This window comes from Syzygium oleosum, unplaced genomic scaffold, assembly GCF_021117445.2.
Source record: "Syzygium oleosum isolate NSW1041296 unplaced genomic scaffold, Sole_v2.1 Sole_v2.50, whole genome shotgun sequence".
NCBI classification, from domain to species: domain Eukaryota; kingdom Viridiplantae; phylum Streptophyta; class Magnoliopsida; order Myrtales; family Myrtaceae; genus Syzygium; species Syzygium oleosum.
The window spans coordinates 1116705-1188793 of NW_026607534.1; the positions used below are offsets into that span (position 1 = coordinate 1116705).

Here is a 72089-nt window from a genome sequence, read left to right on the forward strand (position 1 = left end):
CCGATTTCCGACAGATTTCGATCTCGACTTCAATTAACAAAAGATATTTCGTCAAACGAGGGAAGAGAACGAAACAACGCAGAAGGATCATACACTGCAACCTTGGACTTGAACGTGGTGAATCCTCGGAGCCCCGTCGATCGACGACGACTGGGGACGAGCAGCAACAACCTGGAACCGGAAGAGAGCAGCAGGGGCTGGGTCGGCTTCATCACCAGAACAAGAAGAAGATGACCAAACCAAAAGACAGAGAGTGTCGAAGAGAAGGTGGGAAAGAAGAACTTACACAGTCGAATCAAGAAGATGATGGTTAGGGCTTTGACACCAAGATGACAAAGCAGTAGAGCAAGGGATGCCGGTGCAAGAAGTACCAAGTGTTTGGTAAACAAAATCTAAACGGTCCATCAATCAACTCCAAATTTTAGTGTAATTTTTTTAAGGTTAACACCACAAAAAACCTCAAATTAATATATCTGTCATAAATTTATCCTTAATAAATTTTCGTTAAATTTCACGGTCAAACTATTGAGTTGAATAACGCATGAAAATTGACAAGTGTACCAGATTAAGAATTTACCCTCCATTTATCATAGATATACCAATTTGTAGTTTTTCGTGATATTAATCCAATTTAACAGAAATCATCATAGAGTAAAATTGTCACAAATATATTAATTTGAAGTTTTTGGTGGTTAAATTATAAGTTTGGGAGTAAATTTATCACATGTATACCAATTTAAGGTTTTTCGTGATAAAAAATTAGTTTAGGACAAATTTTTCACATATGTATCAGTTTAAGATTTTTCGTGATATTAATCATTTTTTAAAATTATTTTATAATTGCAATCATCAAATTAGATCTCAACTTCTTATCGATATTTTAAAAATGATAAAGTCGATAGTCTTCAAACTTGACAAAATGTTCGCTCGTGCCTTCGTCTCGTGGTACCTCACTTTTTTGTTGTGTTTGTCGCGTGGTAAGATACACGGCATAATCGTGCGACTGTAATCCAAAAAGCTTAATGATCATTGACTGTTATCTCACATTTTGATTGCTTTTTATTGAGTTTAAATTTTATAATTTATCCAATCCAGCTAAAACTGATTTATTTAAATAAGATTCTGACCAAAAAATTCTAAAATAAGATAAATTGGTTATAAAATCAAAAATTTCACATGAAAAATAATTTTGACTGATTTCATTCAAACATGTTTAATTCATTGAATGAAAACATATCATTAGAAGAAAAATATAATAAATGTAAAACTAGACAAAATGTTATCACATAGCCAAAGATATTATTCAAATGTGTTTTAAATGATTGGTAGAGAGACATCATCTTGAATTCAACTTTTCCAAGAGTACTTAAATTTAACCGAAGCAATGAATAGAGATGTAAGCATATGTGTCGGCTTTTTTCAATGAACTTCAATGACTACAACCTCATACAAGGATGAGAAAATTATGTCCTTAGAAAAGCATTCATTTCAAATTGAATACAAAAACAAATATCATCAAATGAATGAGGTACACTTCACTCCTTGACTACAACCTCATACAAGGACGAGAAAATTATCCCACAAATAAATGCTCAACCCTAAAAATAAACTACCGTAATATAACCAATAAATATGAAAAAAATGCCCAAACAAGAAGTATATCTCTTAAATCAAAACTTTTTTTTTTGGTCGAATCTCTTAAATCAACACTTAACAAGCCTCAAATGAGTATCATATAATCCCATTACAACCCCCAACCATCAATACATGCTCAACATAGAAATAAATCCAACAATCAAAATATCCTCAAATAAGCCTATAAGTGAAATTGTCACAAAATATATCCACCTATATCAAGATTCCGCAACCCTTAAATAACACGTGAATTACAAAATTTCAAGAAGCTAAACGAAAACCCCTAAAATAGGAATGATCCACCAAATGGCCAGAATCTATTGGATGACCGAAATGTCCCAACTGACTTATATTTCAAATACCATCTAAAATTGCAAAAAATGAAGGATATAATGGGTGAACCGATAAAATCTTAAAGACCCATGAGAACCCCCTAACTTTGGGAAAACCTCCTAAATCTTAAATAGCTCATAATTAAAACTCAAGTGAACCTCGACCAAAGCAATTAAAACCCAACATAACAAAAAAGTGCTAAAAATACCCAGCGCCGAAATAACCCCACCAATCAAAATACCCTCACAATAACTTGTAATCAAGACTCAAGCCTCAAATAACATCTCAAGTGAGAAAATAACTCCAGAATCATACCACAACCCTAGAAAACGAAATAACGCCTTAACCCCTGACCTTGAAATTAATCCCTTAACTTGGAATAGAAAAACTCAAAATTAGCCTCCATTAACCCCCAAATAACCTATAAGCCCTTCTTATATCCTCAACACCATATGATCCTCAAAGAGTCCACTAGTTAACTGAAACATCACTCATAGTACCTAGATTACTTCTAATTTGCAAAAAGATAAATACAAACAATACCCAATCTTGAAATATTCGCTATATCTGATATAGGTCATAAATAAACTCAAATGAGCCTAAAATAACTCCATTACAACACGTAAACCCTTAATACATTCTCGACACCAAAATAGCCCCAAAATCAAAATACTGTAAATCAACAGGTTTCAAGCTTTCCAAATGCTCGGGCGGGCACCACTTACCAGGTAAAGTTTACTGCTTTCTCGCTCTCTTCTGTGCTTCTGGGTTCCATCTTTTGAATTCGTCATCTAATTTCACTGCTTGGTCTAAAGCTTCGCCTGCGTCGAGTTCACGAGACTGGAAAATCAACAAGTTTCGAGCTTTCCAAATGCTCCAAAAGATGTTGGCCAGCAACTCTATAGAAGGTGAGTTCGAGTCTCGTTGAGTAAATTCTAGTACCCATTTATCCATCCTTACTAACACATACGTTCACTCTCGGGTCTGACCACACTTTGATGTCCAACAGCAAAGTAAGAAGAGGTGCTCCGTGGTTTCCAAGTATTGGCGACAAAAGGGGCATAACGGGTCTGTCATGAGCTACCTTTGGCACAAGTTCTCGCGGGTGGCTAAGCAATTCTGGCACAAGCACCGCAAGAAAATTTTGATTTTTGGTTGAATTGGAAGGGTCCAGGTATATCTCCATAGGGTCTCAGGCACTTTATAGGATGAGGAGGGAAGGTTTGGGTTCTGCTGGTATTGTGCTGGGTGTATGCTATTGTAGGCATCTTTGACAGTATATAGACCTGTTTTACTCCCGGCCCAAATGAGTTTATCTTCCTTCGGGTTGGAAATTGAACATAAGTTAACCTTCGACCGTTAAAAGCGGTTAAGGACGTTGGGTCCATCGTGCATGTGTCTTTTTCATGACATTCACACGTGAGGATTTGATGAGCCAAGTAGTCAAATTAAGAAGTGGAAAGTGAAATATAATAATTGCCTAATAGAATCGCCGCCCACGTTTTTTTTTTTTTTGGGCTTCCTTTAGATAGGAAAATGAAATTTCGGGGTCCAACTTAAGAAAATGATGTCTTATACAGTTGTCGGTATGAATCCAAACTCTAGGAAGGTGTGTCTCTTTGATTATATTTCCTTAAATATGTCGGGGTTAATATCACAAAAAATTCCAAACTGGTACACTCGTGACAAATTTACCAAAAACTAATTTTTTGACCACGAAAAACTCCAAACTGGTACGCCCGTGACAATTTTACCCTCTGTTAGTTTTCGTTAAATTTTATATTCAAATTTCTAAGTTGGATGATAAGTGGTAGTTGACAAATGTACCAATTTGGAGTTTTACCCTCCGTCTATCATAGATCTACCATTTTGTGATCTTTAATGATATTAATCAAATTTAACGGAGGGTAAATTTGTCACAAATGTATAAGTTCGAGGTTTTTGGTGGTAAAAAAATTAGGTTAGGGTAAATCTGTCACATGCGTATCAGCTTGAGGGTTTTTTATGATAAAAAAATTAATCTGAAGTAAATTTGTCACAGATATACCGGTTTGGGATTTTTCGTAATATTAACCCGGTATGTAATCGATAGTTGATGGCAGCACATCATCACGTTCTTTCTATGTGAACGACAGTTTGACTTACAAATTATAGAATGTTTATTCCTTTTTTTTTTGGGTCAAAAGAATGTTTATTCATTGGAAGGGTCGTGTTTCTATTTGTTGAAATACTTCCAAAACAAGAGCAGGTATAGCTACGAGTGATTAAAAACAAATGATTCCACCTATGTATTGTCAGACTCTATATAAACCCCATTGTGGTGGGGGTTGATGAGCAAAGTCTACGACCAAATTGAGAGAGAGAGAGGAGCAGATTAGGAAGCAACGAAGAGCCAAGAGACATGTCTGGTATTTCACTTTATTTCTTGTCTTTGCGCTCTATTTTCAATTTCTTCTTAACCTAAGTCCGTGTTATTATCCTTAATAATTCATGTTTTTTGCTTTTACACTTTTTCAAATTTTATTTGGCTGTAACGCCGGAACAAAAAAATTGTTCGAATAAAGCCATTCTACTATCCACCACGATTCATAAGCATTAAGCAAGAGCTTACATTGCCCTGCACTTCGTCTTGTTTGATTCGATTCTCATTATTTTTCATGTTTGAAGAAAAATCACGGTACAGATATGGCTTTCGCATAGGATAGAATTTCTCAAATGGTGAAAAATCGAATAGTGATAGAATTTCCAAAAGGTGCAAAATCGCATTACCTAATCATAACTAAGATTGAGAATTCATTTCGCCTTCTTATAAACAATAAAATATCATAAACTCAATTTCAATATTGACTGCCGCCGCAGCAATCCCCCATCGCCACTATTAGTTGTCGGCCTCCGCCACCGGTTGCCGGCTTAATTTGAGCACTTAACTTCAAAGCCATATGTGGGTTTTTCTCTAATTATTTCCGCACATATGAAACGGTTATTTTATCAATTTTTTCATCTTTCTTTCTTTTTTCAAATTTTATAACATGGGGGATGCAAATCTTTGGCTCAACTAATATACGCTTATGCTCATAAATGATAAACCGCTCCATGCATGTTATAGGGTGATAGGCATGGCGGTCCCAAGATTATTTTAGAAGAGAAGACTATGCAGTTGGAACTTAGAATCTACTGCGTCGCATCTTAGCCAAGCCTTTTTGGCTTCAGTATTTAGCCTTCAAATAAGTCTAGAAGACCTCAAGAGGAAGGGCCAATTTTTATTCATATTTTGGGGGAGCCATTGAATATAGAATCAATAGTATTCGAACGGTATTTTTTTTTCTTTTTTTGCCCTTTTTCCGGCACAACCTCACAAGAGAAGTTTGACGGCTCTGTAAAGAATTTCTCAATATATATATATACTAATTCTTAAAGAACAATCAGATCCATATATGAATGTAGAACACCATAATAATAATAATAATAATAATAATAATAATAATAATAATAATACACACAGCGGCATTAAAGCGTACCTGTTTGAACCATTGTTATTCTCTAAGAAAAGAAATAGATCAACGATCTACTAGAATGCCGATCTTCCTCTCTTTGGCCTATTTCGATATAGCAGCTTTCAATGGGAAAAAGCGACCGATAGGTATAACCTACCCTTTTATAGGCTAGATAGGGGACCTAGCAAACCCTAATCATTAGTGCGTTAACTGGGCCCCTCCCATCACGGGCTTCAGTTAAACACAATTGCCTACACTTTGCTGCTCAACTAGGCCTGTTATTTATAGATGTCGAAACCCAATTCAATAAGATTACTAAAGGGTACAACACATATATTGGAATAGGCCTAATTCAAAAAAAAACCACCAACTTTAGGTCGAGGGACAATTCTAGCCCGAACTTTGTTTTGTCCCATAAAAAAGCACCAACTTTAGGTCGAGAGACAATTCTGGTCCGAACTTTTTTTTGTCCTGTAAAAAAGCTCCAACTTTAGGTTGACTGACAATTCTGACTCCGATTTTTTTTTGTCTCATTAAAAATCACCAACTTTCATCATGATCCCAAATCTGACCCCCTGTTGACTTTCACCATTGTTTGAAAAAGAAGGTAATGGTGGTGAGCTTGGCGAATCTCGTCCGTGACGTCTGTCGACAGGCAGTGGTCAGCTTCAAATTACGTTTGGCCAAAGAGATTCAATCTGGAGATATTTTTGATTTGTCAGTGAAGTAAAGAAGACGAATAATTTTACCGTTATTCTTCAAATTGTGGCTTAGAGAATAAGATAATGAATATTGCTTTAAATCCAGTCAGCAAGCCACGTGGTTCTAATGTGGAATAGTCAAGTTAGATAATCAATGATTATAAGTCAATGGGGGCCAGATTTGGAATTTAAGTTAAAGTTAGTGCTTTTTTATTAGACAAAAAAAAATTGGGGCCAGAATTGTCTCTCGACTTAAAGTTAGTGCTTTTTTATGGGACAAAAAAAGTTCAGGCCAAAATTGTCCTTTGATCTAAAGTCGATGCTTTTTTACGGGACAAAAAAAGTTCGGGCCAGAATTGTCCCTAAACCTAAAGTTGGTGCTTTTTTTTGGAATTAACCCTATTGGAATATCCATTAACCCGAGTATTTAAATTGGAAAATCAATTAATTAATGTAAGCCCATATTATAGGAAGTTTCCAACATTCTCCCACTTGGGCTACATTAATTAACCCTTTTTTTTATAGAATAATTTTATTTCGAAAATGACACTCTCGGGTTAATAACTGAAAATTTGTTTTATGTGGCCACGGTTTAAAAAATAATAATAATATTCCAATAATGGCATCTCAAAACCAACCCAATCCTTTATAACCTCAATATAGGACTATGGCGGTCAAAGTGTTAAGAAAATACCGCAACACATGACCTTCCATAATCACATATAATAAGCATTATAATTTCATGGATCATAGGCCTAGTGGTGTAGTAAGAAGTAGTGCCAACATGTGATCAAACATGCACTATTCCTTATCGGTCCTCAACGCAATTTCTCAACGACATGAAACTGCATCACCACAATTTCTAAACAATATGAAATTGCCTTAGTACAATTTCTAAACAACATGAAATTGCACAACTATGTCACAATTCAACATGAGATCTCAAAATTAGTGACATCCAGTCATCTTTAAACTAAAATATGTTTAAAGATACTGTTTTATATTTCCATCTCTCAGTCGACATAATAAAAATAATGATGAAAATCAAAAGTAAATGCTTTAATAAAGGTCATAAAAAGCATTATCAGTTTGCATATAATCACAATATCCAGATAAACAAACTATGCAAAGCTCCCACTAACAAAAGGAATCAAAAGAATCTAAAACACCCATATTGTTTACATGTTTTTTAAACAGAATGGGTTGTAAAACTTTTGTTAGAGGATCAGCCAACATGGACTCAGTTCTAATATTCTCGATCACAACAGCTCCCTTTTTTTACCAAGTCCTTAACAGTATAATATTTAATCTCCATGTGTTTAGACGCATTGCTGATTTTGTCATTCTTAGAATAAAACATGGTTGCGGTGTTGTCACAATAGATGACCATCGGTCTTGCAATAGAGTCCACAATCCGCAATTCCGAGATCAAATTTCTGAGCCAAACAGCCTAAGTTGAAGCACCATAACAAGCTACAAACTCAGCATACATTGTAGAGTTCGTAATTAAGGTTTGCTTTGTGCTCTTCCAAGAAATAGCACCTCCAGCCATCATGAAAATATATCTAGAAGTCGATTTTCTGTCATCTAAACAACCAGCAAAATCCGCATCTGAATATCCAATCACCTTTAGATCCACTACTCTGCTATACACAAGCATAAATTCTTTTGTTCACTGCAGATATCTCATTACTTTCTTAGCTACAACCTAATGTTCATGACCTGGATTCGATAAATATCTCCCAAGAGTATTTACTGCAAAAGCAATATCAGGTCTGGTACATACTTGTGCATACATAAGACTACCAACTACACTAGCATATGGAATATTCTTCATTGCTTCTTTTTCAACATCATTTTTGGGGCACTGTTCTATGCTTAATTTATCTCCTTTCACAACAGGAACTTAACCAATCTTGCAGGTGTGTGTTGACACCTAATTTTTAGCTCATTTTTTAAATTTTTCAAAAATCACAAAAATAGGATTAGGGACCTTGGCCAAGCCTAGAAACCTAGTTCTAAACCAAAAATAATTTTTTTTAGAATTTTCTTGAATTTTTCCTTAATTTCTTTTGATTAAAACAAAGAAGAAAATGAAGAAAAATAGCAAATGGAATCCAAAAATTCCATAAAAATAGTCATTAGTCTTCTTTCAAATCCAATTTCATTAATACAGCATCAATTTTGAAAAAAAAATTCAATTGGGTATGTATTTTTCCAAAATTGGACAAAATCAAGCCCAAATTGAGTAAAAAATTCTATTAGATCATTCCTAGTCATTTTTAGGTCATTGTGTCTTCACAACAAATGATTCTGGGACCTTTAATTTCACAATGGTTGGTACAATTGCATATTTTTCCAAAAAAATAAAAAATCCCCGAAAATTAATTGAAAATTAAGAATCTTGAGCCAAAATTACAAATCATGTCCAATTCGAAATTGTTGAAACATAAGACCATCATTTCTAGGGTTAATCAGACCTGGGTAATTCAATTTCGGCACCGGTTTTGTCTAATCAGGTCATTCGGATGTTAAATTGGACAAAATCCAAATAACCCGGATATGAAATTTGAAAAATTTTGGACATGGTTATATCAAAAATTTGGGAAAAACACATTTTTAGGTTCAAAATGTGGTGGGCAATTCAATTTTGGGGTCGAATTTCGAAGATTTGGTCGAAATCGGACTTCATTTGTAAATTTATACAAAACCGGAACTATCGGGTCGGGTGGGTCGACCTGACCCGACCCAAACAGTTTTCTTCTTCGCCCGGTTTGCCCCAACCCAAAGCATACTAAACCCAGAAAATTCCCGCGGAAACCCGGAACTTTGCCGACTTAATCCGGCCATTCTAGCACGCGTTAATCGATATTTCCAGCTGGATAATAATGAGTTGGCATTGGATGATCATCCTAGCTGAATCAAGTCGGTGGATAACAACTTTTGAGCGGGAAAATTTTATGAACAAAAACCTGAACATTATGAAGAAGAACACACACAACCTGCTCGAGAGAATTCCAGAGAGAGAATAGAGAGAGAAAGAGTGCGAAAGAAGAAATTCTAGAGAGAGAGGTGTGTTGAGATCTCTTAGGCTGAGTGATCGGCATTTTTCCTGTGGAAAAACGCCGGCGAATCGGTACTGGACGAAGATCTCCACACCTGGAAATCCAACATCGAAGTCGATCGCCGGTGCCTGGAAATCGCGATCGTCCAACGTGTTCTAGATCATTCCTAGAGATTCCTAGATCACCAAATCGAAGACGAAGTGTCGGAGAACACCTCTACATCCGCGGATCAGCTCAGAGAAGGCGTTTGATCATCAAACGAATAAGGTAAAAATCATTCAAACCTCAGTTTTTATGATTTTTCCAGAAAACGTGTTCGAGTTCATCATGTCGATCGACCGATTTCGTTGATGATTTTTAGTCATTTGATGCTTAAAACACATTTCTGATCACGTTTTGCTTGTTTGTTTGCAATTTTAACGATCGAAAATGCATAAAACCTTCTCGGCCGCCATTGACAAACCTCGCCGGAGCTCGGAGGTCTTCGTCGGAGTTCCATTTTGGCCGTAGGCCATCCAAGTTAGATTTCTTCGACTATGTGTGATGATTTGGTATTTGTTTTGAGCGTGTTAGATGGCTAGGGCGGTGTAGATTGAAGATTTAGTTTCTGGAAATCCTGATTTTAGTTCCAGAAAACTACAAAGAACCGGAGTTCGTGAATAAATATGATGGAACTGGCTGTCCTAAAAGCCATTTGAAATATTATCTCCGCAAGATGGCAAGATATTCAGATAACACTCCTCTCCTTATTAGTACTTTTCAAGATAGTTTGAAGGGAGCAGCCTTGGCATGGTATACCGCTCTCGACATAGAAGATTTTACCGAATGGGACCATTTGACGCGAGAATTCCTTCGCCAATACAAATTCAATGTCGAAGTACTTTCAACCCGGGAGGACTTAGTCAGAACGAGAAACGAAGAAGCGAAGGATTCAGAGCCTACGCTCAAAGGTGGAAAGCTGTAGCCTCATAAGTTAAACCGGCTATAAGTGAGGATGAGTTTATTGAACTCTTCTTGAAGTCATTACCAACTGAGTATTATGACAAACTACATATATCGGGCTGCCAAACATTCACCATGTTAGTGAAAGTCGGTGAAAGAATCGAATGGTCGTTGAAGGAAAAGAAATCTCAAGAAGCGACAGCACGGAGACCTTATCCTGGAAGAAAAGATAAAGAACCTATACGTGACGTGGCTATGGTGTCTAGCCCCAATGTTAATCAGGCTTCATTCCCAAAACAGTCCAACGTCCCTTGGAGAAATCCAAAACAGTTTGAGCCGAAGAAAAGACCCGTAAGGCAATTCACTCCGTTGCCACGACCCTTGTCAAAATTACTACCGATGCTGTTGGAAAGGCATTTGGTGGCCAAAGAAGTGCCAAGAGATAATCCTGCAAGGTTCCCCCGGTACGATGAGTCAAAGACTTGCACGTATCATATGGGAGAAAGAGGACACGATGTAGACAATTATCCAATCCTGAAATACAAAGTTCAGCAACTTATCGACAAGAAGATATTAAGTTTTCAAGAGCCAAAGTCAAATGTGCATCAGAACCCTCTTCCTGAGCACAATGTGGTAAATATGGTCCTTACAGAAGGAGAAATAATAAGGCCTGATGATGAAGATGAACATGAGGCCAAATTAAAGACTACTCGACAAGGAGATGCTCGCTTTCGTCATAAAGCATTCTTAAAAGGGGAAATTATAGACAACTTGGGAGAAGATTCTGGCAAATACAACTTCCAAGTAAAGTATACTCCACCACCGTGGGCTTTCAAAAGTGAAGTGATTGTGCCCGATGGTTGGGGTGGCATGGACGATGAGCTCAGCAGACAAAATGAGACTCCATCCGGTGATGAAGTGGATCAATTTGAAGAGCAAAAAGAAAGGATTCGGCGGGGTGAAAGGCGATTTACCAAAACATCATTTGAGCAAGGTGACACTATAGACCTCCTTGGACAAGATAGTGGAAAATACAACTTCCGTATTAAGTACACACCTCCACCTTGGGCTTTTAAAAATGAAACTATTGTGCCTGATGGATGGGGAGGCATAGATGAAATCCCAATCAACGAATTAAGTCTTGAGGAGAAAGAAGATCAAGACGAGAAAATGAAGAAAAATGCTCGCCAAGGAGACAGACGATTTGTTCGCAAAGCACGAAAACAAGGCGAAATTGTAGATTATCTGAGACAAGACAATGGCCGGTATAACTACCGTGTCAAATACACACCACCTTCATGGGCATCCAAAGATGAAAATATCGTGCTTGATGATTGGGGTGGAATGGATACTATTGAAGCTGACAAAAGCATGGTGTCCATGATTACACCACTATTGATCAATCTTGATGAAGTGGATAGGCTTGAGGAAGAGAACAATCATGTTGAACCAATCACCATTGAGCTCCCAATTGGTCAACTAAAGATCGAAGAGAAAGAGGTTCAGCCTGTGATTATCACTTTGCCTCCAAAGGAGAAATTTGATACCAGATGTGTACCATGGGACTACACGCCTAAAGAAGTTGATGCAATAACCAGATCGGGAAGATGTTATGTCCCAAAAGAAGGTGAGCACGAAAAGAAAGGAGTAACTGAAGAAGATGCCAAGCAGTTGTTGTCAGTCATGAGGACAAGCGAATATGAGGTAATTGAACAATTGAGGAAGATGCCAACACAAATTTCATTACTGGATCTTTTCAAAACCTCATAAAGCCACAAAATGGTGCTTATGAAGCTTCTTAATGAAGTACATGTTCCCGAAACGATCAACGGGGTGCAACTAGAAGATTTCGTTGGGGTTATTCTTTTGAAAGACCAGATAGCTTTTTCTGACGAAGATTTTCCAATGGATGGCCGTTCACATAACAAGGCCTTATATATTGCTGTCAAATGCTAGGGCAAGGAGGTGTCACGGGTGCTGATCGATAATGGTTCCGCACTTAATTTGTGTCCATTAAGCACACTGCATCGCTTGGAGATTAGTGAGGAGCTCGTTTGATGGAATGAAGAAAAAAGTTATTTGTGATATCGAGCTTGAGGTGAACATAGGCCTGGTGCCTTTTCTGATCGACTTCCAAGTAGTGGTGTGACATTTCGAATTTCGGCCCATTTTTGGGATTTATAAAACGGGTATTTCGTCAGTGCGCTTATAATAAAATCTCGCCCGGAACTAATCACTCCTGGGTTATTCTTTTTAAATTAGAGATTTCGCTAGAATCGCACTCGATCGAATTTGACCGTTATTTAGAGCCTAAACTTTGGTGTCGAATTTCTCGGAGTTCCGGGTCGAATTTAATTGGACGGTGTCGATATTATTGTGGCCAGCCTCAAGATTGCCCGGGATATGTGAAAAGTGGATTTTTGACCGAGTGCAGATTTGGACTAGTAGACCTCCCTTGGGGTAGTGTGATTTAATTAATTTGGCCTTTGTCCCTTATTATATTCTAGGATTAATTTTGGACGGTTGGATCATTTGTGGGTTCGAATCGTGACCGTTGGATCGCACTCGATGACATTTTGACTTTCTTTCTCTCTCTCTCGGTCACTTCCCCCTCTGCCCGGTCACGTCCCCTCCCCCCTTTCACGCTCACGTCCTCTCTCTCTCTCTCTCTCTCTCTCTCTCCTTCTTTTCTTCTTCCTTTTCTTTTCTTTCTTCTTTCTTTCTCCTCTGTCTTTCTTCTTCCTCCTTCCCCTTCACCGCCGCTGCCCTGCTTCACTTCTGGCCGAGCCCGCCGTCGTCGCTCGGCACCGCCGCTTGCCGGTCACCTGTCGGAGCCGCCGCTCTCCAGTCGCCTGCCGGAGCCGCCGCTCGCCGGTTTCCCGCCAGTTGCCACTATCGCTGTTGCCCCTCTGTTCCAGCCGAGTTTCTGCTTCCTGCTTCTTGTTGCCCACCGCCCGACCGTCGCTCGGCACCGCAACTCGCCGCGCTGTCGCCGGCCGCGCCATCGTCGCCGCGACCCCCCTCTCTCCTTCCCCTTCCCCTGTTCCAACTTCCCTTCCCTTGTTTCACCCGCCAGCCGTCGCTGCGCCCAACTGACCGGTCGCCGCCGTCGCTGCTGGTCACCGCCACCCAGCTTCCCCCTCAACCGCCGGAGCCGCTGCTGTTCCGGCGAGACCTCCCTCTGCCGCCCCATCCCCTATTCCGCCGTCCCCTTCCTCTGTTCTCTCTCTTTTTCCCTGCTCCGACCGTCGCCGCCGTGAGCCGCCGCCCGAACGCCGGAGCTGCTGCTGTCCTGGCGACGTGGCTGCTTTCGTTCCGTCCAAATCGCCGCTCGTCACCCGTCTCGCCTCCGGCGCGGCTGCTTTTGTTTCTTCCCGGCCCGCTCGCCGTTGCGGCGTCGCCGTCCGTTGCCCTTGAGCCGCCGCGGGCTGTTGCTTGTTCCGGCGAGGTCCACCGCCACTTGCCGGTGCCGCTGCTTCTCACCACCGTGAACCCAATCGCTCGCCCCTGCTGCCGCTGAGTCGCCGCCACCGCTGTCCCGACGATCCTCCCCGTGGCCCAGCCCCGTTTTCTTGCTCAAGTCGAGGTAAGCGGCCCCCTAAACCTCGTATAGGACTTCGGGTATTTATCGGACTTGTTTAGAGGCTAAATCGTGTGGATTAGGGGCGGGGTATGGCTGATTTTGGTTGTTGGAATTGCGGGCTGATCATGGTTGAAACGTGAGTGGATTGGGGCGATCTAGAGACGTAATTAGTGGCGGGTTTTGGTGGGTTTAATTGTTGGTTTGATAGACTAATGTTGATTAGTTTATGGTTTGAAATGTGAGTTTGATTGTGATGAGTTGATGGGCGCATATATGGTTGAATTGTCATGGTGCTCATGAGTGAAGTTTGATGCTCAATAGTGGCCGGTTCGTGTTGGATTGTGGACTATTGTAGCGAGTTCGTGACTTGAAACTGGGCATTTGAAATGTGTTAGAAGAGTGGTTGCGCAATGTGGCCAACTTTTGTTGCTTGAATATGTGTTGGCCGTTCTAAGTTGGGGACTGAGTTCGATGGCCTATCGAGGCCTTTGTGTGCTCGATTTAGTATGGTGCATTTTGTGGAAATTGTGGTGGATTGAATGTTTGAAAGGATTGATTGAGTGATTGGCGAATGAGCAAATTTGAGTGTGGTTTGAATATGTGAAATTAGTTGGTTGGTTAGTTTGTCATGTAATCGCCGCTTGAAATGAATGTGTGATGTGGCGTATGTGATCATTTGAAATGGCCTGAGATGTGTTAACGCGGGTCGTGGAAGGAAAGTTGGACCTGAGGCATGTTTACGCGGGTCATTGGAAAGAAAGTTAAACCTGAGGCGTGTTTACGCGGGTCATTGGAGGATGTTGAGCCTGAGGCGTGTTTACGCGGGCTGTGGAAGGAAAGTTGGACCTGAGGCGTGTTTACGCGGGCTGTGGAAGGAAAGTTGGACCTGAGGCGTGTTTACGCGGGCAGCGAGAATGGGCCTGAGGCGTATTTACTCGGGCAGCGAGAATGGGCCTGAGGCGTGTTGACGCGAGCAGTGAGAAAGGACCTGAGGGGTGTTGACCCGGGTCGTGAAAAAGTTAGATGGATGTGCATGTGAAATGTGTTTGGGTTAAATTGGATGAATGCACGTGTGTATGGCGCTCGAATAATTGTGATATGTGCTTAAGGCTATTTTTGCGTTATAGTGTTGACCAATATGCAGAGTTGGTGCGTGATTGGAGGCGAGGTAAGTATGCCTACGTGTATTCTAATTTGTCATTGGTTAGATTGCATGTTGAGACTTGTCTGGGTACGCATTGGCCTATGTGGGGTTTAGGGGTATGCTTATTGAGATTTATCTCATTCCCGTTGTTAAATATTTTCATGTTTGGAGAGACGGTTAATCGTCACATGCAGTCGAGAGACCAGGAGTACTTTGGGCATTTGATGCTCCGTTCATCTATTGGATGCCCCCTTTTTGTATAGTGAAGTAGGCTACCCAACCACCACCCCCTTTTGATAAATGTGGTTTTGAAGTTAGTAACCTAGATTTAATGTTGTAAGTGACTGTCAGTTTTATGAAATGCGTTTGTTGATATGTACCTATGCTATCCCATTGTCATTGTCTTTTGTCTGGGTTGTTTCTATTTCGCTTCCGCTTGCCTTTATCGTTGGGTGTTTCGTTTGGGTCGGCGATGAGTACTGGGACGTCGCGTTCAATACGGCCATCGAAGGGGTGTTGCGAACTCGTTGGGGTTCGGGGCGTGACAAGTGGATATTCCAAGGACTTTCAACTTGTTACTCGGAAGACCATGGATTCATATGGCTGGCGCCATTCCTTCAAGTCTCTATCAGAAGGTCAGATTTGTCATTAATGGCAAGATGATCACCGTACACGTAGAGATAGATTTCACCACCTACAAAGAGAGTGCAATACTATATATCGAACCCGAAGTGAAAGAAGAACCAAGTTATCACTCCTTTGAAATGATCTCAATGGTGCAAATTCCTACGGGTTGCATCATAAAATCCCTGGAGTTCTCAAAGTCATCCATTATGTCTGGAAGAATGTTATGCTAATATGGATTTACTCCCGGTAATGGTCTTGGATCAAATTCTCAAGGACTCAAAGAACCTATCACTCCTCTTGCTACAAGAACGAAGCACGGAGTAGGATATATTCCAAATAACTCTAAAGATCACCATGGAGGCCAAGGCCAAGGTCGAAAGAACCATGGAGGCTGTAGAAGCCGAGGTGATCGCCCCATTAATCCATCCATATGGAAGGGCAAAGCTAGAGAGCTTCCCTATCATCAGATCCACATCAAGGAAACTTTTCCTGGACCTTCCAAGTTACTTCAAGAAGAAGGCTTACATGCAGAGGAAGAATCTGTTCTGCCAAGCTTATTCAAAGAGAATACCATCAACGTTATCATAACTGAGACGGAAAATACCTATGCACTGGAGTAGGAAGATTCTCTTGAACTTTTGCTACAAACTTTTCTTTCCATTGCATTTTGTTAATTGCAATTTCAAGTTTCTTATGATTTCATTTGCAATTTCAGTTCAGTTACAATTTGCATTCCTTTTGATGTAGATGTAATCGTGTTTTTCAATAAAACTGATCAAATGTTTTGTTAAGGACATGTAGAAACAAAACCAAACTTATGATGAACATTATCCTCACTCATGAGGCTTGAGGCTTTGGGTTTCTATATTACTCCTCATTGCGAAAATGATTTTAAGAGCAAGGAAGTCTAATGATATGAGGACTAGCTCTGTCTTTATGTTCTTTCAAAACAAATTTCAAAATGAAAAGTTTTTCATAAGACCATGTGCGTTACTTACTTTGTATGCAATTACTAATCATGTTTGTTACATGTCAAGTGTGAGCATTCACACGTCCATAATAGGTTCGCATGTGACTCAAATCTCTCCGAGGAGATCACTTGTGAAGATGAGGAATGGATAAGAAGAGAATGGATCCGTCATGAAGAATCAAAGCCACTCACGTTAGAAAAAACGATTACTGTTAATCTGGGTAATAAAGAGAATCCCAAAGAGATTAAGATTGGAGAAAGTCTTCCTTCAGCAGAAGCAGAAAGAATAATAGATTTACTCAAGGAATATCAAGATATATTTGCATGGTCTTATGCTGACATGTCAGGCCTTGATCCAAGTATAGTTGAACATGCTTTACCAATTGATCCAAGTATTCCACCAAAGAAGCAAAAATTGGCAAAGAAAATAGAAGAAGAGGTGATGAAATTACTCAAAGTTGGTTTCATCGAAGTAGTGCCATATCCAGAATGGGTTGCCAACATAGTACCCGTAATGAAGAAAGATGGTCGAGTACAGGTATGCGTTGATTATCGCGACCTAAATAAAGCAAGCCCTAAGGATGATTTTCCGCTTCTACATATTGATGTATTAGTGGATAGCACTGCTGGGTTCGAAACATTTTCATTCATGGATGGTTTCTCAGGATATAATCAAATCCTCATGAAGAAAGATGATAAGGCGAAAACATCCTTCATAACACCATGGGGCACATTTTGTTATAAGGTGAAGCCTTTCGGTCTGAAAAATGCTGGTGCCACATATCAAAGGGCAATGGTAACTCTGTTCCATGACATGATGCACAAAGAAATTGAAGTATATGTGGATGACATGATTGCAAAATCCAAACAAGGAGAAGATCATGTTGAGGTGCTTCACAAATTGTTCGAAAGACTTAGAAAGTACAAGTTACGGCTGAACCCCAACAAGTGTGTATTTGGGGCAAAATCTGGTAAACTGCTAGGATTTGTGGTCAGTAACAGAGGAATCGAAATTGATCCTTCCAAGATCAAGGCAATATATGACTTAAAGACTCCTTATACAGTAAAAGAAGTGAGAAGCTTGTTGGGGCGATTAAACTACATTTCACGTTTCATCTATCAGCTTTCTGAGACTGCTAAACCATTCTTCAAACTGTTGAAGAAAAATGCCAAAGTAAAATGGGATACAGAATGTCAACAAGCCTTTGACAAGATCAAAGAATATCTGGTATGCCCACCAGTGTTGGTACCACCAATTCCTAGAGTCCCGCTGATCTTATATTTGACGATTCACCATGAGTCGCTAGGAGCGGTGCTTGTACAAAGAAGACCAAATGATAGTAAAGAACAAGCCGTTTATTACTTGAGCAAGAAATTCATAACATCAGAAGTGAATTACCCAGCAGTTGAGAAGACATGTGTTGCATTAATTTGGGTATTACACAGATTAAGACAGTACACCCTTCATCACCAAATTTTGCTAGTGACCGAGAATGACCCGATCAAGTATCTTCTTGAGAAATCCTCCTTGGTCGGGAAATTAGCAAAATGGCAAGTCTTGTTATGTGAGTTCGACATCAAAAGTTCATCACAAAAGTCAGTCAAAGGACGAGCGATAGCAGACATGCTGACAGAAAATTCGCAGAATATCGCCAGTTCTGAAGAACGACTTGATGACCACATATTGACATTAGTCGATGACAAATGGATCATGTATTTTGATGGTGTAACCAACTTATCTGAATCAGGAACTGGGGCAGTACTGATCTCCCCAGAAGGCCAACACTATCCGGTATCTGCGAAATTGATATTTCCATGCACCAATAACATCGCTAAATACGAAGCGTGCATTCTTGGCTTACAATTAGCCCTTTCAATGAAGGTAAAAAGGTTGCAAGTATATGGAGATTTTATGCTCATCATATTACAAACAATTGGTGAATAGCCCTTACTAAAAAAAAAAAAATTGGTGAATAGCAAACTCGAGATGCCAAGCTGATTCCTTATCACAGATATTTAGAAGAGATGATGGAAAGTTTTGAAGAGGTAACATTCGATTATCTTCCAAGAGCTCAGAATCATTTTGCAGATGCTCTTATAAATTTGTCATCCTTACTACAAGCTGAAGATGGTATGGATATAAAACCATTGAGAATCAATATTCTCGAACAACCAGCTCATTGTATGATGGTCCAAGCAGAGTTCGACAACGAACCATGGTATCATGATATCAAGAGGTATCTTCAGTCAGGAGAATTTCCTGAAGAAAGCCAACCAGGTGATAGGAAGTTTATAAGGAAGATAGCCAACAAATTCTTCCTCAGTGGTCAAACCCTTTACAAGAAATCATTTGATTCAACTCTATTAAGATGTGTAGATGCTACAGAAGCTGAACATTCACGAAGGTGAATGTGGACCGCATATGAATGGACATCTTCTAGCTCGAAAGATTATGAGATTGGGATATTACTGGATGATGATGGAATCAGATTGCATCCAACACGTGAGATGTTGTCATCAATGTCAGGTTTATGAAGATAAAATCAATGCACCGTCAAATGAGCTACATCAAATGTCCGAGCCATGGCCAATTTCAATGTGGGGCATTGATATGATTGGTCCAATCAACCCCAAGGCCTCAAATGGACACCGGTTCATCCTGGTTGCTATTGACCATTTCACTAAATGGATTGAAGTAAACTCCTACACAAATGTTACTGCCAAGAGCGTTGCAAGATTCATCAGGCGAGACATTATTGCTAGGTATGGAGTTCCAGAAGCAGTAATTACGGACAATGGCTCAAATCTAAACAACATAATTGTAGATGATTTACTTGAGCACTTCCATGTCCGACATCTGAACTCATCTCCATATCGTCCACAAATGAATTGAGCAGTTGAAGCGGCAAATAAGAATATCAAGAAGATACAGGCCAAGACAGCCGAAAATTATCATGATTGGCACGAAAGGTTGCCGTATGCTCTGATGGCATATCGAACTTCAATTCGAACATCAACTGGAGCAACCCCATTTTTTTTTGGTTTACGGAATGGAAGCAGTGCTACCTGTTAAAGTGGAAATTCCTTCATTAAGGATACTATCCCAGTTAAAGCTTTCAGAAGCTGAGTGGATTCAACAAAGGTATGAACAGCTCAACATGATTGATGAAAAAAAGATTAAGAGCTATATATGTCATGGACAAGCTTGTCAAAGACGAGTGGCTAAATCCTTTAATCGAAAAGTGAAACCGAGGAATTTCAAAACAGAGGATTTAGTAGTGAAGAAAGTCATCTTCAACAATTCAGATCCTCGTGGCAAATTCACTCCAAATTATGAGGGTCCATACATTGTCAAGAAGGTTCTTCCTGGAGGAGCATTGATTCTTGTAGATATGGCAGGAACAGAACTGGCCTATCTTGTAAATGCAGATGCTGTCAAGATTTTCTACCCATGAAATGAAGACGAACATTCAAGAAAAGATTCGGGTCACTTTAGAACATGTGCATATCATGCATATCATGCATGCCATACATTTCATGAACATGTTTATCTGTTTTGCAGAAGAAAGCAAGTTTGAATCTGAACCAGTTGACAATTTCAGAATTCCTAATGGAGTTATCAAATGGTAGAGGGAAGTATCATTTCCCAATTCTATTTTCCATTAGTATCCTCTAATGTGCTTTCCTTTTTACCATCCCCAGAGAGACCAAGAAAGGGAGCAACAACAGAAGAATCCCCAGTGTAACCAAAGCAAAAGCATGCAAACAAGAGGGATCTTGATAAATTCATCAGATAGATTTCCCTAAATCGTGAGGGCATGTGAGGTTACCTTTCTAAGAGAAAAAATCAAACCTTTTCTTCCCCAAGCGGAATGACATTTAAGCTAAGCAAAGGAAAATACTTCAAAAATATTTCAATCGAAGATTTTGAAACACGCTTTCTTTGAAAATGCAATAAGCATCAAAATTCCCTAAAAGGGGATAATTTGACAAAAGGCTTTAAAAAAATTTCATAGAAAAAGTTTGGATCAAATCGAATGGAAAGACCTTCAAATGATGAAAGGTAAGCCATATCCAAACACGTCCTCTATACACTCAAAGTTAAAGTGTTGAAGTGAATGAGAAAAACTCATCTGAAGGAAATAGGGGATATTCACAATGATTACATGGATTGAAATGATGAAAGACAATCATTTCACTATCCCAAACACATGCTTATCCCTTGCAAACCAAATTTGAGCCAAAACAGTGGAAAAGTTTCCCCAAAACAACCCTGTTAAGAACCACCCTACATTGGGGCAAATCAGGAGGTTTGTGGATTGACAACTATGGAGAATAGGATCAAGAAAGATTTTATTGCATACTCTTGCATTAATTTTTCTGTGATAACTTCATATGAAGTCATATGGAAGCTCAAAACATCCCAAGAGGAAGAAGAGCACTTCATTTCCTATACCCAAACACATTACCTTTGGCAAAGCCCAATTGAGCCTGAATATTCATTTCAAAACCCCAAGTTGGTGATCATCTCTTTGCACTGGAGCATGAGCATATGATCCACTTTAATAAATAGAAAACAAAAGGGCAGAACACAGAGTCCTTAAAATGCAAAAAGATCAAGGACAAAGGAGTTTGGGGCATGAAAAGCAGTGTGCCTGGTAAAAGCAAGGCCAATGCCCAGAAAAATGAGCAAAAGAAAAGAAAGAAAAACATTCAAAAGAAAGAATGACAAAAGTCAAGTCAAAAGCAAAGCAAAAGTTGTGAAAAATCAAAAGTCACAACAAATCAATAATTGAAAAGATCTCGATGAAAGTTTAGGGGACTCTTGTGTTCATGATAAGAAAAGATCCCCAGTGGACAAAGAAAAAGGGTGGTGATGCCAAGAAGATCACCAGTTTCACAAAAACCCTAAATTCAAAAACAATTGAGCCTTTGAGCCTACCCAATACCAACATTACAACCTCTCTCCAAAGACTCTTCAAATTGGGATGTTGAGAGTGAAAATATGATTTCATGACAGAAGCCATCACTTAAAGAAGTGTGTGCTATATTGTCTTATCTTATCCTCCAGGTTCTTAACTTGAAGACCCGAAGTGAGTTGAGAGATGATAAGATCCTTTTCTTGGCCTCAGAATGCCTATCGTTTGAATAGCCATTGACCAAGTCAACATTACAACCTTTTGAAAGACCTTATCGGATCAATTGGATTGTATACATTGCAAATGAAGATCAGTCCCCTTTCAATCAAATGAAGAAAATACCAAATTCATAGATTGAAACAAATCCTTTCTAATGAAGGTCTTCCAAACGATTATTTCAAGCATTTCTAGAAAGTTTGCAAGCATTTTGTTCAAATAAGTCCTTGAAAAGGAAATTTGATTGCCTGAAATGCACTTAATACAAAGAATGCATATTTCAAAATCAGGTTTCGAATAGTTTTTGGTCAATTTAAAACCAAGTTTTCAAAAAAGTTTGTGGTAATCTAAAAAAAAAACACGTTTCAAAATAGTTTTGGTTAGCTAAAAAAAAACCATACAAAAGTTTCGTGAAATTATCCTTAAAATCACATTTTTTTAACAGATATTCCAAAGTAAATTGCACTTCGTAGCCTCTGAGTGATGATTCTCATGAGTGATCGCAATTCTGCAACTTTGAATATGGTGATTTTTACAGTTTTCTCAAGTGATCGCAGGATTGTAGCTTCGGAGCTATTACCCTCCGAGTGTTCGCAACCTGTAGCCTTGGATAATTTTTTTTGGCCCATAGAATGGCCTCTTCATGGTGATTTTTATGGTCTTGCCAAGTGTTCGCAGGTTTGTAGCTTCGAAGCCATCACCCTCCGAGTGTTTGCAACCTGTAGCTTTTGATGACTTTCTGAGCCTAAAGCATGGCCTCGTTATAGTTCTTCTAAGTGATCGCGGATTTGTAGCCTCAGAGAATTGACCCTCCGTAAGTGATCGCAAATCGTAGCTTCAGAAAATTATTACAAAAGTCCTACTGGTGAGGAGTCACTAGGCAAATTCCTAAGTCCTATTTGATGAGGAGTCACTAGGCAATCCCAAGTCCTATTTGGCGAGGAGCCACTAGGCAATTCCAAAGTCCTATTTGACGAGGAGTCAATAGGCAATCCAAAGTCCTATTTGACGAGAAGTCACTAGGCAAATTCCAAAGTCCTATTTGACGAGGAGTCACTAGGCAATTTCAAAGTCCTAATGGCGAGGAGCTCCTAGGCAAATTCCAAAGTTCTATTTGATGAGGAGTCACTAGGCAAATTCTAAAGTCCTATTTGACGAGGAGTCACTAGGCAAATCCAAAGTCCTACAGGCGAGGAGCCCCTAGGCAAATCCAAAGTCCTACCGGTGAGGAACCACTAGGCAAATTCAAGTCCTCAGGCGAAGAGCCTCGGGCGTTCATGGTTCGTGGATTAGTCCTTAAACCACAAAATCAGAATAATCATCATAATCATCACTACCATCAATTCATGCCCTTGGATAAACAACAAAGAAACTCTCACAAACAAGTAAGTTTCTCTCCCTCAATCATTAAGAACCTTTCAAAATGTGTTCTGAAAAGAGAACTGTTGGATTAGATCACGAATTTCAAAAGCAAGAACCCTAATCAGTTGTTGTGAAATTTTCATCTTATCTTATTTAGTGAGCCGACTAAAAATTCAGATGTCACCTTGTCTTTGAGATCAACCTCTAACGAGTTCAATCTCTAAGAGGGGCAGCTGTTGACACCTAATTTTTAGCTCATTTTTCAAATTTTTCAAAAATCACAAAAATAGGATTAGGGATCCTGGCCAAGCCTAGAAACCTAGTTCTAAACCAAAAATAATTTTTTTTTTAGAATTTTCTTGAATTTTTCCTTAATTTCTTTTGATTAAAACAAAGAAGAAAATGAAGAAAAATAGAAAATGGAATCCAAAAATTCCATAAAAATAGTCATTAGTCTTCTTTCAAATCCAATTTCATTAATACAGCATCAATTTTGAAAAAATTTCAAATGGGTATGTATTTTTCCAAAATTGGACAAAATCAAGCCCAAATTGAGTCAAAAATTCAATTAGATCATTCCTAGTCATTTTTAGGTCATTGTGTCTTCACAACAAATGATTCTGGGACCTTGAATTTCAAATGGTCAGTCCAATTGCATATTTTTCCAAAAAAATAAAAAATCCCCGAAAATTAATTGAAAATTAGGAATCTTGAGCCAAAATTACAAATCATGTCCAATTCGAAATTGTTGAAACATAAGACCATCATTTCTAGGGTTAATCAGACCTGGGTAATTCAATTTCGGCACCGGTTTTGCCTATTCAGGTCATTCGGATGTTAAATTGGAAAAAATCCAAATAACCCGGATATGAAATTTGGAAAATTTTGGACATGGTTATATAAAAAATTGGGGAAAAACACATGTTTAGGTTCAAAATGTGGTGGGAAATTCAATTTTGGGGTCGAATTTCGAAGATTTGGTCGAAATTGGACTTAATTTGCAGATTTATACAAAATCAGAACTGCCGGGTCGGGCGAGTCGACCCGACCCAACCCGAATAGTTTTCTTCTTCGCCCAGTTTGCCCCAAAGCATACTAAACCCATAAAATTCCCGCGCAAACCCGGAACTTTGCTGACTTAATCCGACCATTCTAGCACGTGTTAATCGATATTTCGGGCTGGATAATAATGAGCTGGCATTGGATGATCATCCTAACCGAATCAAGTCGGTGGATAACAACTTTTGAGCGGGAAAATTTTATGAACAAAAACCTGAACATTATGAAGAAGAACACACACAACCTGCTCGAGAGAATTCCAGAGAGAGAATAGAGAGAGAAAGAGTGCGAAAGAAGAAATTCTAGAGAGAGAGAGGTGTGTTGAGATCTCTTAGGCTGAGTGATCGGCGTTTTTCCGGTGGAAAAACGCCGGCGAATCGGTGTTGGACGAAGATCTCCACACCTGGAAATCCAACATCGAAGTCGATCGCCAGTGCCTGGAAATCGCGATCGTCCAACGTGTTCTAGAAGAGATTCCTAGATCACCAAATCGAAGACGAAGTGTCGGAGAACACCTCTACATCCGCGGATCAGCTCAAAGAAGGCGATTGGTCATCAAACGAATAAGGTAAAAATCGTTCAAACCTCAGTTTTTATGGTTTTTCCAGAAAACATGTTCGAGTTCATCATGTCGATCGACCGATTTCGTTGATGATTTTTAGTCATTTGATGCTCAAAACACATTTCTGATCACGTTTTGCTTGTTTGTTTGCAATTTTAACGATCGAAAATGCATAAAACCTTCTCGGCTACCGTTGACAAACCTCGACGGAGCTCGGAGGTCTTCGTCGGAGTTCCATTTTGGCCGTAGGCCATCCAAGTTAGATTTCTTCGACTGTGTGTGATGATTTGGTATTTGTTTTGAGCGTGTTAGATGGCTAGGGCGGTGTAGATTGAAGATTTAGTTTCTGGAAATCCTGATTTTAGTTAGTTTAGGTTAGAAACTTTGAGCTCGGTTTTCGCCTGCCGGCGGAGGTCCGGCGGCGTTTCGACTAGGCTAGAATGATAAATGGTGACATAAGGTTTACTCATAACCAAAAATCTGCTCCGGAACACCACCGGAAGGTTGCCAGATTTCGAGCCAAAGTTGCGGCCTTGAGAACTTTAGAATGGGATTCACGCCCACTAGGTGTTCGGCAGAATGCCGAAAAGAGAACGGCCGAAACGGCACTGTTTTAGTGCCGTGCTCACCGGAGGAAGAAGATCGGCACCGGTGCCGGTGTCGGCCGGTTTGGTCTTGGCCGAACCGGTCTGAACCGGTCCGGTTCGGTTCACTTTCCACGGTAGGAAAATTCAAAAAAATAAAAAATAAAAAAATTAGAAAATTCTACAAAAAAATTAATAAATTAGAAAAATCGAAAAAATTACAAAAAAAATTAGAAAAAAAATCATAAAAAAATTAGATTTTTTTAGAAAATTAAAAATTTTGGGAATTTTAGAAAAATTCATAAAAATTCCAAAAATTCTTAGAAAATTCATAAAAAAATCCAGAAAATTCATAAAAATTTAGAAAATTCAGAAAATACAAATAAAAAATAAAAATTCAGAAAAATGAATAAAAAATTGATAAAAATTGAAAAATTGGAAAATTCGTAAAAATTTTCGGAAAACCATAAAAAAACAATTCTCGGTTTAAAAATGTTTCCAAAAAAGATGAAAAGTTTTGAAAATTCACACAATGGTCCAAAATCATCGTGGCCAGCCATAAAAAATGAAATTTGAATTGTTGAAAGTGCCCACGTGGCATTTTTGGAAAATCTCAAATTCAGGGGTTATAACCCCTAAAAAACCTTAAAACCCTAAAGATATGTAAATCATGAAATGAACAAGCTTTTAGAGCTTCATTAGGGTTTTGGTTGTTTTGATTGATTTTGTTTTAGAGACCATTTAAGATTGATTGACTTGATTGATTTTGATTGTGCATTTAATACTTGTTTGGCCTTTCGCGCGATTAGAACGGATAGGATTAGTGAGTAAGCCTCGGAAATTCGCATGACACGTTAGATATCATATCGTTCTTAGGTACCGAAAGGGCGTTAATGGTCTTAATTTGAGATCGTTAATGTAACCAAGTCCCTTATCCAGAATCTCTAGTTCGTAGGATCATGGTATTTCTCCCGTACCTCGATTAGGTTTCTAGTCAACCTACCGTAAATAACTAGTGGCGACTCCAAGTTCAAGTTTAGATCAAATAAATCCCGTTGTCACGTGAGGTATGGTCTGGGAGAGACCCATGTAGAAAAATACCTCCATTCTAGCACTCGAGATTGTGGCGCGACAGTGTGCATGTTGAATCTTTTCAAAACGCGGTCTATATAACTTTTCTGAGATAATCCCAGAACCTTCTTAGATCTATCACGATGAATCTCAATGCCTAAAACATAAGAGGCTTCCCCAAGATCTTTCATATCAAACTTTGAAGATAGAAAACCTTTTGTGTCATGCAACAGATCAACATCTCTACTAGCAATCAAAATGTCATCTACATAAAGTATTAAGAAAATATATTTACTCCCACTTACTTTCATGTAGATGCATTGATCAAATTTGTTTTCTTCAAAGCCAAACGATCTCACAACTCTGTCAAACTTCAAGTACCACTAACGTGATGCTTGTTTGAGACCATATATAGACCTTCGAAGTTTGCACACCATATGCTCCTTTCCAGCTTCTTTAAACCCCTCAGGTTGCTGCATATATACTTCTTCATCCAAATCTCCAATTAGAAAAGCTGTTTTGACATCCATCTGATGAAGCTCTAAATCAAAATGAGCCACCAATGCCATAATTATTCGAAAAGAGTCTTTAGTGGACACGGGAGAAAAGGTTTCAGTGTAATCAATGCCTTCTCTCTGTGTGAATCCCTTCGCAACCAATCTTGCCTTGAATCTCTCTATGTTACCTTTATTGTCTTTCTTGGTTTTAAATACCCATTTGCAGCCAATTAGTTTGTGCCCATCAGGTAGATCAACGAGTTCCCATACTTGATTATTTGACATGGAAGTCATCTCATTCTTCATCGCTCTTAACCATTTATCTGCCTGATCACTATCAAGAGCTTCTTTGAAGGTCACCGGATCAACTGTATGTCCAATGTCAAAATCAGTTTCTCCAAGATAGACATGATAATCATTCAAAAGCGTCGGTCTTCTTTGTCGTTGTGATCTTCACACAGGCACTTCTGGAGCTGGATCATTCATCTGGGGAGTTTCTTCCATAACAGAATGGTCTATCGTCATATTTCCAATATCTACTTCTTGCTGGGTTTCCTCTCTGCAAATCTCTCGCACGGAGTCATCGTTTAAAATGGGCAATGAAATAGAGACTGTATTGTTTGGTTCCTCACTTTGAAAGGATTGAGAGGAACTCTCTTCAGCAACATCCAACTCCAGGAATTTAGCAGTCTGAGACTCAACAATTCTAGTGCCACGAGTAGGACAATAGAACCTATACCCCTTAGAATGATTAGGGTATCCAATAAAGTAACACCTAGTAGTCCTGGGTTCAGTCTTCTTCAGCGAAGGATCATAAATTTTCACCTCTGCAGGACACCCCCAAACTCGAAAGTGGTTCAAGCTTGGTTTTCTCTCCGTCCATAACTCAAAAGGTGTTTTTGGCACTGATTTACTGGGTACACGATTCAATATATAAGCTGTTGTTTTAATTGCCTCACCCCATAAGTATTCAGGCATATTAGATCTACTCATCATACTTCGTTTCATCTCCATGAGTGTGCGGTTTCGCCGCTCAACTACACCATTCTGTTCAGGACTCCCAGGCATTGTATACTGAGCGACGATACCACAGTCCTGTAAATATTTAGCGAATGGTCCCATTTGCTGTCCAGTCTCAGTATATCACCCATAATATTCACCACCACGATCAGATCTTACAATCTTGATTATCTTTCCCAATTGTTTCTCAACTTCAGTGCGAAATACTTTCAACATGTCAAGAGCATCAACCTTCTCCCTAATCAAGTAAACATAGCAATAATGGGAGAAATCATCAATAAAGGTGATGAAATACTTATTTCCACACAAGGTGGTTGAATATGGCCCACTAATATCTGTATGAATTATCTCCAACAGATTTTGATTGCGAGTAGCGCCTTTCTTCTTGACTTTAGTCAACTTTCCCCTCACGCAATCAATACAAATCTTAGCATCATCTGAGTCAAGAGGAGAAAGGATATCAGCTTTCATAAGCCGATTTACCCTTTCTTTGGAGATATGCCCTAATCGTTTGTGCCATAGCAAAGAAGATTTCTCCATGATCAAGGATCTTTTAGCCACATTATTCTCAATGTTGAAGGAACAATATGGTCTATCGGGAGATAAAGATAATCAATATAATCCATCAAACAGAATGCAATTCCCAATAATTTTAGAGTCATAAAACAAATCCACTCTATTATTTGCAAAATAAAGGCAATATCCAGCCTTGTCAAGCAAAGAAAGAGATATCAAGTTCCTCCTAAATCCAGAAACGTAAAAGACATTATTCAGAACTAGCTGAAATCCAGAGTCTAAATTCAAAACTAATGTCCTTATATGCTCCACATCAACACCGATATTATTTCCAACTTTAAGCTTCAACTCCCTCGGACTTGGATTCCTTAGATTTGTGAGACCCTGTAAGGTAGTAGTCACATGTACAGTAGCACCAGAATCAATCCACCAAGAATCCAAAGGAACATCAACCATATTTGATTTAGAACAAACCAACAACTCACCTTGGCTACTTTCTTTCTTTGCTTTTAGCCAAGCTTTGAACTTGTAGCAATCAGCTCTCTTATGACCCTACTTCTTGCAATGAAAACACTTAAAATTCTTATCTCCATGTTTCCCATTATTGCCAATTTTCTTGAAGCCTTGATCTTTCTTTAGGGCATAAGCATTCGACCCTTTAGGCTTCCATTTTCCTCTAAAGGAACTCAACTTGGCATTAGTAATCAAGTGGGCAGATTCATTCTTCTCCTTCTTTAACTTTTCTTCCTCAGCCACACATTTAGTAATCAAAGCATTAACACTCCAAGTCTCATTCTGAGTGCTATAAGCAGTTTTAATCTGACTGAAATCAGCAGGCAGAATATTTAAGGCATGATGCACAACATAATCTTCAGAAAGGACAATATTATGGGCCTTAAGCTTGGATTGAATATGCACCATCCTCAATATAAATTCTCTAACACCCATAGCAGCATCATATTTCATACTAGTTAACTCACTCAGCAAATTCCCAGCCTCAGCTTTGTCTGAAACTGCATATCTTGCTCCCACTGCTGCAAGAAACTCTCTCGCATTTGCTATTTCTGGCAAACCACTAATGAGATGCTCGGCAATGGACCTCTTCATAGCAATGAGGCTTAGACGGCAAACCAGGTACGCGAAACGATAATTTCTCCATTTACGTGTTTCGATTTTTTATTATGGTGATCCTGGGCGTGCCATTTTCGTGGCCTACAATATATATTCACAAAGATTGAGCAATTAACCTAAGCCAAAGATGGCCATCAACTTATCAAAACTCATATGGAAAGATAGTTTATGGCTAGTGCATTTTCAGAAGCAATGATGTATGTTGTAACCGTTATGTGTTAATGGCTCAACATTAGTGCACGTGTAACCGTTATGTTTAATGGTTAAACATTAGTGCACGTGTAACCGTTATGTATTAATGGCTCAATATTAATGCACGTGTAACCATTATTTTCCCTTGTCTATATATAGACGTGTCTTCTTAGTTCAAACGAGAGATAGAGAAAGAACTCCTCGAAGTACTCCTAGAGCGTATCTTGAAGTTTCTCTTCAACAATATTCCTCCAAGTGTGTCGGTTTTGAGAAGTATTCGACAGAGTCCTGTTCATATAGTGTTGATACAATCAGGCTCGATGTGTGGTATCTTGGAAGGCATAGTTCGTGAAGTTGCTTAGCACTGTTGGTAGGAACTAATCGACTTAAGAAAATTCGGTTATTCGTACCTCACCTACTGATTTATTTTGTTACTACTTTCTCGGATTTATTATTTTTCTGGTTACAACAAACAGTGTTACGTATTCTTCTTCCTCCAATATGTAATAATTTTTCCAACAATGCAAATCTTATCTGAATTAATCATTGGAACTATTTCCTCGTAATCTTTTTTGGGGTATTATTGTTACTTCCTTTTCTGAATCATTCCTTTGTGGACACTGGACATTGTAAAATTCTATCCAACTGAAAGGAAGAGGGACAGCGGGTTAGGTTCGTTAGCAGATTTCATACATAATATCTTTGCCTTGTATAGTAAGCACTCAAATTTCTTTTATATTTATAGTTGTCCAATGCTCAATTCTGGGCTTCTTTCATTATGGTCGATCAGAATAGATTGCCAGAAAAGGAAAAAAAATTGACGTGGTAGATTCTTTCCGAAATCGGATATTGCCTTACCTGCACATACTTGGCCCTTTCCTTAACTTGCATGAACCCTCATTTCTTATATTTAATAAACCTTCTTCAATTCTCATGCTTTGCTCATCCATATGATCATCTGTTAAATCCCACACAAGTTTCTCTTTAGCCATTAGAGTAAACAGACGACGAGCGCAAGATCGATGGCGGATCTCGGCTTCAAGAGGCTAATGGCGATGGGGGTGATGTTGGTGTTAATTCTCGGTGTATCCACGGCGCGAGTGCAGAGTGATAATTCTTGTTATAAGGACTGTATCTCGGATTGCGCCGATAGCCGTGTCCCGAATTGTTACGCCAAATGCATGATTGAACATCATTGTCATCTCTCTTTAAGTACTTCTCTTGGTCACTGTGAGCTTGGATGCAAAATCACCAAGTGCATCGGCTTGAAATCGGGTACAAATCTTATCCCTCAATCCTTGATGTTATTTATTTATTCATCTGGTTCTTCTTTTTAACTATTGAAAAAGCTTAGGTCATTGGGGTTTTTGTGTTTGTATGATGAGAAACTACTTTCGGTGACACGTTATTTGGTGCCATCTAAATTGATTATATTGATATTTTCCTCTCTAGTACATATCTCAAGAGAAATATATGATTCTTTATTTTGGCTATGCTGAAATCTCTTTGTTTTCCCCTTAAGAAATTGAGTGTTTATTTTCTTCTCTTTTACCCTAGTTAAAAACAGATAATTGCAGGAATTCGGGCCTAAAAAAGGACGAGGTTTTAATCCAAATACTTTGACGGAAGTGAGGGAAACTAAATATTACAAGCAAAATTTTATTTTTTTCCTCCGAACGTCTAAAGATTTCTTCATTTATCTGCTTTGTCCTCTTCTTAATTTTTTTTTTTTGGTCTAAATAGAAACACTTTGATTGAAAATTAAGTGTTCTTGAAACTACAACCCGACGAAGGGGCATCATAACATAACAACTCCCATAAAGGTTGGGGGGACGGGTTAGCCAAGATGAAAAAAGAGAATTTGTACGTTGCGCTTTGGCGACCCAATCGGCAGCTTGATTCGCGGATCTATTGCAATGGGCCACAGTAAGGTTTGTGTATTGGGCCATTCGGATATGCGCTTCTCTGATGAAAGCTGCCTCTTCCCAGCCGACTTCTCTCTGGTCCTGCAGCTTCTTTACTATTTCAAGACAATCAGTTTCTATCATAATTCCATCTTTTCTCCTGTCGACGAAGTAGTCTAGAGCATGCAGCAAAGCTTGCAGTTCTATGTGCAACGGCGAGGTCGCGGGTATTATCCTGGCCAAGCCTTCCAGCAAGGTACCAGCTTTGTTTCTGAGGATTCTAGAAACCACGCCTTTTGCTGCATCTCCAAGGAAGGATCCATCTATGTTGATTTTGAAGGAGTTTCTCATCGGTGGTTTCCAACACAGAGGTAAAAGGCTCTTTTCAGCATGCAGAATAGAGCTTTGATGATTCCACTTCCCATAATTTTGCATTATCATTCTTGCCAACTCAATTAGGGTGCTCGGATTTAGGGGTTTTTTCCTAAACACAAATTCATTTCAGGCCTTCCAGATCAACCACAAAAGAATGGCCATTTCATCTAGATTCAGCAATTTATGTAGCCGTAGCTCATAGTTATGAATTCATACCTCAATCCGTGTTATTTCTTGACGTGTGATTCTGATCTGTATTGAGGGATCTGTTCAGATGGCTTCGGTCCAGGGGCAGAGAAGAAATAGATGCTCTACCGTTTCAGCTTCCTGATCACAGAAGGGGCATGCTAGTCGAGGTAAGATTTTCCTCCTATAGAGGTTTTCTGCTATGGGGAAAGCATTTTGGCATACACTCCATAGAAATATTCTAACCTTGGGCGGGATTTTTAAATTCCAGATTATGCACCATAGCTTGCGGGATGGCTTGAAAGATGACGAGGCTTGCATTGCATTCTATGTGTTTTCCTTTTGATGAATCTGATTGTATGCACTTTTCACCAAGAAGACCCCTGACTTTGTAGCTGTCCACACAAGTTTGTCCTCTATTGCATGACTGCATAGTGGTATTGCTAACACCTCGTTAACAGTTTGCTCATCAAACATTCTTGCTAGCAAATCTTCATTCCATCTTCTATTCTCATTTTGGATTAGGTTTGCAACTCTGGTTGGTTCTCGAGAAGTTGCTGGTCCTCCTATTAATCCTCGTTTTAGCCACCTATCTTCTCGAATATTGATTTTTTCCCCTGTGCCAACCGACCATATTACTGAGTTCGATATCGAATCTCTCCCCATCAGAATACTCTGCCATCCCCATGAGGGCCGAGACCCCTTCCCAGCTCGCCAGAATGACCTTGTAGGGAAATAGATGCCTTTGAGGATTTTGCTTCATATGGATAACTCGTTTTGAGAAAGTCTCCATGCTTGTTTGCCAAGCATTGCTCTATTGAAAGATATTAGGTCTCTGAATCCCATTCCCTCTTGATCTTTCCTAGTTTTGAGAACTTCCCACCTCTTCCAGTGAAGGCCTTTATTTGATTCACTATTCTTCCACCAAAATGCCGCAACCTTTCTTTCTATGGACTTACAAATTGAAACTGGAATTTTGAATATTGACATCGCATATTGGGGAAGAGCTTGAACAACAGTTTTAATCAGGGTTTCTTTCCCTGCCTTTGAGATTAATTTTTCCTTCCACCCTTCTAATTTCATATTGACTCTTGCCAAAATCCACACGAACATTTGTTTCTTGGATTCACCCCAATCTGAAGGAATCCCTAAATATTTGCCAGTCTTTCGGATCTCTGGGATTCTAAGTTCAGCTGCCATATTATCTCTCAAACTCTGTGGACAGCATGAGCTAAAGAAGATTCCAGACTTGTTTAAGTTAATGGCTTGCCCAGATGCATAGCAATATTGATTGAGAATCAATGCAAGATTTTGACATTCGATGAGCTTACTGTCTAAGAAGAATATGGAATCATCAGAAAAAAGGAGGTGAGATAGGACTGGACAGTACCTGTTGAGTTTAATACCAGAAATTGTGCTGTCCTGAATTGCTTTTTTCATCAATATGGAGTGTGTTGGCTACTATAATGAACAAATAGGGAGATATGGGATCCCCTTGTCTTATCCCTCGTGTTGGCTTAAAGTAGGGCAATGATTCTCCATTTAATTTTACACTGAAAGAGACAGAAGTGACACATTTCATTATTCTCCGCACCCACCAGTCACTAAACCCCATTTTCAACATGCTAGCCTCAAGAAAATCCCACTCTACCCTGTCATAGGCTTTTTTCATGTCAAGTTTCACCACTGCCTGGAATTTTCTTTTCCTTTTTCTGATTCGCAATTGGTGGAGGACTTCCTGAACAACCAGAATATTATCTTGTATTTGTCTACCTCTCACAAAAGCACTTTATTCTCCTTCTATTATAGCTGGCAGCCACTGTTTCAATCTATTTGCCATGATTTTCGAAATAATTTTGTATGCAAAATTGCATAGGCTGATTGGTCTGAACTGATCCAAGCCTTCCAGGTGATGAACTTTTGGGATCAAGGTGATATATGTTCTATTAAGTTCTGGGTTTAGATTTCCAGAATGAAAAAAGTCCTTCACTTCTTCAAAAACCCCATTCTTTATACTTTCCCAGTTTCTTTGGTAGAATTGGCCATTCAAGCCATCAGGTCCCGGAGTCTTCAACGAGCCCAATTGAAAAGATGCTGTTTGGACCTCTTCCATTGTGATTTGAGCTGTCAAAAATTGGTTCATCTCAGCCGTGACAATAGTGGGGCATTGTTGCAAAACAGGTTCAAATTCTCGGGGGCCCTCTGATTTATAGAGTTCTTGAAAAAAGTCAACTGTCATCTCTTTTAACCTCTTCGGATCTCGAATCCATATGTTTTCTGCATTTTTAAGCATCGATATTTTGTTCCTCTGTCTTCTTTGAATTGTTGTGGCGTGGAAATATTTTGTGTTCTTATCACCCCACTTCAGCCAATTGATTCGAGACCTTATTCCCCAGTACATTTCCTCCTGTCTCCACAGTGTTGCAATCTGTTTAGTAATGGCCCTCTTTCTGTTCTGACTATTTTGCAAATTGTGATCATTTGTTAAGCCCATGAGTTCTTCTTGCAATACTTTGATCTTCTTATGGCTGTTCTGAAAGGTTTTCATACTCTATGTTGCCAATCCTTTGGAAACTTCATGTATTTTTCGCACTAGATTAGAATGCTATAATCTGTCTTGATTCCAAATTTGTGTGATTAACCTCCTACAATCCTCATGTTCCAGCCAAAATGCTTTGAATTTAAAAATTCTCTTTCTCCTAGGAGGTTCGGCTGATAATATCAATAAGATAGGGCTATGATCAGATCCGATAGCTGGTAGAGCGAAGGCCTCAACTTAAGGGAATGATATTCTCCACTCAATATTGCAAACAGCCCTGTCCAGTCTTTCTTTAACATAGTCCTGCCCTTCTCGATTGTTCGCCCAAGTGAATGCGCAACCTTTACTCTCTAAATTCATTAAACCACAAGCATTGATGAAATCTCTAAAAGCGTTCAGTCTATATTTGTAACATCCTGAATTTCGACCCATTTCCGGGATCAATGATATTGATATTATTCTCATGTAATTTTAGTAAGTCTCGCCCGGAACTGATCACTCTCGGGATACTGACCAAAAGGGAATAGCTAACTAGGAAAACGGTACGTGGACTAGGGACCCGATCGCGAATCGGGCACCGATTCCGAGAAACGACGAGGAAATATTTTGGGCCAATGTGGGCCGATCCGAGGAAAGTGACGGATTTAGTTTGGCCAATGACGTATGATCGGATCGCGGGTGATTCCGCACGACCGAGAGTACTCGTGGCGAACAAATCCCGAACTTAAACCGAACGATCGCGACCTCCGGAACTAGCGATAATTCCTCCCGTTCTCCCGGTAATCGAGACCATCATGACTTGAGTAACCCTAGGTCAATACGCGTAACCCCTAAATAGCCGCCCGTTAGTGAGAGACCCTAAAATTTTAAATTGATCAATTTTGATCGCGAAATTGGATCCGAACTTGGACGTCGAACTTCGTGGACGTACGCGACTATTTTGCGAGGACGACGTCATTTTAGTGTGGCCAAATATATTTTGGACCAGTACGGTCAGAAAATAGAAATTCGGCCCGAAATCAGAAAATGGCGATTTTGCCCCTAGGCCTATTTTTGGTATTCCGAATTTTAGGAATTTTTGGAGATTAATTTGAGGGATTAAATCTTGGATAATTATCAGCCCAATAATGCAGAAAATCTTGGGCCAAAATGCCCCTCAATTATTGGACTTAGATTGATATTAGCCAAGTGAGAGAGGGGTAAAGTGGGGATTAGGAAAAAGTTGGTCAAACCCTTAGACTAATAAATGCTCTTGTCTCTCTCTCATTCCTCTCACCACCAGCCAACTCCCTTCTCCTCTCCTCTCTCCCTCTCGCCGATTCTTCCTCCCCTCCATTTCCTTTGTTCGGCGTGAGCACCACCGCCACCGAAGGAGCACCGCCGGAGCGCCGTCCAGCCACCGACCGCCCACCTCATCTCATCACCACCACCAGACTGTCCCATCCTCTCCTCCCTCTCCCTTCCTCCCTTCGTCCGAGAGGCATAGCCGCCGATCAGCCCCCTTGGGCGTGAGCCGCCGGGACGCCGCCGCCGTGAGCCACCTTGGATCGCCCGTTCCCCCGCCAGTTCAGCCTCTAAGTTGGAGCTTAGGAATTGTGAGTATTAGTCCCTAAACCCTAATTAGGCTAATTAAGTATTTCTAGATAGGATTATGGTTAATTATGGGTTAATTAGGTGATTTAAGATTTGATTAGTGGGCTGATTTAATTGTGGTGGACTATGAGATGATTTGGGAGCCTTATGTGCTGATTTTGATGTGGTCTAGTGCCCTAGAGTGGGCTGTTCATGGCTGGAAAATTATTGGGATTAATCGGCCTAAGTTCGGAAGTTTAGGATTTAATTGTGAAATCCCGAATATGCCGTGTAATTGTCCATTGAGTGATTGATTCGTGCTTGATTGGGTGTTAATTTGGGATTGCCATGTCGATTGCCTTATGTGACCGAGAATTGATGAGCATGTTGGGCCTCGAGAGTGCGAAGTTATATTGTTCTAATCACGTGAATTGTGTGCGTTGATTATGTGCTATGCAATATTGAAAAGAATTGCTTTATGGACATGCTAGTATGTTGATTGGGTGTATTGTGATTAATATGAGCATGTCGAATGATTAATTGAGCACGTCGTGGCATTTTATTGAGTATGTCCTGACATTGATTGACTACGTGCCTGAGTAGAAATTGGATGCTCACTGTGCATTGTGTGATTGCCCGAGTGCAGGATTGCATGGCCATGTATTTCGCATGATTGAACATTGGCTTGATTCGGGAATTGTGCGAGTATGCGTGCCTGACATGAGCATGTGATCACCTTAATTGCCCTGATGCGTTTTACGCAGGGTTCAGATAAAATTGGTTGTGTGAGCGTGTGATCATTATGAGTCCTGATGCGTTTTACGCGGGACGATACCCGGTTCTATTGGAAGACGACCAGCCTAATGCGTTTTATGCGGGTTTTGGTCCGTATATAGAGATCGGTGTTGCGCCTGATGCGTTTTACGCGGGCTAGAGACACCGGGCATGATGCGTTTTACGCGGGCAATGAAGTATTGGTATTGATTGATAGACCTGAGGCGTTTTACGGGGGTCGATCTCTAATTGAGAAATGAGCAATGTGCTAGTGTGTATTACTGAGCCGAATCATGAGCATGGCATATGTGTGCAAGAGTGTATTGGCAGTTGTGCGTATCGGTGACTCGTGTATAAGGCAGGCATTAATAAGTATGAGCATGCGTATGGCGTATGTTTGACTAAGTGTGATCGCGTATGTGCCATGAGTATTATTACGAACTTCTAACCTGCAGGGTTAATTGTGTGCTCGATCTGGGCCCGAGGGCCTAGGTTAATTGATTGTCGATTATTGCTAGTTGTATGTGATTTGTTGCCTGTCAGGAGGTGCATGTTAGCCTAGTTTAGGTTTAAGGGGTTTTACTCGCTGAGATTCGTCTCATTGTTGTTAAAACCCAATATTTCAGACCCCCGGCCTTGAAGATGTTAGAAGTTCCAGTTCATTTTGGGATTCCACATCATATAGAGAAGACGATGTCCGTGTACCCCGTAAGGAACGGGGAAATGTATATTAGGTATTATACTTTGGTATGGGTTGATGTGGGGAAGACGCATTTTGAGACCCACGAGTATGTAGCGTGGTGTTTTAGAGACTACTCCGGGGAGTATGGACCTCTTCAGACTTTTGATGTCCCGTTTAACGGGCTAGGCGAGATGGACCCGCAGTGTGCCGACGGAGACCTAGCGAGCCCCGATATTACAGCCGAGGGGACTTCGAGTTCTGGCGCCGGACCTGACGTCTGGGAGGTGGATGAGCCGGACCCTATGGACGAGGAGCCGGTGGATTGGGACTTTGACCCGGAGCCCATGGAGCAGGACCTCGATCAGGAGGGCGAGCCTGAGCAGATGGATTCCGAGGAGGAGCCAGCAGAGGCCGAGTCCGAGTTGGATTCCTTAGACTCCGAGGTGGAGCTGTCTGATAGTTCTTCATCTTCCGAGTCCTCGGGATCCGACCCGGACTGGGTTTCGTAGGGTTAGCCATAGCCTCAGATAGGTTGGGCTAGTACTTTTTTGATCGGAGCCCCACCTTAGGTAGTAGTCTAACCGCCTGGCCGCCTACCCCTTTTTGTCAGTGGTGGCCGTTGACCGCTTTTAGTTTTTGGTGCTCTCTGTAAATGGATATTGTATATGTTTCCCTGGTTAATATAAGTGTATATTTGTTATCCCGTTGTTGTTGTTGTGCTATCCTTGGTCTAGTGTTGTTTTATTTGTACGGGTGTTTATGTTGCTTCCGCATATGTCTCGATCTCTGTTTGGGTTTTGGGTCGGCGACGCTTCCTGGGGCGTTGCACAAGTTCGACCTCGGCAGGGATGTTGCGCTTCATAGGGTTCGGGACGTGACACTATTGTTCCGGAGGCCTCTTCCCTAGCTTTTCCTAGTAATTCAAGATTTCATTATAGTCCCCTATACACACCCAAGGCAAGGTGTTCTGGATACTCAGCATCTTCAGCTCTTCCCATAATTTTAATTTGTCCTGAAACCATGTTGGGGCATGAACAAAGGTAGCCCTGAATTGTATACCCATCTCATCATCCTTAAGAGTACTATCAATGAACTCATTTGTGGATGAATTAACACTCAAGGGAATTCCAACCTTCCACAGCAAAGCCAAGCCCCCCCCCCCCCCCCAATCCCTACTGGATTAACAATATAGCAGTTTTGGAAGTTTAAATTTCTGCTTACACTACGAACTGTAGTTTCCTGATTCTTGGTCTCCATAAAAAATATCACATCGGGCCTTTCCTGGACCATAATGGCCCTTAGGGCTTGAATTGTCAAGGATGTACCCAACCCCTGACAGTTCCAGCAGAACAGCTTCATTTGTAACCCGATGGCTTATTAGGGCTAGCCACCAAAGCCCATTGATTGGGTTCTTTTGCAAGTTGCACCGGAGTTTCTAATAGCTGTGTTTCATCCATCAATTGTCCTTTAGAAATTTTCTGATCATACGGACCAAATCTTCTGCCCTTCTTATGATTCTTTGCCTTCAATTTTCTATTTTTGCTCTGCAGTCTATCGCCCACTGTCTGTGATGAAGATATGTCGATCAGCAGCGAAATAGCTAAATCAAGATCAACATCTTCTTCGGTTTCTGGAGTGCTCACTAGGGCCAAAAGCTCATTTTCTGTTAGTTTCCTCTTTCCTCTATCCTCTTGCAAATTGTTCGGTCTTGTGTGTGGGCTGCTTGCATTATTCTGAACCAAGGTAACCAATCCAGAGTTTTCTGGGGTTTCCAGCACCATCTCCTGCTCCCCTTCCACCTCCAAAATTTCTCCATAAAAGGCCGTCCAAAATGGACTACAAGAGTTCTCTTTAGCTTTTAGCTAGGACCCGTAAAACAGTTTTTCAGTTTTGGAAAGGAGTTCGACCTCATAAGGCACAAGTTCACAACTTTTTGCATAATGCCCAATTACCCCACACAAGTAGCACAAGTGGGGAAGTCTTTCATACCTAAAGTCCAGCCAATGCTCCTTACCTCTAAAGCTAGAGAGCATGCTCGAAGAGAGGGGATTTGACAATTTTAACAGGACCCTAGCTCTCCCCACCACAATGGATGCAAATCCCTTTGTTTCTATGCGCACTTCTGAAACCTCACCTACATTTTCTGCAATTTCTCTTATTGCTGCTTCAGACCTCCCCTCTATAGGTAAGCCATGAATTTGAACCCAAAAGGTACAAGAATCGAATATAATGCAGTGTCGAGGCATACTCGGTTCCCATAACTTTATTACCAGCAGATGGCTTGAGAAGGACCATGGTCTAGAGTTCAGTACTTTGTCTCTCTCCTCCATAGACTCAAACTCAAATGAAAACAGACCTGGTTGTAGATGCTTGCATATGACAGAATTCGATTTCCAAGCTTTCTTCATCGTGGCTTGGAAAGCTTGGAAATTGACAGAAGGACTTCCAAGAAGTTTACCAAAGACAGTACGTTCACACTCTTGTAATTTGTCTTCAGTCACCACATTGTCTAACACAGCATTTTTTCTTCCTGTCCAGAGATGTCCTAACCTTCTACACAAGGCCACCATCCTTAGATCCCGTTCTCTGTTTTCTTCCATATTGCTAGATTTTGTGACTAAATCGACCTAACGCACCTAGCATGCGATTTCTTACAACTATGCTTCTTCCATAGATACCCCAAGAGTGGCGCCACCTAGAGGAGAGGGAAACATACCAGAAATTGGAAAAGGACCCAGCTCGAAGACAAGTGTCTACAATCGTTGCTTTCTTCTTCGCCATTTTTTCTTTTGCTTTTGAACCTTGAACTGAAGTGAATAGTTTCCTGGACATCCAGAAAGGTGTGGCGCAAGAGGAGGGGGCTAATCTGCCTTCGACTGCACCCGGAGACCGCATTTTGCCATTTTGCTGTAGTTGCGCCTCTCTTCTTCAACGTCGTTTGTTTTTGCTCTTAATCCTCGCCATTCTGAGCGATTTACATAGAAAATAAGGGTTTTGGAAAGGTGTGAGGGTAGAGAGTAGGAGAGAACGATGGTATTATTGGCGACATGGATTCTATGGGTTTTGGAAGGAAATGGGATTTAGGGCAAAGCTATCCAGGTGATAGAGAGGGGCTCTTCAGGCGAGAGAGAGCATATCAAGAACTTGCTTTATCAAATACCCCATCAATTCATTCATGAGAATTTTTTGTCCTCTTCTTAATTTACCAAGCAGAATGTTTTCTAATCAAAGTCTAACAATACTTGCAGATGCCAAGGAGCTTGGAGTATGTGCAAATGCATGCTCGAAAGATTGCAAAGCAACTTATAATAATTCGCATTGAAACTCGTGACCATGTTATGTACTCGATAATAAAAATGAGTTAATGCGTCAATGAAAGAGTGTTATTCCCATAAATTTAAGCATCGACCCCTCCTCCTTTGAAAGTATCTGTCATGAGGAAGAAAGTAAGCCCTTGAATTTCTAGGTTCATTTATTAGCATCTCGAAAAGCATTTATTTGACTTGCCCATTTGTCACTTGGATTCACTTGTGTTCCTTAGCGAGCATTGTTAAGGGTTTCTTTCTTCAGCAGGGAAATAAGAGTTATATAAGGAGATCCCCTCTCTCCTTTTATTTTTCTTTTTGCAATTGTGGTGGAGGTGTTTTCCAACCTTCTTAATTCAGCTGCACAACACTATCGGTGTCAAATATTAGTATAACGTCGACTTTGCCGACTCTATTTTTTGTGAGCCAAAGTCCGAATGCTGAAGATAAAATCGCGTTTCCGAAAACAAAACACCCATCCCGATGTCTGTTATCACTCCTAATGCAATCTTCTCCATTGCACTACCATGCCCTTCTTCATCTGTGATCACTCCTAATGCAAGAAGATTATGCCTAGCCAAGCATCAAAGATATTGATTTTTGTGAAGAAGATTGTGGTTATTAAGTTGACAATATTGCTTAAGGAAGTTTTAAACAAGATGATAAAAATAGACATGTAAAGAGTTGTATTTAGAGACCATACATATTCACAAAGATTCAACAATTAACCTAAACCAAGGATATCTGGATACAGGTGGCCATCAGCTGATCAAAGCTCATATGGAAAGATAGCTGCTCTAGTGTTGTAGAAAGAATGTTGAAGAAGAAGAAAAAGGGAAAAGGGCATTGGAAGTCCGACAACTTGTCATAAAAATGCAATTGAGTCATAAAACTTTCAAAAAGTGTAATTAAGTTCTAAACTTATCATGAAAGTGTAATTTAAGTTCTAAAACTTTCAAAAAGTGCAATCAAGTCCTAAAACTTGTCAAATTGGCTTAATGAAGTCCTTATGTTAATTACACTTTTTGAAAGTTTTAGGATTTGATTTCACTTTCATGACAACTTTTAGGACTTGATTGCATGTTTTGAAATTTTTAGGACTCGATTGCACTTTCGTGACAAGTTTTTGGACTTGATTGTATTTTTTAAAAGTTTTAGGACTCAATTGCACTTTCATGACAAGTTGTACGACTTTCGGTACACTTATCCCAAGAAAAAATAATAATGAAATATTTAGGATGTGCAAGCACTGTCCTTGAAGGGTGAGCATAGTTTCAGGGTAGAACTTGAAACCTGAGAACTTGACCAGGGAGAACCTGTAGGTTCCAGGTTTCAAAGCATACAAGGTAGGTTCCAAGTTCTGATGGGTAGATTCCAGGTTTTAGATAGGTGGAACTTGGAACTTTTAACCTTAAACAAATTTTTTGTGTTTTTTCTTGGTCTATGCCTTTGCGTGATCTTACGGTGTTCCATGGCATTAGATGATGAGTATATATCTAGAACCATTAGTCTGAGTTTTCATTTTATGACTTGTTAATATTTCATATTCTTCTTGTGTCTAAATATAAGTTATGGTTAGTGGATCGTAGCAGCAAGTGGTGGTCATTGAAGGTAATGATTCATTGCAATTGTTCAATTAATAACACAGGTGGAACCTAGGTAGACCTTAGAATCGACCTTAGAACCTATGATAGGGTAGGTTTCAGGTTTCAATGTATGCAAAGTAAATTCCAAGTTCCAAAAAATGAAAAACTTGTTCCCATGGATAAAGTTCTAGGTTTTATGTGAAATCTGCATAAAACTTGAAATCGCTCGCCCCTAGCAAATGGGTAGTTTTCATTCAGCTTAGCATTTCTTTATCCATACTATATGGATATCACATGTTTGACAATTTGCCTAACTCATATGCAAAAATATTTGATTCTTTGGTGCATAATTTACACATTTGGGACATCAATTTCCTATCAATTATCTTCTTTTGTGACATGTACGAGCTGTTGACACCTCACCAAAAAAAAAATCAGAAATCAAATAAAAAATTAATAAATAAATAGACAAAAAAATTCTAGTTCAATTGGGCCCAATTCATGCGTTCAGCCCGCTGCGCATCTGGCCCTCCTTTCGTTCCTTGTTTGGGCCGAATTCGGCCCTTTTCTTCTCTTTTCTTTTTCTATATTTTGCCTTTCGGCCCAACTTTTTCCTTTCAGCCCATTTCTACTTACCCTAGCCCAGTCTCACACCTGTCATCTCTTCCGCTTGCTCACGCTTGTGAGCATAAGATGGTGACGGACGGGGGGAGCATCCGTGAACGAGAGTGACAGTGACGAAACAAACAGGTGACTGACGCAAATCCAGGCAAGGTTCTAGAAGCTTGCTAAGCTGTAGAAGTTGTTATGAGCAAAACAAAATGCACGGTGGACGCAAGGGACGGGGATACTCGCTCGACTGAAGAAGAGAAGAAGAAAAAAAACAAATACAAGGGGTTGGCCGAGAGAGTTCGGGGGGAAGGAGAGAAAACATACGTCGCCGGGAGAGAAGGGCCTGGAGAGGAAAGCGTTCGGTTCCTCTATTCACGTGGAGGATTACCGGCAAATTTCCTCCCCTTTGATCTCCGGTCGCTCCTTTATCTTCGCCGGAAAAGTTTGTTCGTCATTTTTGGTTTGTTACTTGGGAAGTGCGAGTCGGCGTTGCTCATCGCTGTTTAGCCGGATATCCCAAACCTGTCGCGTTCCTATTCGTAGACGATCGTGAAGACTTCACGCTGCTTCCAAACCAAGTAGGATTTCTATCTCAAATATGCCCTGTTTTGGCCGAGAAAATAGGCTTGATTCAATTGCCGAGTTTGTGCGAAAATCTGATAGAATAAGGCATATTTGTTGTGGAATAACATGATTTAGGCACCTACACATCATTTCGTGATCGAGAATCGTATCGGAATCAAATCGGAATCTCATTTCTTGAGTCGCATGCTACTTGTTTGGCGATTTGCTTAAAAGAATATTAAAACTGATTTTGAGTAAACGATTGTGTGAAAGCTCTTAGGTTTAAATCTGATTCATATTTGCACCGTTAATTGTTGAACTGAAACTGATGCCGAATTTTTCTTCTTTTTTTTTTTAATGGCACTTGCACATCATGAATCGGCCACGAGCGAAACCTTCGCCGGAGATCCATTTTCCATGCCGAAGGTGCCCACGGTTAAAGTCCGTCTGTGTTAGCTTCCTCGTTTCCGTTTCTCTGCCATGTATGTGTACATTTATTGCTATTGCTTGAGGATTATTAGTTGATGAATGAGAATGGCCGTCGGTAAAGGTTAGTCGGAACAATGATCGGAACAAGCGGCCGGCGATCTAATAATGGCCGGGATTGGTGGTGGACGAAGGCGAGTTAGTGGTAGGTTGCTTGAGTAAATAGATGGCCGGAGGAATAGTTGCTCCGGTGAAGCTCAAAGTTGGAATCCTGGTGGTGAGCTCTCGGGGAAGGAAATCACGTAAGGAAGAAGAAGACCAAAAAGAAAATAATAAAGATAGAAAATAAAAAAGAAATAGAATTCGGGTAAAATAAAGACCGGGTCGAGTACGGGTCTGGGTTGGAGAGGATCCGACGGGCTAGAATCTGCGCCGAACAAGGAATAGGGACTTAAATGGTTTAATAGAAAGTGGGCTGAATTCGAATTGGGCCTAAATGAATAAAAAAACTGAAATTTGATAATTTGGGCTTTATTCACATTGAGCCCAAGAGATTGCCCGAGTCGACCCAACCCGGACCCCCTGGGTCCGGGTCAGACCGGCAAATCGGACCGGGTTTCCCTGACCCGGTCCGATGTCCATTTTCCCAAAAATCAAAAAAATATAAAATAAAAAAATTCAGAAAAAAATAAAAAAATGTAGAATTGTCTTGGTTTAGGGCTTTTAATGAACACTTTAGGTTTGAATAAAATTTGATCCCAAAATTGAATAAGCCTTTAGCGTTTTACCTTAGGGATTTTTTATTGTTTTTTTAGAGACGATACTAGGTCGCTATTTTTGCATTTTTATTTTGATTTCATTTGATTGCGCACTTTAAATTCATTGATTGTTGTTTTTCCCTTTTAGAATGGTTATGATGAAAATTCAAAATTCTTTAGGTACCGAAAGGGCATTAGTTGAAAAAATAGTGTAATCAAGTCTCCGATCCCTAAGAATCTTTGGTTGCATATGTTTTCGAGATAACATTCCCGTATCTCGATTAGGGTTTCTAGCCGACCCTTAATCGTGGTTAGTGGCGACTCCTATCGAATAAATAGATTTTAACAATCAATGTCACACGAGGTATGGATTTAGGAAGAGTCCAATAAAGTACCTCTAAACCTACTTCTCTGAGGCGGCCCTCGAGGGGTAGGTCGCGACACGAGGGAAACTTCAAAAAAGAAACATTTGAATGAGTGAAGTGTACCTCATTGTATGAGGTTGTAGTCATTGAAGTTCATTGAAAAAAGATCTTTATTCATTGCTTAGTTAAATGTAAAGTAGTTTTGGCAAAGTTGAATTCAAGATGATGTCTCCCTACCAATCAATTAAAACAAATTTGAATAACATCTTTGGCTACGTGATAACATTTTGTCTAGTTTTACATGAATTGAATTTTTCATCTATTGATATTTTTTCATTCAATGAATTAAAAATGTTTGAATGAAATCAGTTTAAATTATTTTTCATATTAAACTTTTGATTTTGTAATCAATCCATCTTATTTTAAATTTAATCAATCAGTTTTAGCTGAATTGGATAAACTATGAAATCTAAATTCAATAAAAGGTAATCAAAATGTGAGATGACAATTACTGGTCATTAAGCTGTTTGGGCTACGGTCGCAAGATTATGCCATGCGTCTTACCACGCAACGAACACCATGAAAAAGTGAGGTACCCACATGACGAGCACACGAGCAAACATACACTCAATTTTGAAGATTACCCGACTCCGTCTTTATATCTAATTTGATGATTGCAATTATAAAATGGGTTAATATTACGAAAAACCCCAAACTGGTACACCTGTGACAATTTTATCTCGAACTAATTTTTTGACTATAAAAAACCCTAAATTGATACACTTTTGATAATTTTACCTCGAACTAATTTTTCATCACCAAAAACCCCAAACTGATACACCCATGACAAATTTACCCTGAACTAATTTTTTGATCACAAAAAATCCCAAACTGGTACACTTTTGACAATTTTACCCCGAACTAATATTTCATCACCAAAAACCTCAAATTTGTACACCTGTGATAAATTTACCCCGAATTAATTTTTTTACTACAAAAAATCCTAAATTGATACACTTTTGACAAATTTACCTTCCATTAAATTAAATTAATATCACAAAAAAATCACAAATTTGTAAATTTGTGATAAACATAGAGGTAAAACCCTAAACTAGTACATCTATAAATTATTATGTGTCATCAAACTCAATAATTTAATAGTAAAATTTAACGAAAACTAATATAGGGTAAATTTGTCACAGGCGTACCAATTTGAGGTTTTTGGTAGTCAAAAACTTAGTTCAGAGTAAAATTGTCACAGGTGTACCAGTTTGGGGTTTTTCATAGTCAAAAAATTAGTTCGGGATCAAATTGTCACAGATATACCAGTTTGAGGTTTTTCGTAGTCAAAAAATTAGTTTAGGGTAAAATTGTCAGAAATGTATCGGTTTGAGATTTTTTATAGAATTAACCCTTATAAAATCGGCACTAAAATTTGGAGTTAATCAGATGGACCGTTTAGATTTTGTTTACCAAACACTTGGTACTTCTTGCACCGGCATCCCTTGCTCTACTGCTTTGTCATCTTCGTGTCAAAGCCCCAATCATCTCCTTCTTCTTGATTCGACTGTGTAAGCTCTTCTTTCCCACCTTCGTTTCGACACTCTGTCTTTGGTTTGGTCTTCTTCTCCTCTTCTCGTCCCCTCTTCTGGGCTTAACAGGTTGATTGTTTGCGCTTGTTCTCGTGATGAAGCCGACCCAGTCTCTGCTGCTCTCTTCCGGTTCCAGGTTGTTGCTGCTCGTCCCCAGTCGTCGTCGATCGACGGGGCTCCGAGGATTCACCACGTTCAAGTCCAAGGTTGCAGTGTATGATCCTTCTGCGTTGTTTCGTTCACTCCCCTCGTTTGACGAAATATCTTTTGTTAATTGAAGTCGAGATCGAAATCTGTCGGAAATCAGAGTCCCCTTTTAACGTGTTCTGATTGATGCAGATGGCATCGGAGGCTTTCGCTTTTGGACCTTACAAGATCGACCCTGCGGAAGTATTTTACACCTCCTCCCTGTCCTTTGCCATGGTCAATTTGCGTCCTGTTCTTCCCGGTCTCTCTCTCTCTCTCTCTCTCTCTCTCTCTCTCTCTCAATGCCCAAAAGACACGTTGGTGGTTTAACATAATTGGCGAGTGCTACATTCATTGTAGATTTTAGTTGGTAGGAAAGGAAATTGTCCTCTCAGTTTCTAGCGGGTTTCAGTTCGCATGAAAGAGCTGATCCTATGCCATCACAGATTGGTAGTTAAAGTAGGAAGCACCCAATGCATTTAGCTTGAATCAGAAAACTTTTCAACAGAACCCCCAGCCAGCAGTGCATTGCTTTATATCCAATGGATTGTAAGCAATGTTGTTGTGCGGTTAACTGAACAACCATTAGCGTCCATAGTTGCATTTTCAAGGTCTAGAAAATCTTTGCCATACTGGTCTAATCTCTCCTTTTGTAGTTCTCTGTTCTGCTTCTGGATACTATGCTTAATGTGCTTGGTTTTGATTTGGATTTATTACCTTGCAGGTCATATCCTTTGCACGTAATCAAATTCGATGGTAGCACTTTTGTTTTTATTGATGGGTAAGTGTTTGGGACAACATGATGGGGCTGAAGACCTTCTTTGAGCATAATTTGTGAGAGAGTGCCCAAACATTTGTTGCTCCATCTTAGATGACGGGTGTTGAGTGGTTAGAGATTTCGAGCGAAACCATGAAGTCAAATGTGCCACCAGACCTATCACCGAGAAAGCAACCCACCTCACAAGGGATTCGCATCTCCCTGTACCTATATCTTCACGTAGTTGTTGGATCCATAAAACATGAGGATCCAGTGAGAGTGATTGTCTTTATCTCTTTCATCATTGCTTCGGCCACATTGAAGCTGGTCTCTTTATGTTATCAAAAAGTAAACCCTGTTTTTTTTTTTTTTTTGGTAAAGAGAAAAAAAAAAAAAAAAAAAAGTAAACCCTGTTCAGCTTGTCTAAATCCCAACTTGATCTATCATATGGTGTACCCCTGGAATTTTTTACATCTCGTATGGACAGCTTCCCTAGTTTGGACAGTCAGTACATAAGATTTAGCAGTAGTAATGAATCACAACATTCTTAGTTTGACACTGTTTTCTGAGAGCACCTTCAAAACTCAACCTGCAATGCATTAGAGTGGCATTAGTTTGACAATGCTTTCTGAGAGCACCTTCAGATCTCATGTGTTCAGCTGTCAGAGTCGTGCCTTAGTGCATGATGAACTCTGTTATAAATCTGATCGCAAATATTTGTCTAGCTGTTGGGGGCATGTTTTTATGTATATCTATCTCTGTTGGTGGCCAAAATTAAGGATTGAGCCGCATGGTAATTAGTTATCTCCAGATCAATCTTCCTTGGTCATCTAGATTGGCTCAAACTTCAATTTGGTTTTACATGAGTTAAGGCATTGATGATGCATAAAATGTTTCACTTGACATTATATACATGTGCTCATCTGCCCAAGACGGGAAGTAAAGCGCTTTGTTGATCTTAGTGCTGATGAGACTACTGATCTATGGCTTACTGCAAAGAAAGTTGGTGGTCAGTTGGAACACTACCACAAAGCATCATCTCTGACTTTTACAATTCAAGTAAGGCAGTTGTAACTTTTGAACTCAACTCTTTTTTCCTTGCATGTAAAATCATCTTCTCCGTGCAATTCAATTGGTCGAATTTGACTTGCTAAATTGGTTGAATTGTAAAAGCCACAGCGACCCTCAATATGCCACCTTAGGTGATGTATATCTGACTCCTCAAATTGATTCCAATTCTCTGGCATCTGAATGTCACATGATATGGATTAGTGAATAGTAAATAACAGTTCAATTAAAATATATGTTGATAAGAAATATAGCTCTGTGTTTCAGATGATTCTCTTGGCTGATCAATAAGAAAGTCCAGTTTATATTACTTCCACTTTTATTATTTGTACTAAAGAACCCTAACTGTTTTCTATCGCAATTACATGAAGGGGATTTTCAGATTGATTAGAGCTATTTCTATCCATGGTCATTGAAGTTTTAGTGGATTTGCTATCAGGTCACTACTACGGTTTCAATCATCCAATGCAATGAAGTTACTATGTTTTTGCAATTGATGCACTTCAATAGTAACATAGCCAATTACCTAGTGAATTGCTAACAAGATGGACCTGTCATTGTCACAATTACATGGGCACCATGTTAGCATTTCACTGGCAAATTGGCCAAATTCTGGTCAAAGTGCAATTATTGCAATAAATTGAAGGTTTCGTGGTTGAGAGGTTAGAACAAAAATTTTGTCACCCGATGGAAAATTCATTTAATTTTAACGACATCAGTGCAATTGCACCCAATTTTGGTAACATTATCTGAAGATGTGGCAGTAAGGTTCTTAAAGACTTTTTGAATGGTTGGCAAGTTCTATTCTCCTTGAAATTGAATGTCCAGCATTGTCAGAAATTAGACTGATGACGATGGATGCAGTCTAGGGTCCAGGGCTCAAAATCATGCTGAAGATGAATGTCTTCTCGTGCTAAAATTGTTTCTGTTCATTTTTCCTTTCTGTTTGGTGTGGTAATTGTTAATTATTCTAGGATGGGCCGCAAGCTGGACAGACTGTGCCCCATGTTCACATTCATATTCTCCCTCGCAAGGCTGGTGATTTTAAGGAGAATGATGAGATCTATGATGCTGTAAGAAGTGCAAATCTCATCCACCCAGCTGGTTTCCTTCAGTCCGAAACATAATTATTTATGATTGAATATACCTTTAATCGCACAGATAGATGAGAAGGAGAAGGAACTGAAGCAAAAGCTCAACTTAGATAAGGAAAGAAAAGATCGGAGCTTTGAGGAATTGGCCCAGGAAGCAGGGGAATACAGAAAGCTTTTCCTATGAGACGGGCACTTGGATCGGGCAGGATGGCTTGTTGTCTCAGTCGATGCTTATCCTTGTGAACGATCCGCCATTAGTTTTAAGGTGCATGCATTATTGTCACTCAACTGGAAGGAACATTCATTTGCTTGCTATTTGGCTTAAAATGTTTTCTGAATGATTTTAGCAATTTGGGAAGGTGATGTAACTAGTCGCAGCAATTATGAAATAGCTGATTATACTTGTATGAATAGATGTTCTTAATCTTATCTTTGAAACCATTGATGGATTTTTCCGTGAAAAAGACTCAGACTTGATATTGAGCAAGTAGTACAACGCTTGAAGATCCTTTATTGTAGATAAACCTGATAACCGATGTGCATCATATATGATACGACTTGAAGGCTTTTCGGTCGGATCTTCAGAATTTAAGCAACTTAATAGCATGATAGCATAGCAATGCTGTGTTTACGCCTGTTGCCAATCCATTTGCTATATGCTACAGTTGTTGTGATCAAGGTGAAAATCGCTTTTAAGAAACACTGCTGCCAGATTAGGGTCAACTTCATAATATTAGACTTTCACAATCCTGTTTACAATACTCGTCTAATTTGATCCCAAGTGACACTTTTTCTTCTTCTAGATATTACGGCCTTCAATAATATAGCCACAACGCAGTAAAAACTAAAAAGCTTGTTAGAAGCATAATAAATATAGGAAATTTAATATCAACACAAACTAAGTAGGTCTAATAGAGGGAAAAAGCATAATATGAAACACAAAACTCCCATTCAAACGTCACACGGGCAGAGCTGGGATTTTGCAACTCATATTTAATGGGCTCCTACTAGAATGGGTAACTCATCATCAAAGTGGGTCAAAATTGATTAATGAAAAAACCAGGCATGGTAAAATGGGTCATGATGGGTTATTTAAATATAACCCTTATTTAAATATAACTCATATTTAATTCATATAGACTATGCCCAACTGATTATACATTTTTCACATGCCAAATTATCAGAGAAAGGTTCCCACCCTTAGCTTTTCATTCTCTTTAGAAATGGGCCCCATCGCTCTAAAACCCTTCCATCATATTTTTCAATATATCAATAAATACTTAACAGATAAAAAATAAATTTCTGACAAAAAAACAAATATGGATAAAATAAATATTATGTCATTTAAATTAATATTCAATATTTCCTTGGCTTGCTTCCTCAAACTAGCGTGTCAAAAAAGACAAATGCTCATAAATACAAAGTGAAAATTTGCCAAACTCTTCCTTGTCATTTCCATGTAGCCTTGATAATTACTTTCCCACACTTTTCCATCGGACTCTCTCTCGCTCTCTCTCTCTCCGGGAGAACATGAGCGACAATGGCGGCGGCTCTAGAGTTTCGATCCTGGCCGACGTGAGGAAGACGATCTAGAAATCTTGCCTAGTCCAAATGAGTAAAATATGTTGTTGGATTAAACGCAAAGCTTTAAAGCAATTCTTTTATTATGTTTATTTTTTTAGGTGGATGTTTATAAGTAAACAACACTAAATCGATTACATAAAAAATATAAACAACACTACATTACATGTTACATTACGCATTAAAGTAATTGAGGAGGTCAAAAAGTCCGACATGCCAAGTTTAACGACAAGAAGACTATCTCGTGGAGTTGGAATTGTATTTGACAAACTTTTTTTTTTTTAATTCGATAAACAAAATTATCGAATTTTTACATGAAAAGCTTCAAATGGATTAAGTGGGTGGGTATGTGGTTTTCTAGATGGGTTAGATATGGATGTGTTTTAGTGATATGGAATGGGTCGAGTATTGATTGGCTGGGTTCCTATTGTATCACACGTTACATTAAACATAAATCCTTTTTTGTTAGTCTATGTTTGAGCCAAACAAAAGAATAATTGCTCCATCAGAAATAGATGAGGAATAGAGCTATTCTAGCGAACTAAGCAGTATTAAAGGAAGTTTGAGGTAGTTTCAATGTTCAAATTGTTACTATGTTGCTACATTGAAGAGTCCATTTTTCAATTTTCCATAAGGATAAAACAAATTGGATGAAAAAATTGAGGTGCAGGTCAAATCCTATTATTTACAATGCTTTTCCCATAGGTGCTCAACATTATAGGAAAGTCTTAATTTCAAAATCTAAATGTTAAAGATAGAATTCTACAAATATTAAATTAATTGAGTGGGAATTGAAGTGGCATTTTAGGATTTTAGCTTAATTTTCCTTTTAATTTTGAAGTTGGTAGGAGTTGTTGGGTACTCAAAGTTCCCAACTTTTATATTTATTTTACATATTTTGTCGATGATAATTGTCAATATTCAGTCAATATGGGAAACTGGATACTCACTCTTTTCTTCAATTTTGAATGTCAAAAGCAACATGTTGAACCTTAAACTTTAATATGAAAAAATAAATTTTGCATGATATTTCATTATTTGAAAAAAATACTATAATTTGGCCTGTCATATACAAAAATGATACTTACTACTATTCTAGCAAGAATTAACGAAAACATTCATTTGCTTGGTTCCTAATATTTGTTCCAGCCATAAGATGACGTGGTCGTGTTCTAATTTGTAGTGTTTACAATCAGTAAATTTAGTTAATATAACAATTCATCCATCAAGTTGATATATACTGCTAATTGATACACATTTCTTGGATAGGTTAAACCTACGTGAATTCATAAGTTAAATGTTACCAATTAGACACCCAATTATACACCCTAAAACCTTAATTATCTATAAAATATATCTAAATAGTTATGCTAACATGATGTATTAGAAGTGTTTATGCAATATGAAGGCTTTTCGTTTTTATTTTAATTTAATGTGATTCAAAATTAACTAGAATATCAGCTCTCATATGGCAAGTATATCAGACATATCATAGTGCATGGCACGGCTCTCATTCTAGTCAATCATTTAAACAACACCTATTACACGTTATGATTTGCTTCAGAGCATAGCAAATCATAAAGTGTTCTTGGTATTGTTCAGCCACAATGGGACGTACGAGCAATTGTTGACCGGACCTATAAGCTTGTGAGGAGTTTCTAGGGCCTTCTCTAGCCCACTGCAGAAGCGACACTAATAAAATTGCGGACTGGATTGCTAAGGCCCGACGGATGAATTGCCTACCTTGTAATTGGGTCATGTATCCCCCGCCGGCCCTTTATGATTTGCTATGCTCTGAATCTTTAGTCTTGTCTTTACTAAACTCTTTAAAGTGAACGATATCAATATGTAGCTACGGCAAATGCAACACCAAACTTTAATGGGCCGATGAAATTGGGAGTTTTAAAATTTTACAGAATGTGGGTGAAATTTAATTCAATTAATGAGCATTTTTGCAGGGAGAGCTTACAGCTTAGAACTTATATTGTATCAAGGAATTTTATTGATTCCCCCAATAAATATGTTTAGGGAGAGTTTCTTGGTTGAATTTTTTTGTTTAAACTAATGTTATTTTGTCATTATAAAAAAAAAGGGAGAGATTGTTGACCTTAATTTGCATCACTACAAAACTCACTCAAATACGTTATTGATTATTGGGAATTATATCTATGGCATTTATGTATTTTTTGCAGGATTTCAAAAGAGTAGAAAGATCGTCTCAACTCTGAAGAATTGGACTAGGGTACCCAGCCAAGTAATGGCCGGGCACCTAGCCATCCAGATAACCGGCAACTTCATCTTTGGATCCCAAACTCATGCAGTCTAAATTTGATTTTAGTCCACCTACTCCAATGGGTGTCCGTGCCCTTTTTGGCAGGACACGAGGAACTCTCAACGATCGAATGTCAAGCCATTTGAAATGTGTCTAGTGGCTAGTCAAGCTCGTTTTTCTATAAATAGGTTTACCCATTGCTTGAGCGTATAGAGAACACTACATGCACTTGCTAAAAGCTCTCATACATACTTTGCAATATAACTCATGAAGGATTGAACTTGTGTGAAAAATATTTTGCGAATGAGTGCACCCAATTTGTAGAGTCGACTCCATTATAAACCGACCTTTGTATGAGGTCAAGTTTAGTGGATTGGGCATAACTCCCTAACGATCTCCGGAGGTGGAGTAGGTGATGATTTGAAGTCGAACCCTTTCCTCTCTCTTTTTTTTTTGGTTTTGTTTTTGTTTTTACTAGCCTAGCTTCCTTTTTATTTTGAGTAAGGTAGCGGGGATCGGTATGAGAACTCCCTTTTGTTATCTCCGATCACATAAACCTTGTCTCTATTCCTAGTTTACTATTAACAGAGTTCATTGCAAGCATAACTACATATGAATCTTTTTTGGGGTACAACCATTATCTCAAGTTTTGGATCAATAAATCCATTGACACAAAGAGTTCATGGGAGAAAATTGTGTAATTTGGTCCTCAGAGGATTAATAGGGTGAAATTGCTAGTTTTCTTTCGGCTAAGCATATCTCTATCCCTACTCTTTTGTTTATATACATATTATTTTTTATAATTTGTCCAAATCGTATTCGTTTATAAATATATGATATTATTGCATACTCTATATATTTTGGACAACAGTTTCCTATCAATTATTTCTTTTTTGACATATTTTCAAGGAATGTGAAACTTTAAAAGAAAAGAAACATTTGAATGAGCGAAGTGCACCTCATTCATTTGACAATATTTGTTCTTGTATTTGTTGGGAATGATTGCTTTTCTAACGGCATAATTTTCTCATCCTCGTTTGAGTTGTAGTTATGCCAACAAATAACAACTTACATCTTTATTCGTTAATTAATTAAATTTAAGTGCTTTTGGCTAAATTAAATTCAAGATCATATCTCTCTACCAATCATTTAAAGCACATTTGAATAATATCATTGGCTGAGTAACAACAATCTGTTTATTTTAGATTTGGAAATTTTCATTTATTAAAATTTTTCATTCATTGAATTAAAAATGAATGAATGAAATTATTTAACGTTGTTTTTTGTAATAAAATTTAATGTTGTAATCAATTTACCGTATGTTAAATATAACTAAATAGTTTTAGATGAATTGGATGAACTAGGAGATTTTAACTTAATAATACCTAATAAAAATGTGAGGCGACAATCAAAAATCATAAAGCTCATGGGGTTGCGTCGCAAGATCATTTGGCGCATCCTGCCATGTGACATGCACAAGGTGACAATGAGGTGTCAATTCTTAAGACTAATGGCTCTTATCTTTTGAAACCTCTGAAGAAGTTAATAACTAACTTAGTGATTGCAACTAAAAAAAGGCAGTGCTATTTCCACTGTATATATGACTAAATTTATCCCATTTTGGATAAAAGACAAAATTACCATCAATTATTCAATTGCAATTTAAAAATGGTGACCCAATTCCTTCTTCTTTTTTTTATACTTATTTTCAGTTGTCATAATTAAATATTTCCCATATTTTATTTTTGTCTATCACGGGTATCCCGTGTATATTAAAGACACTATGCTTTCTTTGTTTATTTTTGTGTTTTACTTATGTACAAATCATTTTTTTCGAAAAGAGAAATTTCCAAGAAATATTTATCAAGTCTCTTTCTTTACTACATCAAAGAATTTGCCTTTTTCCCTTACTTTTGGCGAGATACTTTTATGCATATCATGTAAGACATCATAGGAGTATCTAGGAGTACACTAAAAACATTGATGTGAAAAAGTTATATATAATGAGGCATCTTGATATTTTTTTCATAAACACTTCATGTATTATATTAATTTTTTCCATTCCAAAATGATGAGATTCCATTGACATTTAAAAAAATCTTATTCTATGCAATGTTTAATATAATTGAATTTCATATTTGAAAGTTCACGTTGGAAAATGTAACTTTGATTTCATTTTAGAAAATCTTTAAGGAGGGTTTTTATCATTTCATCTTATCTTCCCCTTAGATATATCTGTATGTAAAAGACAACTGATAAAAAAAGGCTTGATGATGATATGCACAACAAAAGTGAAGGTTCATAAACAAGTGATTGTGTTAAAAATTGTTTATCTTAAAGATTTTTCTAGATTCTACTTGAAAATTGACCTATAAGTTTGCTCAACAACGTAAAAAAGAATTAGGTTTCTTGAAAAGATTTTTTTTCGATAAAACTAAATTCTAAGGAAGTAAAATCTAACAATCAAAAGAAAACATAGTGCCCATACAAGGCAAAAACACAACATGTGAAATTCTTAAGGGAAAATGATACAAATAGTCCATGAACTTTGACCAAATGTGCAATGTGATCCTTGAACTTTTAATTTATTCATTGTGGTCCCTGATCTTTAGCCCAATGTGCAATGTGGCCCATGAACTTTTAATTTATTCAATATAATCCCTAGATTTTTAATACATGTTCAATATGATCCATAAACTTATGAAAATATTCTATGTTATCCTTTCATTAATTCAAAATCAGGGACAATATTGAACATTTTCATATAGTCTAGAGACTAAATTGAATATGTACCAACAGTTCATGGACCACATTGAACTAATTAAAAGTTTAAGGACTACATTTCACATTGGGCTAAAGTTCAGGGACCACATTGCACATTTGGCCAAGGTCCATGGATCATTTGTGTCATTTTCCCAATTCTTAATCATCGCAAAAACAAACTATGTAGAAATAGAAAAACTAGACGAGGGAAATAGTAAATATGCGGCATCAATTTAAATTGCAACTAAATGATTGGGGACAATCCTGTCTTTTTGGTGAAAAATATGAATTTAGTGGGTGGAAATAGCTCCGCTCATAAAAAATCACTTAAAAAGCACACAAAAATAAGGTGTTGTTTCATCGACTATTTTGCTTTTGTTCGCCAAACACGAAACCACTCCATTTTATGAGTCAAAGTCTTGAGCTTTCTCTATTGCCAACAGACGTGCATGAGCTTCCTTTGCTCTACTGCTTGTCATCTTGGTGTCACAGGCATCGCATTCATCTCAAAACCCAAATCTTCTTTTTGGTTCACCAGTAAGTTCTTCTTTCTTACCTTCTCTTCAACACTGTCTTTGGTTTGGTTATCTTCTTTTCTATGCTGGGGTAAAAGCATACAAATTTGGGGGTCTAAAGAGGTTGAATGTTTGAGCTTGTTCTCGTGATGAAGCTGACCCAGTCTCTGCTCTCTTCCAGTTCCAGGTTGTTGCTCATCACCGATCGTCCCTGCGAGGATTCACCTCGTTCAAGTCGAAGGTCAGTGTATGAACTTTTGCGCTGTCCTGTTCACTCTCTTATTCGATGCACTGTCTTTGTTAATTGAAGTCGAAATCGAAATCTGTCGAATTCAATCTCCTTTGACATGTTCTGATTTATGTAGATGGCATCCGAGCCTTTCACTTTCGGACCTCACAAAATCGACCAGGCAGACATATTTTACCCCACCTCTATGTCCTTTGCCATGGTCAATTTGCGTCCTGTTCTTCCCCGTCTCTCTCTCTCTCTCTCTCTGAAATCACCGCAAAAGATGCATAGGTCATTAACATCATCAGCGAGTGACATATTTTAGTTGGTAAAAACGAAATTGTTTCCTCTGTTTCCACCAGCATTCAGTTCGCATGAAAGAGGTGATATGCCATCACAGATTTATAGTAAAGTAGGAAGCACTCAATGCATTTAGCTTGAATCAGAAATCTTTTCAACAGAACCCCCAGCCAGCAGTGCATAGCTCTTTATATTGAATGCACTCTCAAAGCAATGTTATTATAAGGTTAACTGGGCAACCATTACCCACAAAAGTGGCATTTCCAAAGTGTAGAAAATCTTTTGCTTACAGGTCCAATCTTTTCCTTTTAGTTCTGTGTTCTACTTCTGGATACTATGCTTAATGTGGTTTTACTTTGAATTTTTTACCTTGCAGGTCATATCCTTTGCACGTGATCAAATTCAATGATAGCACTTTTGTTTGTATTGATGGGTAAGATTTTATCTAGGAGAGCACCGATGGGGCTGAAGGCCGCCCTTCTTTGAGCAGAATTTGAGAGAAAGTGCCAAAACAATCATTAGTCCATCTTAGATGAAGGTGCTGAGTGTTGAAAGACTTCAGAGAAACCATGAAGTCAAATGTGCCACCAGACCTATCACTGATACAGCAACCCACCTCACAAGGATTTGTTTCTACCTGTACCTATCCTCAAGAGATGTTGGATCCGCAAATCATGAGGTCCTGCGAGAGTAATCCTCTTTAGTGCTTTCAGCATTGCTTCGGCCACACTGAAGCTGCTCTGTTTTATGTTAACCAAAAGAAAACACCATTCAGGATGTCCAAGTCCCAACTTGATCTATCATACAGTGGTGTACTCCTGGAATTTCTTACATCTTGTATGGACTGCTGCCCTAGTTTGGACAGTCCGTACACAAGATTTACAATGGCATTAGCATGACACTGTTTTCTGCGAGCACCTTCAGACCTCAAACAGCAATGCATTAGAGCGGCATTACTTTGACACTGTTTTCTGAAAGCACCTTCAAATCTCATATGTTCAGCTGTCAGAGTCATGCCTTGGTGCACGATGAACTCTGTTACATGCACAATGAACTCTGTTATAGATTTCATTGCAAATTTTGGTTTAGCTGTTGGAGGCATGTTTTTACGTGTATCTATCTCTGTTGGCGGCCAAAATCGTGTAATTGAGCCCCGTGGTAATTAGTTATCTCCGGGTCAATCTTCCTTAGCCATAAAATGTTTCACTACAAAATGTACTTGTGCTCATCTGCCCAAAGCGTGAAGTAAAGCGCTTTGTTGATCTTAGTGCTGACGAGACTATTGATCTATGGCTTAGTGCAAAGAAAGTTGCTGGTCAGTTGGAATGCTACCACAAAGCATCATCTCTGACTTTTACAATTCAAGTAAGACAGTTGTAACTTTTTTACTATACTCTTTTTTCCTTGTATGTAAATCATCTTATCCATGAAATTCACTTGGTCAAATTTGACTTGATAAATTGATGGAATTGTAAAAGCCACAGCCACCCTCAATATGCCACCTCAGATGCTATGAATTAGTGAATTAGCAGTAAATAATGGTTCAGTGAAATTATATGCTGATAAGAAATATAGCTCTGTGGTTTCAGTTGAATCTCTTGGGGATTCAATAAGAAAGTCCAATTTATATTGCTTCCCCAGTATTCCTTGTACTTAAAAACCTATATTAACCCTTTCCTATTGCAATTACAATGAAGGGGATTTTCTGATTGATAAGAGCTATCTCTTGCAATTTAGTTCGTAAATTTATTCCATGGTCATTGAATTTTAGTGGAATTTGCTATCAGGTCACTAAACTCCGGTTTTAATCATCCAATGCAATGAAGTTACAATATTTTTGCAATTGATGCACTTCAATAGGAATCTAGCCAATTATCCAGTGAATTGCTAACGTGGTGGACATGTGGTCAAGTCTTCTGGACACATCATTGTTACATTTACATGGGCACCATGTCAGCATTTCACCGGCAAATTTGCTGGATTCTGGTTAAAGTGCGTTAATTGCAATAATTTGGAAGTTTCCTATATTGAGTGACTAGAACAAAAATTCAGTGATCTGATTGAAAAATCAGTAATTTTTTTTATCACATCATTGCAATTTTACCCAATTTTGTTAACAGCTGCATAAGACATGGCAGTAAAGTCTTAAAGACTTTTTGAATGGTTGGAAAATTCTATTTCTCATTGAAATTGAATATCCAGCCTTATCAGAAATTAGACTGATGATTAGTGGCTGAGTCTATGGTCCAGGGCTCAATGATGCTGTAGAGCGATGTTTTCTCGTGTTAAAAATTGTCTGTTCTTTTTTCCTTTTTTGTTCTTTGGTTCTGTGTGGGTAATTGTTGATTAAGCTAGGATGGGCCGCAAACTGGACAGACTGTGCCATGTTCACATTCATATTCTCCCCCGCAAGGCTGGTGATTTTAAGGAGAATGATGAGATCTATGATGCAGTAAGAAGTGCAAATCTCATCTATCCTGCTGGTTTCTTTCAGTCTGAAACATATTTCTTTATGATGGAATATACCTTTAATCGCGCAGATAGATGAGAAGGAGAAGGAACTGGAGCAAAAGCTCTACTTAGATAAGGAAAGGAAAGACCGGAGCTTTGAGGAGAGGGCCCAGGAAGCAGAGGAGTACAGAAAGCTTTTCCTATGAGACATACTCTTGGATCGGGCAGGATAGCTTGTCTCAGTTGATTCGTTTCCTTGTGAACAATCTGCCATTAGCTTTCGGTGCATGCATTGTTGGTCCTCGACCCGAAGGAACACTCAGTTGTTTGCTATTTGGCTAGAAATAATTTGTGATTGAGTCTAGAAATGTTTGAAGGTGATGTAACTAGTTGCAGCAACTATGAACTAGCTGATTATACTTGTATGAATAGATGATCTGAATCTCATTTTTGATTCCGGTGACGTATCTTTTCGGGAAAAAGACTCAGACTTGAAATTGCGTAAGAAGTCCAGTGCCTGAAGATCCTTTACAGCAGATAAACCTGATAACCGATGCGAGAGAACTCTTTGTTGGATCTTTAGAATTGCAGCAACTGAATAGCATGGCAGCGTAACATTGTCATGTTGATGCCCATCGCCAATCCGTTTGCTATATGCTACAGTTGTGTTTGGATCAAGGTTAAACTCGCTCCTTTGTTGGATTAGGCTCAACTTCATCTCTCCAAAAATCGTACATACTAGATTTTTGTAATCTTGTTTATTATTAATGCGGTAGCATCCGATTCTATGGAACATTCCTTAATTTCCGATTCGATTCTATCGACGAGCCCAGCATAATCAATGATCATCTAGGCCAAAATTGACCTTTGTTATAATTTGCTTTGTTGGGTCAAGGAATGAACTTGTAAATAATGAGACCATCGATCAAGTTATCAATTAAAAGAGTTTTCGATTCTTGACTTAGCCGATTTAGTATCGTTTCACCAAGATTAGTTGCTGATTCAATGTGGATTGACAACATATCGATGGGAGGTTGTTCCAAACAATTTCTTATGACATTTGATGATTTATTGAAATGGTTATTCTCTAGTCAAAGCTAGTGGACAAATTTTAGAAGATAAACCGCAAAGCTGAAGAGTCAAGATTTCAAGTCTCATCGTCTTTATTACACTTCATAGTTCCTATGTGACATCAATGCATCTCTAAGTTTCTAGATCTTTATGAGTCTTAATCGTTATGTAAGTTTCAAGAGTCAGATTACTAAGTTCATATTACTTTAATTGTCTTCTAGTTTCTATGTCTTTTAATTTTTGTCTATTTCTTATATCTTAGTTCCTCCATAAATAGAGATAGTCCTCAATTGTAAAGTGGACAAGACTTTGATGAATGAAAATATATGAGATTTTTCTTTGTGTGAGCCAATATCTTTAAAGAGTGGATAACTTCTATATTGGTTTCTTTATCCCTAAAAGGTGGATTCTTCTTTAATGGTGAGTCAAGAAGTGCTGTCACGCCCCGCACCCTACGAGCGCGCGGTCTTCCCTCGATGGTCGATCATTGAACGCGACGTCCCAGGACGCGTCGCCGACCCAAACGAAACACCCAACAATAAAGGCAAGCGGAAGCGAAACTAATTAACCCAGACAATAAACAATGACAAAGGGATAGCACGAAACAATAATTGCATACCATCATAAAGTAGTCACTATACAAAACGATAACTCGGGCTACCAAATTAGAACCACAGTTTTCAAAAGGGGGCGGTGGTTGACAAGCTTATCTCCTCTACAAAAGGTACTCAAAAGACAGGGTAAATGATCTATTCTTCAATCCCTGTGGTGCTCTGGCGGCGTCTCCGAATTGATTACGGTCGCGGATCTGAAATGGTTATATAATAACCGTGAGAACGAGTCTCAATAAGCAACCCCCTAAACCCCACGTAGGCCAATGCGTACCCAGACAAGTCAGACATGCAATCTACCCCATAACATATAAAATTCACGTCATTGTACTTACCTCGCCATCAAAAGCATGCTTTGCACGTTAGTTAAACGTGATAATGCAATATTAATAGTTTAATAACATATCACAATCACTCAAGCACCAACCACACTAGCACTCAATCAATCCAACCAATTCAACCAGTCAATTCAATCACACTCCATTCGCATGCGTGGCCGAGCAACTTTCTCACGACCTCCCAGGTCCTTTCACACGGCCCGCGTCAACACGCCTCGGGCCGGCCCTCGAGATCAAGCCGGGCTCGGTCCCGCGTAACCACGCCTCAGGACATTTCTCTCGACCCGCGTAACCACGCCTCGGGTCATTACTTGCCTTTCTAGCCACACCCGCGTAACCACGCCTCGGGTTGGCAGCCCTTAGATCAAGCCGGGCTCAGTCCCGCGTAACCACGCCTCAGGACATTTCTCTCGACCCGCGTAACCACGCCTCAGGTCATTACTTGCCTTTCTAGCCACACCCGCGTAACCACGCCTCAGGTTGGCAGCCCTCAGATCAAGCCGGGCTCAGTCCCGCGTAACCACGCCTCAGGACATTTCTCTCATGCACATGCACCACCACACAATCTGTCATCTAACACGTCGTACATTTCACAATCAAATTACCAAGCTCACACCAATGTCAATCTGACACACTATAACAACCAATTTAATTCACACTTCCCACATCAGTCCATCGATTCGACATTCATGTCGGCACATTCAAATAATCCAATTCACCCACAAGCGCCACGACAATTCGATCGAGGCATATTTATCTCGATCAATCACTAAATCAGCCACACAATTATCGCCACAATAATTCACCAATTAAGCACAATCGTCTAATTAGCCCACGTCTAATTAAATTCCTAAGCCGGTACTAAATTTCACCCTAAACAAGTCTAAAAATACCCAAAGTACTAGGTAAGGTTTAGGAAGTCACTTACTTGGTTTTGGCCCGGAGAAAATCGGCTCGGGCCTAAAATGGCCCGGGTGAACAGTACCGGACTGGGCGCGGGCGCGGGCCAACAGGCGCGGTGGCCGGCCAATGCGGGCACAATGGCCGATCGGCGTGCCTGGTGCGCGGGCGAACGGACGGGCGACGCACCTAGTCGGACGGGCGACGCGCCTGGTCGGACGGGCACGGCGCGCGGCGAGCTCGGCCACGGCGCGGCCATGGGCACGGCCTCGGCCACGGGCACAAGGCTCGGCCACGGGCGCGGAACGGGCACGGCGACGGGCGGGCGGCTTGGTCGCGTGGGCGACGAGCCGGCTACGGCTGGGTTTGGGCCTGGTCGGGCTGGTTTGGCTAGCCGGGGCGGCGACGGCGACAGCGGCGGCGGCGAGGCTGAACGGGGAAAAGAGAGTGAGCCGGGGGAGTGAGGTGAGGGAGAGAGGATCGGGGCGAGGGGAGAGATGGCGGACCGGCGGTGAGCTGGCCGGCGGAGTATTGGCGATGGAGGAGCGGTCGGCGAGCAAGAACGACGAGGACGGGCCGGGCGACGCGGCGGCGACTCGCAAGCCGGCGGCGGTGGACGGCACGGAACGGACGAGCTCGAGATCGGCGAGCTCCCAGTCCGCGAGCAAACGAGCGGCGAAGGCGACGGGCCGAGCTTCGCGGCGGCGAGCCGGACGGCAGCGGAGCAAGGCGGCGGCACTGCGCAGCCGGGCCGAGACAGGCGATGGCGGCGAGCCGAGCTCGCGTGCTTGGGAAGGAAGGGAGGCGGCGTCGGGCGGGGCTATCGGGCGACACGGCGGCGCGAGGAAGACGGCGGCGGCGCTCGGCGGTCGAGCGGGCTCGGGCGGCGGTCGGGCCGGGCGAGCGAGAGCGGGGCGAAGCGAACCGGAGGCCGGCGAAGAACAAGGAAAAGAAAGAAGAAGGAAGGAGAAGAAGGAAGAGAGAAGGGAGGAGAGAGAGAAGAAGTGTCGGGGGGGGTTGGTCCGCATTGGGAAGACGTGCGCGCAGAGGAGGAAAGAGAGAGGGAAAGAAGGAGAGAGAGAGAGAGAACAGATGTGATGATGGAGGGGGGGTGAACGTGCGCGGAGGGACGTGCTCAGTAGCACGAGAGGAGGAGGAGAGAGAGAGAAGAGAGAGAGAGAAAGAAAAAGCTAATATTTATCCTCGGCGCGAACCAACGGACACGGTTCAAACTAAATATTATTCTAACTGTCGCGATTCAAACCCGGAAAAAGATCTAACTGTCCTCGAAAAATCCCAAACAATAATATAAGACAACGGGCCAAAATAAAATAACTCGAAACACACTACGAAGGAGGTCTACCAGTCCAAGTTCGCACCCGGTCCAAAATTTCACTTTTCCACTATTCCTGGCAATCTCGAGGCTGGCCACAATAATATCGACACTATCCAATTAAATTCTTCCCGAAACTCCCGAAAATCGACTGCCAAGTTTGGGGTCTAAATAACGGCCAAATTCGATCGAGTGCGATTCTAGCGAAATCTCTAATTTTAAAAACAATAACCCAGGAGTGATCAGTTCCGGGCGAGATTTTATTATAAGCGCACTGACGAATTACATGTTTTATAAATCTCAAAAATGGGCCAAAATTCGGAATGTCACAACTCTTCCCCCCTTACAAAAATTTCGTCCTCGAAATTTACAATCCAACCCAACTATTCAAACAAATGGGGGTATTGGTGTCGCATCAACTCTTCGCTTTCCCACGTCGCACCTTCAGTTCCATGGTGCTCCCAAATCACCTTGACCATCGGAATTTTCTTGTTCCGCAGCATTCTTTCTATTTTGTCCTCGATCCGAATTGGCTTTTCCACATACGACACTCTGTCATCCATGTCTATCTCTTCGTAGTTCAGCACGTGGGTCGGGTCCGGTTCATACTTTCTTAACATTGACACGTGGAATACGTTGTGCACTTGAGACAAATTTGGTGGTAGCGCGAGACGATAGGCCAAGGTACCAATTCTCTCTAAGACCTCGAATGGGCCTACGTACCTCGGGCTCAACTTCCCTTTCTTACCAAACCGAGATAATCCTCTCATAGGCGATACCTTGAGGAAAACGTGGTCCCCCACTTGAAATTCCAAAGGTCTACGTTTCCGGTCCGCATAATTCTTTTGGCGGCTCTGAGCGGTCTTAAGCCTATCCCGAATTACCTTGACTGTTTCAACTGATTGCTGAACCAACTCGGGACCTGTGATGCTCCTCTCACCAACTTCATCCCAACAAACCGGTGTTACTGCAAGCCCCGCCATAGAGTGCCTCGAATGGTGCCATTCGATACTTTCTTGGTAGCTATTGTTGTAGCGAATTCCACCAAATGTAGCCGTTCCTCCCAACCACCCTTAAAATCCAAAACACATGCTCGCAGCATGTCTTCCAAGGTCTGAATCGTCCTTTCAGACTGGCCATCCGTCTGGGGATGATAGGCCGTGCTAAACTGTAACTTCGTTCCTAATGCCGCATGAAGACTTTTCCAAAAGGCGGCAGTAAATTTAGGATCCCGGTCTGAAGTGATTGTCACTGGCACTCCGTGCAGACGAACTATTTGTCGCACGTAAATCTCGGCATACCTTTCCAAGGTGAAGTCCTTTCGTACAGGTAGAAAATGCGCTGACTTTGTCAATCGGTCGACTACCACCCAAATCGAATCATGACCCCTTTGACTTCTCGGTAATCCCATTACAAAGTCCATCGTGATGTGTTCCCATTTCCACTCGGGAATTTCCAATGGCTGCAACATACCACCCGGCTTACAATGTTGTGCCTTCACTTGCTGACATGTTAAACACTTGGCCACGTGCTTGGCTACGTCCACTTTCATGCCGTTCCACCAATAATGCTGTCGCAAGTTCTGATACATTTTCGTACTACCCGGGTGAATACTGTAATTGCTACGGTGTGCTTGAGACAAAATCTCTTCCTTGATTACGTATCCTTTGGGTACACATAACCGTCCACGGAACTTTAGAATTCCATCCTCGGATACCTGAAAATCCGATTTCCTTTTTGTGGCATCCATACTCAAAATCTTCTGAGTCTCCGGGTCCGTCGATTGTAAAGCCTTAATCTTAGTCTGTATTTCTGGTTCAATCCTCAACGCTGCAAGTAGACTCGAGACATGACTCACTTCAAACTTAAATTCCGAATCCCGAACTCCCTCCAACAGAGTCCACTCCTTGACCATCATATGCGCGATGCTCGATTTCCGACTCAGCGCATCCGCTACCTTATTAGCTTTTCCAGGGTGATACATAATCTCGCAGTCGTAATCCTTAAGGAGTTCCATCCAACGGCGCTGTCTCATATTTAATTCCTTTTGGGAGAACAAGTACCTTAAACTCTGATGGTCCGTATAAATCTGAAATTTCTCCCCACACAGGTAGTGTCTCCAAATCTTAAGAGCGAAAATAATCGCGGCCAATTCTAAGTCATGCGTCGGATAGTTCTGCTCGTATGGCCTCAACTGTCGCGATGCGTATGCCACTACTTTCCCGTGTTGCATTAGCACACATCCCAATCCTCTTAATGACGCGTCACTGTAAATCTCATATCCTCCCGGGCCTGACGGGATCGTTAACACTGGCGCGGTCGTCAATCTCTGTTTTAATTCTTGGAAGCTCCTTTCGCACTTATCCGTCCATTCAAACCTCGTCTCCTTCTTTAGTAACTGCGTCAACGGCGTCGCTAATGCCGAAAACTTCTCCACGAAGCGTCTATAATAACCTGCTAGTCCGAGGAAGCTCCGAACCTCGGTTACTGTTGTCGGTCTCGGCCAATTCGTGACGGCTTCAATCTTTGTCGGGTCCACCGCAATTCCTTCTCCGGATATCACATGTCCTAAGAATGCCACTCGATGAAGCCAGAATTCGCACTTACTGAACTTAGCGTAGAGTGCGTGTTCCCTTAAGGTCCGTAGAACCTCTTCCAAATGTACCTCGTGCTCGGCGGAACTCTTTGAATACACCAGAATATCATCTATGAACACGATCACAAACTGATCTAAAAATTCCTTGAATACCCGATTCATTAAATCCATAAAGGCTGCAGGGGCGTTCGTCAGTCCAAACGGCATCACCGTAAACTCATAGTGTCCATACCTCGTCCTAAATGCCGACTTCGGCACGTCCTCTTTCTTGATCCTCAATTGGTGATAGCCAGTCCTCAGATCGATTTTTGAAAACACTGACGCCCCTTGCAACTGATCAAATAGGTCATCAATCCTTGGCAACGGATACTTATTCTTAATGGTCACCTGATTCAATTGTTTATAGTCAATGCACAACCTCAAGGATCCATCCTTTTTCCTCACGAATAACACTGGCGCTCCCCATGGAGACGCACTAGGGCGAATGAAGCCTTTGTCCAACAACTCTTGCATTTGGACTTTTAATTCCTTCAATTCCGACGGTGACATCCTATAGGGTGCTTTCGAGATCGGTTCCGTCACAGGGCTAACTCAATCGCGAACTCCACTTCTCGATCGGGTGGCGATCCGGCAATTCTGAGGAAAGACATCGGGAAAGTTGCACACCACGGCTATGTCTTCTAGTCTCGGCTCTCCACCGTCGAATCGATTACATTTGCCGAAATCCTTGGCACCCTTCATCCAACAGCTTTGTTACCTCGAGCGATGAAATCCAGGGGATCGAGGTTCCTCCTCGGTTTCCCACAAACTCAAATCTAGGATGTCCAGTCGGATTAAACTGGATCACCCTCTTACTACGATCCATATGACTCTCTGTTTGACTAGCGATCCATCTAGATAATCACATCGAAGTCATGCATACATAATACCGCCAAATCTATCCTTTCTTCTCTATCGCCAATCACTATTTTACAATCGGGACACCCAAACGTAATCAGCACTTTATCATTCAGCGGAGTAGTCACACACAGCATAACATCAAGCAATTTTGGCTCAATCCCGAGATAATTCAACGAAGCGCTCGAGATATAAATGAATGCGACGCCCGGATCAAACAAGGCATAAGCGGCATGATCACGAGAGAGAGGCCGTCACCGTGACCACGCCGGCGCGTCCGAGCCTCCCTCCTAGCCATTGCATATACCCGTCCTTGGGCCGGCGGCCGATTCTGATTGGCCGGCTGGATAGCTCTAATTTGATTTCCATTCCGGGGCGGCGGCGGCGGCAGAAGTGCAGGTGACCCGGCCTGCTTGTTGTTTGGACATTCTCTCATCTGGTGGCCCCTTCCACCACAAGTAAAACATGCTCCGCCCCTATTTGGGCAAGGTCCATTCCCGTGTTTTCCACCACACAACCTACACGGGGCGTCTGGTAACGGTTTGGCTTCCCGATATTCCTCCGAGCGGGTGGAGCAAGCGACTATTTCCCGTCATGGGTCCTTTCCCAGGTTGACGGTTGTCCTAGCCGGGGCATACCGCGATCCAGAAGCGGCAGCTCGATCCGTCTGATCTCGCTCAATTGCCTAAGCCCTTTCATATATCTCATTGTAGCCTCTCAAGTTCAACGAGATCATCTGACTGCGAAGGTCCGGCTTCAGCCCATCCCGGAACCTCCTAGCTTTGTCCATCGGGTCCTCCACCATCCTGGGGGCAAATTTGGACAGTCTTGCGAACTCGGCCTCATACTGATCTACCGATCTCTGACCTTGGCGGAGCGCCATAAATTCAGCCAATTTCTGTTCTCGGGCACTTTCCGAGAAATACTTGCCGTTGAAGGTCTCGGTAAAAACAATCCAACTCGGGGCAGTACCAGCGGGGAATACTTGACCTCTGGTGGCCCTCCACCAATCACTTGCATTATTTTGAAGCTGATAGACTGCTAGCGTCACTCTCTCTTCCTCAGTACACCCCAGCACCTCAAAAGCTTTCTCTAGCTCTTCTACCCATCTTGGTGCAGCCTCGGGGTCGCCTCTCCCATCAAACTTCGGGGGTTTCAACCTCGAAATTGCTCAACTAGCTTGGACATCGGCTGTTCGCATTTACTCGCACTATGCCGGATTTCCACTAATCACATTATTCCCCTGATTTCCATTATTCCCTATGATCTCCTTTGGCGGTGCGGCAGCCATGCGTCGCGCTCCTTTCTCCCGTCTGTCTGCAGATAATAATCCCTGCTTCCTCAGTACCTCACTTCATCCAATGCGGGATCCCATGACTCCGGCTTGCGGGGCTATACGACCTCGACCTCGACCTCTACCTCAACCTCTACCTCGACCTCGACCGCTCATCTTACCGGTCCTCACAAGGCTCACCTGCTAAATTCCACACAGGAATTAGAAACCTAGGCCAACTACACCAGTCTAAGCCCTAGGCAGTGCATCACAACACAATTCATTAAGCAGGCAGCCAACCACAACATCACCCAATCACAACCAACAGAGTTCATGCACTTACCTCAAGTCCTGACGCAACTGCACCTCACATAATATTGCATAAAAACCACTCAGCAATCACAATCGTACAGTCTGGGATACGTATGACACACAAGACTCCCTAACTGACTACCCCAAAGTCATCGCTCCTTATCACTCCAGGCTTCGACCATCTTGGTTCGAGCTGACCTTGCTCTGATACCAAATCAACAGGGATGTCACGCCCCGCACCCTATGAGCGCGCGGTCTTCCCTCGATGGTCGATCATTGAACGCGACGTCCCAGGACGCGTCGCCGACCCAAACGAAACACCCAACAATAAAGGCAAGCGGAAGCGAAACTAATTAACCCAGACAATAAACAATGACAAAGGGATAGCACGAAACAATAATTGCATACCATCATAAAGTAGTCACTATACAAAACGATAACTCGGGCTACCAAATTAGAACCACGAGTTTTCAAAAGGGGCGGTGGTTGACAAGCTTATCTCCTCTACAAAAGGTACTCAAAAGACGGGTAAATGATCTATTCTTCAATCCCTGTGGTGCTCGCGGCGTCTCGAATCGATTACGGTCGCGGATCTGAAATGGTTATATAATAACCGTGAGAACGAGTCTCAATAAGCAACCCGCTAAACCCCACGTAGGCCAATGCGTACCCAGACAAGTCAGACATGCAATCTACCCCATAACATATAAAATTCACGTCATTGTACTTACCTCGCCATCAAACGCATGCTCTGCACGTTAGTTAAACGTGATAATGCAATATTAATAGTTTAATAACATATCACAATCACTCAAGCACCAACCACACTAGCACTCAATCAATCCAACCAATTCAACCAGTCAATTCAATCACACTCCATTCGCATGCGTGGCCGAGCAACTTTCTCACGACCTCCCAGGTCCTTTCACACGGCCCGCGTCAACACGCCTCAGGCCAGCCCTCAGATCAAGCCGGGCTCAGTCCCGCGTAACCACGCCTCAGGACATTTCTCTCATGCACATGCACCACCACACAATCTGTCATCTAACACGTCGTACATTTCACAATCAAATTACCAAGCTCACACCAATGTCAATCTGACACACTATAACAACCAATTTAATTCACACTTCCCACATCAGTCCATCGATTCGACATTCATGTCGGCACATTCAAATAATCCAATTCACCCACAAGCGCCACGACAATTCAGTCAGGCATATTTATCTCAGTCAATCACTAAATCAGCCACACAATTATCGCCACAATAATTCACCAATTAAGCACAATCAGTCTAATTAGCCCACGTCTAATTAAATTCCTAAGCCGGTACTAAATTTCACCCTAAACAAGTCTAAAAATACCCAAAGTACTAGGTAAGGTTTAGGAAGTCACTTACTTGGTTTTGGCCCGGAGAAAATCGGCTCGGGCCTAAAATGGCCCGGGTGAACAGTACCGGACTGGGAGCGGGTGCGGGCCAACAGGCGCGGTGGCCGGCCAATGCGGGCACAATGGCCGATCGGCGTGCCTGGTGCGCGGGCGAACGGACGGGCGACGCGCCTAGTCGGACGGGCGACGCGCACAGTCGGATCGGCAGAAGAAGCGCGGCGCGGGCGAGCTCGGCCCGGCGCCTCGGCCATGGGCACGGCCCACTCGGCCATGGGCAAAAGGCTCGGCCACGGGGCGCGGGAACAGGCACGGCGACGGGGCGCGGCTTGGTCGCGTGGGCGACAGGCCGGCTACGGCACTGGGCTTTGGTCGGGGTATTTGCTGGCCAGGGCGGCGGCCGTGCGCGAGGCCCGAGCGGGGAGAAAGAGAGTGAGCGGGGGAGGGTGAGGGTGAGGGAGAGAGGATCGGGGCGGGGGAGAGATGGCGAGGCCACGGTGGTGGCCGAGGCAGTGGCGATGGAGGAGCCCGGCCCGGCAGCGGCAACGCCCGGGCAGCGGCTAGAGCGGCAATGGCGGCAGCTCGCGGCAGCGGCGGTGGACGGCATGGAACGGACGAGCTCGAGATCGGCGAGCTCCAGTCCGCGAACAAACGAGCGGCGAAGCGCGACGGGGCGAGCTTCCACGGCGGGCTGGACGAGTGGAGCAAGGCGGCCGGCCGGGCGGCGCCGGGCCGAGACAGGGCGATGGCGGCGAGCCGAGCTGCGCGCGCTTAGGAAGGAAGGGAGCGGCGGCGTCGGGCGGGGCTATCGGGCGACACGGCGGCGCGAGGAAGACGAGCGGCGCTGCGGCCCGGTCGGGCGGGCTCGGGCGGCGGTCGGTGGCGCAGCGGAGCGGGGCGAAAGCGGAACCAGGACGCCGGCGAAGAACAAGGAAAAGAAAGAAGAAGGAAGGAGAAGAAGGAAGAGAGAGAAGGGAGGAGAGAGAAGAAGTGTGTCGGGGGTTGAGTGCATGGGGAAGACGTGCGTGCGAGAGGAGGAAAGAGAGAGGGAAAGAAGGAGAGAGAGAGAGAGAGAGACGTGATGATGGAGGGGGTGAACGTGCGCGGAGGGGACGTGCTCAGCGCGGCAGAGGGAGGAGGGAGAGAGAGAAAGAGAGAGAGAGAAAGAAAAAGCTAATATTTATCCTCGAGCGCGAACCAACGGACACGGTTCAAACTAAATATTATTCTAACTGTCGCGATTCAAACCCGGAAAAAGATCTAACTGTCCCCGAAAAATCCCAAACAATAATA

The 72089-nt window shown here is 40.8% G+C and overlaps 3 protein-coding genes and 1 pseudogene across 11 annotated transcripts in view; 3 read left to right on the forward strand and 1 right to left on the reverse strand.

Moving 5' to 3' along the window:
- LOC115689491 (bifunctional bis(5'-adenosyl)-triphosphatase/adenylylsulfatase FHIT-like) overlaps nucleotides 1-411 on the reverse strand; it is a 3556-nt gene extending 3145 nt beyond the window's left edge. The window contains exons 1-2 of one of the 3 annotated variants that reach the window (XM_056307092.1): nucleotides 287-411; nucleotides 102-206 (exon numbers count right to left, since the gene is read on the reverse strand). Coding sequence is in view for 1 of the 3 variants with exons in the window: in XM_056307090.1 (XP_056163065.1) it covers nucleotides 102-212 (111 nt within the window). In the remaining 2 variants the exon portion in view is untranslated. Of the gene's footprint in view, nucleotides 1-93; nucleotides 213-286 lie in introns of those variants that run through there. The other 2 variants (XM_056307091.1, XM_056307090.1) reach the window with 2 other exon arrangements.
- Nucleotides 412-31531: 31120 nt separating this feature from the next.
- On the forward strand, nucleotides 31532-40609 carry LOC130136790 (uncharacterized). Of its 3 annotated transcripts, none has more exons than XM_056307134.1 (3): nucleotides 31532-31898; nucleotides 32177-32258; nucleotides 40330-40609. In XM_056307134.1, the coding sequence occupies exons 1-3, from the start codon at nucleotides 31711-31713 to the stop codon at nucleotides 40459-40461; spliced, it is 402 nt and encodes a 133-aa protein (XP_056163109.1). In that variant the 5' UTR covers nucleotides 31532-31710; the 3' UTR covers nucleotides 40462-40609. The 3 variants fall into 3 exon arrangements, with proteins under 3 accessions (XP_056163109.1, XP_056163111.1, XP_056163110.1); XM_056307136.1 differs by lacking the exon at nucleotides 40330-40609 and adding an exon at nucleotides 39988-40274 and having other exon boundaries at nucleotides 31536-31898; XM_056307135.1 differs by lacking the exon at nucleotides 40330-40609 and adding an exon at nucleotides 32360-32602 and having other exon boundaries at nucleotides 31536-31898.
- Nucleotides 40610-46629: 6020 nt separating this feature from the next.
- Nucleotides 46630-50409, forward strand: LOC115689505 (bifunctional bis(5'-adenosyl)-triphosphatase/adenylylsulfatase FHIT-like). Of its 5 annotated transcripts, none has more exons than XM_056307131.1 (6): nucleotides 46705-46842; nucleotides 46965-47077; nucleotides 47203-47313; nucleotides 48719-48865; nucleotides 49849-49947; nucleotides 50036-50409. In XM_056307131.1, exons 3-6 carry the CDS (start codon nucleotides 47203-47205, stop codon nucleotides 50150-50152), a joined length of 474 nt encoding a protein of 157 aa, XP_056163106.1. In that variant the 5' UTR covers nucleotides 46705-46842; nucleotides 46965-47077; the 3' UTR covers nucleotides 50153-50409. The 5 variants fall into 5 exon arrangements, with proteins under 5 accessions (XP_056163108.1, XP_056163106.1, XP_056163107.1 ...); XM_056307132.1 differs by having other exon boundaries at nucleotides 46706-46842; nucleotides 46965-47069; XM_030615560.2 differs by lacking the exon at nucleotides 46705-46842 and having other exon boundaries at nucleotides 46863-47069.
- A 6727-nt stretch (nucleotides 50410-57136) lies between these two features.
- Nucleotides 57137-60757, forward strand: LOC115689506 (bifunctional bis(5'-adenosyl)-triphosphatase/adenylylsulfatase FHIT-like; annotated as a pseudogene).
- The last annotated feature ends 11332 nt before the right edge of the window (nucleotides 60758-72089 follow it).

Coding starts and splice junctions, on each gene's coding strand:
- LOC130136790 (XM_056307134.1), top strand. CDS start 31,711: ATGCAGCAAAGCTTGCAGTTCTATGTGCAACGGCGAGGTCGCGGGTAT. Junction 31,899..32,176: donor CGGTGGTTTCCAACACAGAG/GTAAAAGGCTCT, acceptor GGATCTGTTCAG/ATGGCTTCGGTCCAGGGGCA. Junction 32,259..40,329: donor GAAGGGGCATGCTAGTCGAG/GTAAGATTTTCC, acceptor CTTCTTCCATAG/ATACCCCAAGAGTGGCGCCA.
- LOC115689505 (XM_030615560.2), top strand. CDS start 46,959: ATGAAGCCGACCCAGTCTCTGCTGCTCTCTTCCGGTTCCAGGTTGTTG. Junction 47,314..48,718: donor TGCGTCCTGTTCTTCCCGGT/CTCTCTCTCTCT, acceptor TGACATTATATA/CATGTGCTCATCTGCCCAAG. Junction 48,866..49,848: donor CTCTGACTTTTACAATTCAA/GTAAGGCAGTTG, acceptor TAATTATTCTAG/GATGGGCCGCAAGCTGGACA.